This window comes from Phoenix dactylifera, unplaced genomic scaffold (genome assembly GCF_009389715.1).
Source record: "Phoenix dactylifera cultivar Barhee BC4 unplaced genomic scaffold, palm_55x_up_171113_PBpolish2nd_filt_p 000119F, whole genome shotgun sequence".
Taxonomy (NCBI): domain Eukaryota; kingdom Viridiplantae; phylum Streptophyta; class Magnoliopsida; order Arecales; family Arecaceae; genus Phoenix; species Phoenix dactylifera.
In genome coordinates this window covers 989239-1061327 of record NW_024067687.1, presented here as the reverse complement: position 1 = coordinate 1061327, position 72089 = coordinate 989239, and the positions used below count along the sequence as shown (strand labels likewise).

At 38.7% G+C, this 72089-nt stretch overlaps 2 protein-coding genes across 3 annotated transcripts; one reads left to right on the top strand and one right to left on the bottom strand.

Moving 5' to 3' along the window:
• Positions 1-5351: 5351 nt before the first annotated feature.
• Positions 5352-8968, top strand: LOC103705622. The gene is made up of 2 exons (XM_008789423.4): positions 5352-5940; positions 8026-8968. Exons 1-2 carry the CDS (start codon positions 5429-5431, stop codon positions 8612-8614), a joined length of 1101 nt encoding a protein of 366 aa, XP_008787645.2. The 5' UTR covers positions 5352-5428; the 3' UTR covers positions 8615-8968.
• A 9542-nt stretch (positions 8969-18510) lies between these two features.
• LOC103705621 (solanesyl-diphosphate synthase 1, mitochondrial-like) lies at positions 18511-59868 on the bottom strand. Of its 2 annotated transcripts, none has more exons than XM_008789422.4 (12): positions 59477-59868; positions 54545-54640; positions 53898-53978; positions 53712-53783; positions 52846-52977; positions 52648-52734; positions 52306-52377; positions 32133-32218; positions 31762-31894; positions 31569-31658; positions 19813-19911; positions 18511-19099 (listed from the first exon to the last, which is right to left on the bottom strand). In XM_008789422.4, exons 3-12 carry the CDS (start codon positions 53910-53912, stop codon positions 18920-18922), a joined length of 966 nt encoding a protein of 321 aa, XP_008787644.1. In that variant the 5' UTR covers positions 53913-53978; positions 54545-54640; positions 59477-59868; the 3' UTR covers positions 18511-18919. The 2 variants fall into 2 exon arrangements, with proteins under 2 accessions (XP_008787644.1, XP_008787643.1); XM_008789421.4 differs by having other exon boundaries at positions 54545-54637.
• Between the last annotated feature and the right edge of the window lie 12221 nt (positions 59869-72089).

Sequence of the window (72089 nt, the reverse complement as noted above, 5' to 3'; positions counted from 1 at the left end):
AATTCATTATTGCAAGACATCAGAAACAGTTAAAAACAATAAAAAAAAACAAATATTTTTTTTGAAGGGACAACTAAAAACATGAAATTTTCAATCTACGAATTAAAACTGTAGCCATAACCTTCAAGCCTCCTGTATCCTAGCATGGGGACGTAATGAACTCTAGATCTACTGGACTCTGAAGCACATCTTCTCCTCACGATGTACTGCAAAAATAGATCACAACTTCAAAACATGGATGTTTTCTGACTATTGGCTACTAGGATTTTTCCTTTTTATTCCTTTTCTATCTTTCACGGTATTCAGTTGACTTTGCACTCAATGAGCTGACTTGTTCTTATACATTATTTTGGAACCATGAGCCCTTAAGACTATTTTATTTTTTATATACATTTCTTAGTGATTTGCAATATTTTGATGGATACGTCCTGAAGAATTTGTCAAATGTTGAAAAAGAACAAAGTTATCTAGTCCATAGAGCACATTGTTTTTGTGGTTGGTTAGGCATAACCCAAGCCCAGTATGCCTCCTTCCAGCATGTTGATATCTCAAACAGATGTGCAACCAGTTCTAAATCGATCTTTTGCCTTCCACATACTTCCTTTTAGCAGTCTTCACTGCAATCATGGGGTGGGTTGGTTCAGCCAATCTTTGGTCATATCACTGCAGCATATAATACACAGGATGAATAAAAAGCCATTCTTCCGCATAGTGGAGAGAGAATAGAATAAAAAAGAATTGAACTGGTTTCCATACAACCAGTGCAATGAACTAGTGAGTTCTGTTGTATTTTTGTTGTTGGAGGTGAACTGATATATTCCATGACAAGCAGTTGCTTCTATGTTGGCTCCTGTGGTCGGCTGCTTTCCTGTCTTGAGGAAAGAATGGTGCTATCTTTTCATTGTCCATAATAAACTTGTTGTCATGCAACCCCTGGATCTCTTCTGTTTGTGATTGAGATAGGTCTTATCAGCATCTTCACTTCTCTGCTTACTTGGTCCATCTTCGCAAATCTTCTCAACCATGCCAAAGGATTTTCTAACTTGGATTTTTGCAGTCGATCGAATCTGTTGTCCTAGAAGTTTGTATCTGCGACCTTAATTTATTTCCACACTATGGCTGGCAAATTTGCATCTTTTTGTGAGTGGGAACAATGATATATTATCTATGTAACATCACAGAATACAGTATACATACCCTTGTTAATTTTGTTTTCTTAGTACCTTCCACGCTCTTGCATTCACTCAAAACACAATAGTTACTTCCATTCTCTTTTCTAAGGAAATGGCTGGTGAATTCATTTGAGGCCGATCGACATCTTTTACAGCCGGACCGCACGTGTCTTGAATGCACTCAAGTTTAGATTTGAGTGGTACTGCATTATAGAAGATGCCTCTCTGTATATGAGAACTGAGATTGGGCCACTAATCAGTTGAATGCCTCAAACAAACACACTCCTAACGAGAATAATGGAGGCTAGCGGTGGCAAATGAACGTGACATGAACTATGGTTTGAGACTTAAGGGGACATGCTTTGCTCACCTTTTACCTTTGTTTTTTTCATCTTTCACTGCATGGTGTGTTTGTCAACTTGGGAACATCAAGATGGACCATTCCTCATTGTCTGCTTCATGGCAGGCCAAGGTTCTGCAAAGAAAAGAATCTGTTGTCAGTGCTGAGTCATTTGCTTTGGTTACATCAGTTCGTTCATGCTTCAGCTTATTACTCGAGTTGTCTCCCCATTCTTCTGAAAAGTGAGATAGAACTGGTGTAAAAAGAGGATGTATGTGTGTGTGTGTGTGTGTGTGTGTGTGATCCCTCTTTTTATAGATTAATTTTATCTTCTATATATTTGCAGATGACAACCTCTCTTATTCCATAAATTCTCAAACAAATCTCTAAATAACTTGCTATCAACCATAATGACATATTTAATGTATATCTTCTCAGTTCTCCCATCACTTTGTTCTTTGGAGCTTCTAATTGGTGAGCCACACAAGCTTCTTAACATAATTATGGTCAAGTTCAGACCCCGCACCACCACTATTGATGAACTTGAGATCTCGATTGTACCTCAAATCTGAAGATACAATATTAAAGAGCAGTTAATTTCACTTGTGCGGAAGCTCCAAGGGGATGAGTGAAAGAAGAAAAAAAGAAGTGCAAGACATATTTCATTATAGTTAATACAAAGTGAATTTGGGATTCAATTGAGGGAATTCCTAGGTTAAGAAATATCATAAATTGCAAACCTTTAAAAAGAGGGGTCTTTATATGCAATTATTTTGTAAAAAGAGTCTTTACACGCAAAAAGGAAAAAACACACACAAGCGAGAATTATACAATTTGTTATTTCTCCTAAATTGACCTATGCCACACATATAATCATATCATTTTGAGATATTGTAGTTTTAGTTGTATTCGCTATAGGTTGTGCTTTATCTTCAAGCACATACTTGATATTTCAATTAGTCATTCATTCCTTCAGTCACATACTTGTTTTCTTACATCTGATGTTTGATTCTTTATTAATTACTGCTAACGTTAACTTAAAGTCCTGTGCTTCAGAGACAGTAAACCCACATTGACCTGACTATATTTCTCCTCTTTCTTGTTGTCTGATCCTATTGTTCTAGCTTGCCTGTCTCGCGTCGACTTGCATATTGGTCTTAAATCATGTTTCTCATGAAACACTTGCATAACAAATCTTCATCTAGTATTACAAACTCTGTTCATATTGTTAATTTTATGATTCTTGATGGAGTTGACATTAGTTTGATACGGATGAATTGACCAAAAAGATATGAATCAGTAATACCATTTTATGAGGTTTTGTCCAAGTTTGGAGGACTCTGCCTAGTCATCTCCACGTCGAGTGATTTTCCCGCACGCTAATTTAAAATTTCATGTGGTTTAGCTAACTTTATTGGTAATAAAAAATAAAATAACTCTATATCTCTTTCAAATCATTTTTTTCCATTTCTGAGAATGTATGATGGGTTTAACATGCCCTCCTATAGAATTATCTGCATCAAACTCTTTAAGAAATTTGACACCACTAATGTATAGCCTATTTTGCCTCTCTCTTAATGAATAAAAGTTCTATAGCAGGAATTGTAACATAGATCATATAGCTATTCAAATGGCATTTATCCTCTCTAGAGAGCCTAGTTCACAAACCTTGCAATTATGATGAAATGCTGTGGATTTTATGATGCATAAATATCATATTACTATAGCAATAATACTATATACTATAGTTCCATAGTGGATGCTTGTGATTGCACTAGCTACAACTTTATGTTGGCCTGGATAAAATTATTTTCGATGTCAGAATCTGCTCTATGTTGAGTGCCATACATACAGTAGGCTTCATAAGATTTCTCATCATTATTTTTGCAAATATAAGCTAAAGGAGAGTAAAGGGAGAGCGTGTGAGGGGGAAAGTAGGCTTTTATAATAAAAGGGGGGATCAGTCTATCCAACTCCATCATGCCATGTCCGCTTTGAGGTGGGCATTAATTCTCCTCCCCACATGCCCCTCTTTTCTCACCAACTTTTCCCCCACTCCAGATCCTTTTTTTTCCCCTCTGCTCTTTATAATTAACGGTTAACATTTGCAAAGATCCGGTCCTTTTGGAAACTGAGGTTTAACAGCCATTTTGAGAGCACGGGGCATGGACTAACCATGTTAGATGGCAAATAGGTCTGTCGAGCTTGGCAAATACTGATCACTGCAGACTTCTCTTGTGATTGCTTGGGGTCAACCCCTATCGATGATATGCTGAAATCCTTAGTCGACCCTGTAGGTGAATGGTAGCTAAAGTTTCATATTAGTTCATGTTATGAATCATCTTAAATTTTCACCTAGGACACTGCAAAATCATGTTATTCCATTTCATTGTATGAAAAATAATGTGTTCAAAGATTGGAAAGAAAATACAGGCTCTTCTATGTTATGGGATTGGACCAAATTGACCCAAACTGCAGTTTAGATCAGGTTGGCACTACATATAGCTTAGCCAAATTTACTTTGGGTCGATAAATATCGATCCCATTTAAAAACTGAGTTGCCTTTAGCTTCATATTCCAGGCAAATTAACCATGTTCGACTCTAACCTGTTGTCCGTTTAACATGACTGAACTTGGAAGTTGGTTTGTGATCCCTCGATCTCTATTTAGACCAAACACCATAGTATGGCAAGTTAATATATTCCACTCTAACTCAATCCAGTCCCACCAAATTTAACCTAACAAGCAACAACCAACCTAACTTGAATCAGCATGAGTTGAACTCGGGTCGGAAATTATGGAGTTAGGTTGGATTCAAAATTGGGTTGATCGGAGTCCAAGTCAGAGTGGATCATAGTAGGGTTTGGAACATCATAATTGCCACTGGGATGGGTTAGCCTTTCTTAATCCAATACACCCAACATACAAATGGATCAAACCAGGAAGTACTTGGGTTTGAAGCAACCAACAAAAAAAATAAAAGAAAGGCAGAAGGTGCTGATCGGTGAGGTTCCTTTCAGCTTAAAACATTCATGAATCAATCCAACAAGGCAGGCCCATCCCTTCATTGATGGCGCACCAAACAATCCTTATAAATGGAACCACGCACGACTCCTAAAGATTCAGAAAGCCACTCCACTGGATCCTTGTCCCCCACCACTTCTTGCCCGCGCTCCCCTCAAGTACCTATAATTGGAGCCGCGTCGTCACGCTCGTGGATCCCCCCTCCATCATCACGGTCGGTTACCGCGGAAGAACACCATCCTGGACGATGTCCTCGTAGGAGCGAACCGCCCAACTACCTGTGGGCCCCACTCTTTTCATATGGACCCCACTGAAATCTCCCGTCTAGGATTGCTCGATGTGGTCTCTGCGGTTTGGTATAAAACAGCAATCTATACGGTAAATATAAAGCTTAAAGCTAAAAGGAAAAGAAATTGGATTTTTTTTTTTTTTTTTTGGCTAAAAGAAAGGGGTAGGAGGGAGGAAGGGATCAGCCCACTCCCGCGTAGCAGCCCGCACTGGGCCTCCGCCCCATCAGGAGAATGTTCGATGCGAGCAGACTCTATTTTACTCATATCCTCTCCATCCGAAAGTGAGTACGTTACACCTGGCACCACCAAGCTACAGACGTAAGAAAACCATAACCACCAATGAGCTATCCAGGCATGGGGCATCTGGTCTCCAAATTTAATCGACGTCCGCACGTTTTGAATCCGGACAATTCGGACGGAATTATCACCACTTATCAATTAGGCTACCACCTTGGTGGCAGAAATTGGAATTTTTTAAAAAACAAAAAAAGAGGAGCTTTTCCCCTGCTTGGCGATATAAATTACGTAGCGCCCGCTTCGATTCCGCCGGATTCCGACGCGACGAGACCGCCGATCTCCACCGTCCGATCGAAACAACCAAAATGGACGAATCATGGCGGATATCCATCGGAACGGTGATCCCGAGGAGGCGGTCCACGGAGCAGGACCGCCGGAGCCGGTGGGGTGGCGCCGGCGGGACGGATGCCCTGGACGCCGACGACTTCCGCGACGTGTTCGGTGGGCCGCCACGGAGCGTCCTCCTCCGGCGCTTCTCTGGCGAGCTCACGGCCGGCGAGGCCCGGCCGGCGGCGTCGTTCTATGAGGAGATCTTCCGGCCGGCGGGGCGCAGCCTCCCGCTGGCGAGGGGTGGGCGGAGGCTGCCAGGGTTCAGGATCCCGTCGGCGAGGGCAAGCGGGCTGGTGAAGATGGATGAGGGCTTCTACGATGACATATTTGGGTCGGACGGCGGCCGGGAACGGAGGTCGAGGTCGAGATCGAAGTCGAGTTCGAGGTCGAAGTCGTCGTCGGTTCTCAGCTCAGAGGAGCTGAGCCCGCCGCTCCGGCCTTCGATCACCGAGGATGCCATGCTCTCCTCCTTCGCCTCTAAGCTCAGGTATTTAATTATGGGCTCTTCTCTCTTTGCTCCCGTTCAAATGATCCAAATTTATAAGAATTTGATAGAAATACATTGCAGGAAGAATTATTTAGCCATGCTCAATCTACGACTGGTTACAGGGCTTGAGTTCTAGGCTTTTTTTTTCACTCAAAACTTGGATTGAATTTATGTTGCAAGATATTTGATCACATCTCAGGTTTTAGAGGATTTTTAGCTTTGAACTTTGTAGATGGGCAAGGCTTCATAATTTAGTGTGATACATTGTTGTGTAACTGCCGCTAGCAAGCAAAAGAAATTCTAAAGGATGAAAAATAATTGATGAAATTTCTATGTTAGAAGAATCTTAAGTTCATCAGGGTTGAATTTGTCAAGTCCATCACCTAAGCCTTGAGAAGTAGGAATGCGTCAAATCCACTGGGGACATGTACAGTTGCATATCTTGGATTATAGCTGACATTTTTCTCTATTTGATAGGCATGAAGTCCATATATAATTGTAGCAAACAAATTAATTAACTATGAAATTCACCCTAAATATCCAAAGAATGTTTTAGTAGATCCTAAGAGCATTAATATTTTTTTCTTAGTACAGGATTGTCCTTCATCGAACCATTAAGATATCATCATTTTGGCAATTAAGTGGCACGCCTCTTAGATGTAACTCCTTTCTACTGAGAACAGCAACTCCTTTTCTCTTGAGGTGTCTAAGGATCTTGTTCTACTGAGAATAGGTGCTCCTTTTCTGTCCTTTATTTCCCATACAGTTTATTTTCATAAAATATGATAATGTATTTAGTTCAATAAAAACTTATATTGACTTGTATGTATAGACTTGTGTTGTCTACCTGCTCTATGGATGACCTTGGCCTGGTCAAGAAAAAGACTTCTTGCAATATCGTTGCCACGGAAATAACAATTATAAGTAATACATTTATCTGATAAATCTTCTCCCAAGCCCCAAGTAGCCCACTTGTTTAGGTGGTGGGCCCCTTATCGGCAGAACATATGTTTGCAGAGAAGAGATTAGCCATGGGGGATTTTGAAATTGAGCATGGCTATAGAATTGAGATCCAGGAACTGTATATCCTAAGCCGTGCTTGTTGATTCTTGTGGCGACATGTACGTTCTGACTAATAAACTTTAACATTCAAGTCAGGAGCACAAATATTAGAGTAAGTTTCCACTACAAGGAGACCTAAATCTTGTCATAATTCTCTTATACTGAAATGATATATATCTGTGATTCTCTAGTCCTGAGACAAGTAAAAGGTAGAAGTCGTGCTTGCTCGACACATTGAGATACTGTAATTACAAGGAAGAACTTTAGTATTTAAATAAGCTGCATGGTAAATTGGGACTTTACCCCATGGTCGCACCCCTGCCAGATATTTTAGGTTCAGTTTTTGGATGATGATCCCTAAAGTCTAGACCTAGATAATGATAATGCAGGTGAGTCTTCCTCTTTTTCTTTCTCGCTCTCAAAACCAAAAAGTATCATCCATGATGTATATCTATGATGTCTATGTGTTTCTTTCTTTCTTTCTTTTTTTTTTTGCTTTTGTTTATGTCAAGTCAACCACCACTCATACATATAATGGGTGAGTGGCATGAAAGTAAAGCAAACTTGTGGCCCAACCAGGCATACAAGTGAGTGGAATTATAGCTTTCCAAACCTGCTGACCTGGTGATGATATCAAGCTAGCTTTCCATGATTCTAGACCTCCAACCTTATCCATGCATGGGTGGCTAGGCTGAAGGCAACACAACAAAATCTAAGAAGAACTTGCACATATTTAACATAGTGTAGAACAATGTTCTCATTGACAAGCATGTATGGCAGTTATCTATCTAGTTTATTGGTTATCTTTTTCTGAAGTTATCACTCCACTTTTCATAGAACTTATGAATGTATCTTTGATCTTTGTTGCATAGATATAATTGCATCTTCACTTATGTCTTAGTTATTTCCTGGAAGGTTAAATTAAGACATCTTTCCAATCTCCACTTATTTTAAGATTAAGAAATTCTACTTGTCAAGCTTTCTGATGCTCTCTGAACTCATCACCTCTGAATTGTCATGCAGACCAATCACTATTCCATCCCGACGTCATGACTCTTCACCACCTTCAACAATATCTGGGGGAGATCAGAACAGCCACAAGACCCTCAACATTGCATGCCCTCCCAAATCCTATTTCATGGAGTTCAAAGACAACAGCCATAGCAATCATGACTCCAGTGATTCACTTCGACATCGGTCGCATATCGGGCTCTGCTGCTTCTCACCCCCTGAGACCATTAGCCTTGAACCCAGCTTCCGACGAGGCCTTAAGAAGCCTGGAGCTGACGACATCGACTCCCCTTCTTCAGTTATATCTTCTGTCTTTCTGGATCCAATGTCAACCAAAACAGAAAGAGAGATAGAAAAGGTAGTTGTCGAAGTTGATGGAGAGGGGGAAGCAGCAGAGAATTCATTTGTCATAGAGATTGATAACCATGGCATTGGAGAGACGGAGGGAGCGGCTGCGGTGAATGAAGCGATCGCATGGGCAAAAGAGAAATTCTGGAATCAGAGATCCAAAGGAGTTGACACTATTGACAAGCAACTAAACTCAGAAGTCACGAAAGAAGGAATAGAAGGCAAAGAGAGACCAGTTGCTAAAGAAGCTTAATGTAATGGAGTTGAATATATGATTGGAGTGTATCCTGTTGCTAAGAAAGATGATGCTTGCAATATAACATGTATTGTTGTATCTTTGTTGTCCATCAGGGTTCCTTTGACAACCAAAATTCTTTGGGGAAGGAAAAGGAAGTATAGGTAATTAGAATCAAGTGACATGTTCTTGAAATTTAGTTAAGCTTTCATCAGTGTGAGCTTGCGTTATTTGTTGTATATAACAAAGACCTTGTTGATGGCTGTGAGTGCCTGTATAACAGATCTCTTTCCCTCCTGTGTGTCATATGGGTGTATTTTCCATACCTATTCATCTTTTACTCTTCTGTTTGTATTACAAAGACTTTCGGAACTCTTTTGTGGATGAAAAAAAGTTAATGTTTGTTTATTTAAATTTTAGCTTAAAAATTTGGAAACAAAAATTGAGTCACCTGTGAAGATCAGGTATATGAAACGCCAAAATCTCACTTTAATTGCATCTCTATTTAATATATACATAACTATATCTAGGCTTGTCCATGGATCAGGAATTAACCTAAAGCCAACTCATAATTGGTTTGGGCTCAATTTTAAGTTGACGGACCTGATAGCACCCACTTTGGACCTGTATATTTCAGTAAATTTCCTATCAGTAGACTTTTACAAAGATCGCTGCAGGTTATTCTATTAGTAAGATATTACAAGGAAAAGAAAGAAGTGCTGTGAAAGGAAGCTGCACATTCAAACAAGCTAATTTTATCAAACTTCCATAAAATCACAGTTAGAAATGTGAGTCAGCAGACATTATTAAGATAGATGCCATAAGAACGGGGAATCATAAGTAAGAAGGAAATGAAAAAGAAGCAGTCGAAGAAAATGCAAGAGATGAAGTTTTGGGGCATCTAGAGCTCTATCTCTACTCGTGGAGCACCTCGGACAGTGTTTTTCACTTGGAAGCCCCCACCTCCAAGTTTTTTCAAGGTCAACTTTGATGGTTGCATACTGGACGACGGCGTGAGGGGAGAAGCTGGCTTTCTCATCAAAGATCCAGACTCCATAGTGGTTGTTGCTGGTAGTTGTCAGATCTATGATACCTCGGTGTCGAGGGCTGAGCTGAGAGCGGCATGGACCGGGTTGGACAATGCCTGGCATGTGCTGCAGGCTAAAGTAGTTATGCTTGAGGGCAACTCATCTACAGTGATCGATTGGGTCTACGGATGCACAAGCGGTGCATGTGGCGATCGCCCCCAAATTCGAGATATCCGGGCTATGGTCAGTGGTGGCGTGGTTGTCCAGGCTAAACATGTATACAGAGAGACTAACGGGGCTGTAGACTGGATGGTCTCATATGTAGCCAATCACTCTGGAGGTGCCTTGTGGGTAGGAGAGAGGAAGCTGCCTAGAGCACTCCAAGATATACTATCTTTTGATCTTTCTGGATATGTCTGTACTAGAATTGTATGAATCATTGGTTCTAGCAAAAAAAAGAGGGTTCTGATTTAAAATCACTGTGATAGATCTTTTATTCTTACAAAAAATTGAAAATCTAAGAAAAAGTGGCTTAGGTACCCAATGTAAAAGGTGGCCTTCTACCACATGAGCGCAAAGCTTGTTAATGAGTCTAAAGGGTTCTGAAGTCCTTCAATGGCTTTGCTCGGGGATGATTGATGTTGTTCTTTTATATATAAGCATAACAGTAATATAAAGCTTGATCATTGCAATCTATCGTGTGTTCTTAAGATATTTTTATCGTTTTCTATATTATAATCTATGCCCTCATATATACATCTATAACAATAAATATTACCAGCTAGTTTTCGATCAAATACAATATAATAATTGTTATAAATAAAGAAAAATAAAGTAAAACAATTTCATGACTAATAAAGGAATTTTTATAACTCCCTTTGTTATCTAATCGTCAAATCTTTTTTCTGAGCAATGTTTTCTATTGAGGAGCACTAGACTAATCTGAATGTTAAAACAAGTTAAAACTCACAAAAATAAAATTATTATTTTTTGCATGTATACCCTCCTAAATATGTAAAATTATATAAATACTCTCGTAAAGTTGCTATTTGCGTGTATGCTTTTATAAATATTTCATTTTACATCTCTACCCTTTAAGGGTATTTCAGTCAGTTCAATTTTAAACCACTAATTTTTTAACGGCATTAGATGGTGTGGGTACATATGTAAAATAAAAGAAAAAAAAGGATATACACACAAAACAACTATTTTATGAGGGTATACCTGCAAATATCAATTTTGGAAGAATATTCACACAAATTTAAATATTTAGGAGGGTACGTAGGCAAAAAAAACCCATAATAGTATTAAATAAATTATTTAGTTAAGGATTTCGCAAAAGGTCCCGACTAGTAGGCTGATACAAATAATAATACTACATTGATGGTTTCTACTCTACAGGACTTTTACACCTTTTCAGTCCCTTCCATTTTTCTTGAAGAACTTTGGATGTTGGTTCATAGGCTTCTCTAGGAATCGTATTTCTCGATTGGCGTCGATCAACTCCGTATATTAGAGGATTCAATCTAGCTCTTCTGACCGATAGTAAAGATCGTCGATAACATTAAAAAAAGCATGCAAGAAAACATAAAGTTAAAAGGTCATGCTATTTTTAATATCAGGTAATACAATTGCATGGGTATAAATACTAAGGCTAACTAAATTAATACCCTCAAGGCATTCGTTCTACTCTTGACTAGGAGCCTTCACCGTCGTTGGCCCACAGGTTTCAAGTACAGTGGGCTTAGAGCTCAGGCTACAAACATGGTTGACAACATGGAGATACAAAAGGATCCTCTTCCACTAGCCCGAAAAAGGTGAGGACTCTAGAAAGGCCAAAGGTTAGTTAGAAAATGATGAGTTGCCGATTTGGAAGCCCTCAACTAGACAATAATCTAGTGATGATGATATTCCAATCTAGCAACAAAATCTATTTGTGGTAATGCCCATATTTATGATGGTATGCTGATTCAGCAAACTAGTCAAAAGTCGGTCAATCAAAATAAATGGATTGCCCTGGCCAATACTCAGCCTCACTCTAAGAGGATCAAGAGACAGAGAGATAGTCAAAAGGAAGAAAAGGGGTGAACACCAAAGAGACGAATGTAGAGCCTATTTATTGAGTGGAAGCATACTTTACTAGAAAATAATCAAGATCCTCATCAATGTGGAAGTTAAAGCCAGATTTATATAAACTTGGAAGACCCTTCAAGCAATGTGCAGGCAGTTTCGATACATCAGAGTATTCTATGAAAGAAACATGATAGCAGCATCAAACTCAAGGAAAGCAGAGAAGATATGAATAGATTATCGAGAAAAAACTTTGGTAAAAGGGAAATAATAATCGATCAATGAATCAGGAATGCTATTCCACAGGTACCGATGGAATGATGATAACAAATATCCCATCGGCCTCTTGATCATCGATCAACAAGACATGTGGAGTATTTAAGGCTGCAAATGGGTCGGGTCGACCCATAACCCGATCCGACCCGACCTGACTCGCGTAGATCTGACCCGATCCGAATTTTAGGACCTACAGGTCTGGGTTGGGTCCTAAAATTAAACCCGAATCATTTTCTGGGTCGGGTCTGGATTTACTGAACGGATCCAACCCGATCCGAATGGACCCGAAAAGAGAGAGACAAGAGAAAAGCAAAAGAGAGTCTTTTCTTGTGTGTGTGGGTCGTGATACTATTGGTCGTTTTTAAGTGAATTTATGGTGGGTTCTCAAGGCAAACTGGAAGGAGATATGGGTTTCTTAGGAGCTTGCTAGCTTGCTCCCTAAGAGATGGGAAATGCCAGCCAACGAGGAGGGAAAGCTTTGTACAAAAAAAAAAAAAAAAAAAGGAGGAGGAAAAACCCTAAGGGGAGTAGGGTTCAAGCGTGGAAGGAAAGCAACAAGCATAGGTTCACAGAATCCAAAGGAACCTCGGCCCATCAGGATTGTCTCTCGATCTATTACACTGTTGATACCTCTGGTGTCTCGGTAGCTGGCTTTTTTTTTTCCTTCTGTTTTTTGGTTTTTGTTTCTTTTAACTTTCGAAGGGAGAAAGTGAGGGAACACTGAACTGAATATGGGTCGTGTGCCAGTTTTCTGCAATGGAATTGGATTTTGGAAGGTCTGGGATTTTTTTTGCCCTTGTGAGAGGGGAGCTGGGAGACACCAAGTTCCGTCCAATCAGTCATATAGATAAAAAATAGTGTGATATGATATGTGGCTTGTAGACTGACTTAGTAAGTCATGGGTCATCAGTTCTGACTGGAGGTCAATTGCAAGTCTTTCAGGTCATGGGTCACCCAGCACCTCATAGTTATGATATGACCAAATTAGATTTGCCCAAATTCTTTCCCAAAAGCACCAAGAAAGTGGATCCGAGCCTGAACCCGATCCGACTCGGATCCGGATCCAGACCCAACCCAAACCCGACTTGGACCCGACCCAAATCCGAAACCGGATCGGATTTGGGTCCAAAATTAGGACCCAAACAAAAAACTGGATCGGGTTGGGGTAACTCAGGACCTGACCCGACCCGATCCATTTGCACCCATAGGAGTATTGCTCCCACCACATCTCAACAATATAACTGGAAGCAGAAAGTAAGTGCCACATGGATTAGATATAATGAAAGCGGAGCAAGTAGGACTCACATGATCCTTGCTGAAATGAAGAGTTTGATCATGACAAAGTTCACCAATGGTGGACATGCAGACTAAAGAAGAAGAGTTTAGTCAAGAGCAAGTTGAAAGCTTAGAATATGGCTTGACGATACAGGAAGATGGATCAAGGTCTCAGGGATAGTCCTAAGTATAGAATTGCCTTAGGCCAAAAAGATATAATTATCGGCCTGATGGTTGTAGAGCAACGGCGCTGACAAATATGTATAATGGAGGGTAACTAGCACATATTACCAAAACCACCATAAGTGAAGGGCAGACATATGAACAACTATTAGAGTGTTGTCTGATAGAATAAATAAGTGAATAATGTACTTTATAAAGGACCTTTTGATAATCAATCTAATCGGTGTATATTTATTTTTATCTTTATCTTGGTTATTTATCCGAGACTGAGTATAACTTAGCTTTTTATCGTAACCAAACGTTATACCTTTACCATAGCCCGGCACTATACCCCAGAGATATACTCTTATCATAGCCCAACACTACACCCTTCCACTATAACCCAATGCTGCATCCTTCTACCATAGCTCAACACTACACCTTCATTCATTTCAATCTCTTTTGAATGATGGTGTGACAGTAACGAAAGTTCTTAAAGTTCAAGGCACTTGGACTCATACTACTCTCCATCTTCTATTTGACTAATACCTTGCTAGCTACCCAATGCCAGTGGCACTCCTGCAAGCACATCCAAGCCTCGTCCGATCAAAATTAGCAGGATGCCTTCTACCTTGACCAACCAAGATCCTTAGGAATTTCGAGTTTTCTAGCTCATTTTGAATAGGACGAAGAAAGCTAATCGTTCGAAATTGGCTCCAAAAAAATATAGAGTAAAATATTGCTTAAAAGATAAATCAAACACTTAACCATCAACTAAAATACAAATCTATTAACCACCAAGACTATATCACAATACCTTAAAATGATGATTCTTTTGGCTTAAACTAATCATATTGGATTATTTCTCCTAGCTTATAGCTTTTGGATAGTCAATTTTGCCTCTTTGGTAAAAAAATAACAAAATGTATAATTCATTTTGTTCTTTTGGATATTTAAAAACTTTAATACTTAAAATAATTAAAATATATTTATTAGTTTCATCAATTCTACATAAGCTAGTAGAAGTAAAGTAAAATGATTACTCACATATTACAAGCAAGTAGAAGTATTTCAATTCAATCACCATAAAGTAAAATGAATCATCTCTTGAAGTCATTGTCATATATTTTCTTGGTGGTTCAGAGGTTTATGTTATAGCCAAAATACAAATCTCAATTAAATGAAGAATGTGGTGATCCTACATGCTTGATTTAAATAAGTTTATTTTCAATTAAAATTGAAACAAAGGCATATTTGTTTTTAATTAAAGAACACTTAACCCTATGTCTCTCCTAAACTTATACTAGCCAAACAAAATTTTTTGTCCCTCTTGCTTCCCAATTAGCATGATTATGAAATTAACATCTATCTTAAAGATGACACAAAGCCTAGCTTTTGATGTGGAGATGAAAGAATCCAAGAAAGAAACCAGGCTTATGATTTCTAAGAGATAGACAACATTCAAATACTGTTTGTGGATGAAACTGCCATATCACTAAGAACTTAATGGAGAAAGGATTGGTGGTATGGCTGTACCGATTGATTTCAAGGATATTAATTAAAACAACCATCCATGGATAGTAGACTTGAGAAACTAAAGTAGGCAAACAAGGCTATAGACATAAAACCTTTCGTGTGGATGTTGATCTAAAAAGTTTGATTTTGATGATGCAAAATATTTGAGTAAAAAGTTCACTAATCAGTTGCTTGGAGTATACTTGAATATTTGTAGAAAGCCAAGAAGAAATTTTTTAACAACTCTCAATATGGAGAAATAAAGATTAATTATCCAAAACTCTACATAAAAAAATTTGACTCCAAAAATGCTTTGAAGTGACCCTTGAATGTTTACATGCAAATACAGCAAATTCCGACTTAGTCTATCTCAAGAGTCGACCCCTAGATTACAACAAGTTGATCTCGGCACACTGATACAGTATTATATACCTTCATGAGTGGACTCTCGCAAATCACGAGTCAACCCCAGAACAGTCTCAGAAGACAGACCGAAAGCTGTAAAATTCATCATATTAACGAGTCAACCCATGAAGATCATAAGCAGACTCCAATCAGACAAGAGTCGACCCTATAAACAAATGAGTCGACCCCTAAATGGCCACCGATAAAAGATAGAGAGATGTAAAACTCATCATATTGGTGAGTCAGCCTATAAAGATCACGAGCCAACTCCAGACAAATAAGAGTCACCCCGAAAATAAACAAGTCAACTCCTGAATGTCCAAAGACAAAAGAAAGAGAGCAGTAAAATTCAATTTGTTAAAAGTCAATCCATAAAAATAACGAGTCGACTCCTAAACCAAAAGAGTCGACCATATAATGGTGACAAGTGAAAGATAGAACATAGCAAAAACAACAGCTAGTTCAAGTCAACCCCTAAATATTACAAATTAACTCCTGAAGATCATAAGCCGACCATTAAAAACATCGAGTCAACCCATCTATACTTGACAACAGTAATGACTAGTTTTTCTGTAAATCAAAACGGTCATTTTTGTCTCACAACGGCTCTATCGACCTATCTAATGGCTACAAGTGTCTTCCAACTAATCCTCAGTAGTATAAATGTATGGAAATACCAAACAAAAAAAAAAAAATAGAAGAGAGAATTAATGAGAAGTAATTGAATAGCTAAAGAAATGAATAGAGTGTCAAAAAGAAAAAAATTCAAATGCATATGGTAAGAGATGAAAGTCACATCCTCCACTATTGTGAAAGTTGGTAAAGTGCATTCAAGTCCAATTAAGACCAACCAATCAATTCAGAGCTCTATTTATTTTGCATATATTTTACTTTGAGGAGCTATAATTCTATTGCTCTGTATTTTCTTTATACTTTGTTGTGATGAGTTTCAAGATTTGAAACTTGGAAAAAGGTCCATCCAAACCTTGAATTGGATTGTATGGAGCCTAGAAAAATGCTCGAGTGTGGTTTTGATTGATTATGAGTAAAAATCAATTAGGTTGATTGTGAACCCGTCTAAAACAATCGAACTATAATCTTAAAAGGATTATAGTGAAAATTTCCAAAATTGGTTCCTGGGTAGTGGACGTAGGTGCAAAGTTAGTACCGAACCATTATAAATTTATTGTGTTTGTGATATATGACTTGTGTGCTTTAATCTCTTGCATATTTATTTTTGTTAATTACTCGTTACAGCACACTTTCATCAAGTTTTATTTTGCTGCATTTTATTTTATTTTTTTTTTTTTGAAAAGCCCAATTCACCTCACTTTTGGGTTGCATAGCTGGGCAACAATGGAACATCTTTAGATTAAACATGAAGAGATTTTGTAATATCGGCTATTTTGAAGTGGAAAAATATGTGATGTTCATTCCAAATTCGTGTAAGAGATGCTAATGACAAGTCATATTTATAGCCTCCAACTTGTGTACAAGGGAAGCAATTGTATATGCGTCCATACTAGACCTGTTCCAATCCCGGGTGGCCCGCTCGGGCTTTTAGTGTTTGAATAGGCCTTGGCCCAACTTTTAAGTTCGACGGATCAAGCCAGGCCTAAAATTAGAGCCCGCTCGCTAAACGGGTTGGGCTCGAGTTCACATCGATGTGGCCCAAACCCGACTTTTTTTATTATAATGTATAACCAGTAAAGATCAAGCCTAGCCCGATAAGATCGCTAGCCCCAAGCCTAGGCCCCAGTTATCGTTGCCGCTACCTCCCAACCACCGCGGCCTCCCTTCCCACCATCACCACTGCCGCAACCTCCCATCACCACCACCGTGGCCTCTCCTCACCCTCTTGCCACAGTATTGCACTTCTATCGAGTGCCAACCACCAGTGGAAATACCCTGGTGACTAGTGATAGCATCTTAATCCACGATCCGAAAAGCTTGAGGCCCAACCCAATGTGTGAATCTACCGAACTTGGGTCTGGCTACTTTTGGTCATGTATGGGGCTAAGCCCGGCCCACTCAATAAATAGGTCTAATCCACACCTACGGCTTTTCTAGTCTACATCTGTACTATTATTAGACCTCAACATGTGTGCTATGCTATGACAGGATGTGCATGGAATCTCTAACCGAGGTTTTTAAAACGTTATGATATAGGACAGCTGATCTTTTTCTCTAACCATAAATAATAAAAAAAGAGAGGGAGGGCACAAAATCTTTATAATGGTCATTCAAATACAATGAAAAAGAGCGGTCTCATGCATAATACTTCTACAGGTTTTAGGGAGGATTAAATATATGTAGCTTTATACCTGTATGCAGAAAGATTGTTTCTATATTTCATACCCATAACATCTAGATTACAGTGGAGGAACATTATAACTATCATTATTTTAAACCTTCACTCCAATATTCTCTTTAAGATTTATCTTTTTTAAAAGTTTAGACCTAATCCACTTTTTATACTATAATTGTATTGTATTTCACCTTTTAAGATAACATGTAAATCAATTAATAGCCATATATTTATATGAGATGATAATATCTATAAGAAACAGTCAAGCAATGAGCATACTAATATAGATGACTCTTGTTTGCAATTGATATGAAAGACGTGCTCTAGTTCCCTCATCAAGGTGTCTTATAGCTGCATGGCAAGAGCTCTCTCTTCTAGAGCCCTTCTCTAGTGGGTTGACTATACAGATCCGTAAACTTAAATAAGCAGTATGAAAACTTCACCAAAAGCTTGATGACCTGGTGTGGAGCCACCAGATAAAATCTGGCTTCTGCTCAGATCCACAGGACTGCACTAGGCCATATATGGCTGCAGACCAGCATGTCTAGAAACTGAGGAATGGCATTTTAAGTCCCATTATCGTACATTAAAAACTAATTAGATGGTTATAAATTCAAATGAGTGCTGTGATAATCTAGAATTGAGATGGATACAACAGTAAACTCATACTCGCCATAAAGACAGCCAATTATTCATAAGCATCAGAATAAGATGTAATTGTACTCAGTAATCATATTACATTCTATTTATGCGAAACAAGCACGGTTGAACATAAATCCAATGTTCAGAAGAGATAAAAATGAAATACGGCTTCAAACCAGAGAATTGAGCGATGGGAGAGGGAGTTGGTTCAGACAGAAGGTAGAATATCCACGAAAGATAATTCCTCACATCACTTTTTATAACTTAAACAAAACAAAGGACAACTGGACTTTAGAAGCATCACAAAAGGCAACTAAAGGCAATTTCATATGATAAGAAAACGTGTTTCAGTCCATTTTGAATACAATGGAGGACTTCCCCTACTATACTCTGGAGCCTCAGTGCTTGAGAAATAATTGAAGGAAAAATTGATAACAGTTGATCACATCCTCAACACTGCATATCTTTTTTCCCTAAAAGAAAATACTTTCTTGAGAAGGGTAACTCATAATTTCTCAAAGGTAACAACTCATAAAACAATGTTTCTTCTTGATCTACGCGTCCAAGCAGACATCTGAACTATGGGATCAAGGCATACACCATAAAAGTGTAGGCTTCTCCCACCAGGATTAAAGATACGTTTCACTTTGTTCTTGTAATGACCCTATGAGTAAGATCCACAAGGGCACGTCTCGAAATCAAAACATCCTCATCATCACTTTCAGGTAGAGCATCGATTGCTTCGACTGCACGGTTGGCATGTTCTGCCGCTAGTTCTCTTGTTCGCTCAATTCCCCGGCTCTTTCCAAGGTAGTCAAGGGCCTGTAATTTATTGCATTAAAAATTGACAAATTTTTCTTTTCAGTTTCCCATATATCCTTGGCAAAGATGCATAAATGCTTATTGATGAAGATAAGAACATAAAGATATTCCACAGAAGTGAAGCATGGCACGCTTCTATCTTTTTTTAGAACTTATAGATTTAGCTTGCAATTAAAATTCTTTAATGATTAAAAAAGTTTATGGAGAAACATCACACATCAATAAGCAAACAACATGAGCATTCCCGAAATTAAAGTAGCTTTTTGGCACATGAATTTCTTGCAAAGTAGTTTATACTCCTACAGAAAAGTGGAATAGTATTTTATAACCCTTACTTGTAATTACAGTTTAACTATTGTCCTGCATTCATCATGACAATCTTATACAGTACTTCCTCTATGGAAAACACAAATGTATGACAAGTTAAATAAAGCATAAATTTATCTCAAAAAGTAACCAGCCATCGAGCTTCTTTTAAAATGCCTGAAACGACAATATAATCACTATCTTCATGCATATATTGGATAATACTCCAATAGTCCATGGCAGAAATAGGATTAACCACAAAGTGTCTGATGATACTTATAAAAGTATGTGTCGCATACGATGTCCAAACAATTAATGGAAAAAGTGATTTATGAAATGCAATTGTTCATTTCATTGACCATCTGTGTAAGAAAACAGGCAAAGCTCCATAAGACAGAATTACTTACAATATCAACATCTGAAGGACTGTCAAATCCCCGATCAACGACTTCATGCAATTGAGGAAATTCTTCCATCGCGAATAATATGGGAGCTGTTACAATTCCCTGTATGATGAAAGATATTACTACAGAGAATAAAATTGTGCAGCATATGTTCTGATGGAATCAGAAGTTTCTCACACAACACATGGTTTGAGAATTGAACGACATTAATATTGAAATATTAATAAACTGAATATGACCTTAGTGTCAGATTTCAAAAATAAGTAAAAATATGAAAATCACCAAGAGTTTGAGAAAGATTAAACAAAATCAGCCATGTTCCAAATCCTGTTGCTAGTACTCGTCATTCATGAACATCATAATGCACACCAGCATATCGTTTTTTTGGAGCAAAAATTAGGCCAATGTGACCTAATTGCATTTGTTGAAAGTGTAGACAGTTACATAGAGTGATAAAGGGACAGAAAAGAACTAGGAGGAAAATAAATGGTGGAACAAGAACAAAGAGGAGTGCAAGAAAAGCAGACCCGACCAAAAGAAACTGACAGAATAAGAGAAAGGAACAAGGGCTGCAATTTAAGATGAATTGAGTTGGAAACTCAACTAGTCCACTTCTTACACAGGAATTGAATACTCTCCATCATGTTATCTCACTTTTAGTTGCACCACATAAAATTCTTCTTTTCCTTGCAATCCACATCTACCAAAAAGCTATTGCAGCTAGAGGAACTCAACCAAATTGCCAACTCATTTTAATGTGTTTGTGTCCAACTTAACCAAAAAGAATCCATATCACCAGGGAGAGGATGATATTCAGGTTGAAAAATGAGGCCATTAGTTGACTGCAATGGGGGAAGAGATGGTCAAATGAATCTCTATCCATATTACAGAAGATACATACTTCAGGGTCAGGCCACCTCCTTTCCCTCAGTTTTTTTAACTATCAAAATCTTCCTTTTCATTGGTAAAAATGTGAAAAATTTTAACTTCTCTAAGATTGGACCAAGGTTCGCCGAACCAAGCCGAACAGCCTGGTTCGGCTCATACCGAGCCGACCCAGTGGGGGACCGGGTCGGTTCACCTCTATTTTCGGAACTGGCTCTAAACTCACCAGAACCAGCTCCAAACCGATAGATTCTTTCCTATCGCGCTATGGGCTTTGATGCTTACGCGCGCCTTAGCACGCGAAATATTGCCTTCCTAACTAAGCTAAGCGGAGCTCTTGCCCTGTCATATTGTTCGGTCCTCCCTTCTCTAACACTGCGCTAATAAAGCACGGGGCTATTAAGATGTAGAATATGTCCCCTGCACTCTTTTAATCTCTTAAGATTTGGAATCTCAGCCATACTCCCCATCCTCCATTGAATTTGGTCTATCTTTTGATTTACGGCCTCGTCCCCCTCAGGGGGAATATTCCTATACTCTGAAATCCGGTTTCTCCCTTTCCATATGAGTTAGCGGGGCACCTTCCGAAGATATGCGCACTACGGACGAGACGGCTTGACGGCTGTAAGTCGGATGGCGGGCCCTTGCCACCAAGCGCTTCCAAGAGAGGAGCTCGTAAAGGCTGGGACGGAGATACTGCCGCTCTTTGGGATACGGTCTTGCCGAGGAGGGTAGGCCGGACGGAAGAGCATGCCTGCGAAGACGGTGGCGGAATACGGAATAGACAAAGATAGGTTTGAAAAGAACATATTTGGTCTGGCTTATGGAGGATTGGGCTGGGGAAGGCAGAGAAAGGAATCTTATTACCGGTCCCGAACCACCCGGACTCAGTCCATACCAACCGGTTCCATGCGGAATCGGTGCAAATCCTCCGATTCGCACCAAGTCAAACCGGTTCCAAACTGTCCCCTCTCCCTCTCTTTCTTTTGTTTTAAAGACTAATTGGGAAGGCCCGAAAAACTCCTCGGGCCTTCCCAACCTATCTGAATACTTCCCCATTCCCCACGGCGAAAAATATGATGATTCAACACGATTGAAGGAAGATCCAACCCTAAATAAGATATGCTTCCTCTCCCCTATCTCATTTCCTCTTCTTTTTTTTTGAACCCCAAAAAATACCTTAAAATTTGTAAAATAAGAAAAGACCATGCCAAAATTTGTGATTTTGGCTTGATTTTATGACATGTAGATCTATGGATGATTTTAGGATATTTCATGTAGATTCTTGCAGCATATAACATCTCACTAATAATTTTATATTTTGCATCATTTTAAACCAACGAGATATGTTATTTAGGTTATACGAAGATCATAGAAACATCAAAAAATATATATTATACTTTAAATCATTGAAAAAGTCAAAGAAATTTGATTACCAAATTAATCAAGCTTGAAAAACTTAAAAAAAAATGGGCATGCCGGTTCGGACCATGTCGGTATAGTACTGAACCGATACTGTACTGACTCGCTCACCAATCGGTACGGATCCCAGTACATATTCGGCATGGGTTCCGGTACCGATTCGGCAGACCTTAGATTGGATTGTTCCAAATGTTTGTAGCAAAAAAAAAGTACCACTGAAGCTGAAGATCTTATGACAATTGTTGAAGCAAAACTGCTACTCTTGTCCCATCTCCAAAGAATTTTGTCAAAGCAATCTCCTTAGCTATACATGTTGTAACAAGTCAAACAAAGCCCGGAAGTTCTCTATCAGTATCAGTTAACGAGAAATTGAAGAATTCCAAAATTCATTGAAGTTGACCGAAGATATTACCAAGATCAACAACCCAAACATCTTTGATTACAATAGAGCACAGGGAAATTATTTTTCAAAAAATTGTATGTCAACAATCTTTCCAAAATCTGATTAAGCAACCATTTCCTAAGGAAAAGAAAGACCCAATCAAAAAATATGTCTGGAGTATGAATCACACTTCACCAAAAAGGCAATGCCTAGGATTTCAGAGAGGTAGATGAGAAGCCAAAAAGTCTCTTCTATAATATCTATTTTTGATTAAGAGATTCCAAGGTTTATCATTAACCTAAAAGAAATTCCTCCAGGAATTGGTCAAAAGAGCTATCATTTAACATCGATAAATCTAAGACCCCCAAACCACCCTGTCTTTTCTATTAGCAAACCACTCTCCAATTCAGTAGGGCAATTTTACCACTAGAAATGTTGACATTACCTCTCCAAAGAAAAGCTTTATGAAGTTCATTTATCTTTTACATGGCCCACAAAGCAGCCATTTTTCTTCTTCTTTTTTTGATGGCCCATCTATTAATTTTGTCAATTAGGAAAACTCGTCACTCTTTTTAGAATGATGGAGTATCCCAGATAGTTGATAGGAGGATCAACAAGAGTCCTATCAACCAATTCACTTCTTCTTGCAATAGATCCAAGATAAATAGTTTGACTCAAGGTCCGCAGTAACAAAACTGACACCCATGCTGGTAGGCCGGTGGTATGCTACGATATGCCCATGTGTTGTGTTGTTCCGCCGTGAAGCAACAAGAAACCAGCAAGGGAGGGGGAGAGGAGGAAGAAGAGAAAGGAAAAGACAGAGATGAGAGAGAAGAGGAAGGAAGGAAGAGAGAGAGCGTGACTGCAACGAAGAGAGAGAGGCAGAGGGATGGAAGGCAGAGAAGGAAAGAGAGGGAAGGAGAGAGAGGAAGGGAAGGAGAGAGAAGGAGAGGGCGGTAAGCAACAACCGTCAAGACAGAGCCGAGGGAGGGCGGAGAGGGCTTTTTGAAATCCTCTCCTCCGTGCATTGGAATAGGGGTAGAACAAGGGTGGAGCCCCTATTTCTTTTCGAAACAGGGGCTTTGGTGGTGGCTACAGACTTCACTTAAAAAAAATAAAAAATAGAAAAAGAGGCTGAAGCCCCTATTTCGAAAGGAAATGGGGGCTCCGCCCCTGCTCCAATGCATGGAAGAGAGTAGGCTTCAAAAGCCCTCTCCCCCCTCCCTCAGCCCATATTCCGGCAACTGTCACTCACCACCACCCTCTCCCTCCCTTCCACCCTCTCTCTCTCTTTTGCTCTCTCTCTTTCACCACTCAATGGTTTCTCAACTTTATTGTTGATGTCGTCTCGGCCGCCACCAATACGACTCAGTATGCTCTGAACCAGGCAGTTCGGGGTAGTTCTGCCTTCCTTAGTTTGAGTTTTGTTAAAGTTGATTGTAAGCCTAGACTAAATTTCCCAACAAATGATGATGAATTTAAAAGTTATAAGGAACTTAAGCCTTGCGAAATAAGATTGTATCATAAACATAAAATAAAGAACTAAAACCAAAACTCATACCTCTCAGCTTGAGACCTTAAAAAAATGCACTCTCTATTGGCTTTACTGAGAAGTCTAGCAAATGCATCAGTTACTACTAGCTTTAATTTTCTCTCACTATAAATCAATATACCAGGTGAGTGCTGACTTACTAGAAGATGTTGGAAAGAAAGGAGTTAAAACAATTTAAAGCTAGTTCCGGAACATATCTGATTTAATATCCTACAGTAAATCAATTTGCAGTGCCAACAATCCTATGAAGAAGAAAATAGCAGCAGGAATAAGAAACAATAGTAAAAACTAGGAAGAAATGAAGTGAAGTAATAAGAGAAGAAGAAGAAAAAAGAAATAGAGAAGAGAATAGGAATAGAAAGGGAGAAAGATAAGAAAGGCCAAACCTGACCTAAAGAAATCTTTTCATTTATTCAAAACCAGATCACGTAGCATACTCTTTCATTCAACACAAATAGACCCTTGCATAGACTTTACATGACTTGCTTTCCAAGAAAACTAAGACTCTTGACAGGCATGTAGCTAATCCCAAAATATTTTCTAAAAAAATAAAATTCGAAATAATATATAAACCTATACAAAAAGACACCTACAACATTCAGAAAACGAAATCCTAATAATTTCATGACTTGTCCAATTTAACATATACCAAATATAAGACTCTTGCACACCAAATTAAAAGAGAACTCTAAAAGCAATTCTAAAATACCTACTAAAAGTTCCAAAAAAATAAAAAAATTGAACTACATATTTCTATTTGCCATCATTCGCTTCCTTTATATGGATCTCAACTTCGATATCTTCATGATGTCACCCATAAGCTTGATCCACCACTAAATCTCCAAGATCTAATGATGAAGGCCCACATAAAATTCTCTCGCAATCACACTATTGATTGGTTGGTCTAATGTCCATTTCTTGACAATCAACAAACTTTGGATCATACATCTAATGGCGATCTTCATTGAATCCAAATTATGGATGCGACTCAAAATTGAAGGGATTGGAAGAGTTTAGTTGTCTTGAGAATGGAAAGAAGGCAATTGAAAAAAAAAAGTAGGACTATTGCTAAAAGGATGAAATAGTTAATAAATATCATGAATAATTTATTTTTATGATGTTTTGTGTGGATCCTCTAAGTTAAGGTAGATTGATCTCTCTATTTTTGATACTCTAGCAGATTTACAAAATCATGTATGTTTGCAATATTGCAAATAGAAATATTTTTCTTATTGGTGGAATTGATCTCCTTGTGAAATTATAGAGCCTATATCTTGGTGGAGTTTCTAATAAGTCTTTGAACCAGATTGCTAGATTTTTGTGAAGTCAAAAAAATGGTTTACGATGTTGATCATGAATCTTATATCGTCATTGATGAAATGCTAGGGGCATTTCATGATAATTATAAGGAAAAAAATATATGAGAGGCATAAATGAGTTTAACCTAGAAGATAAGATTCTACAACATTGAATGTGCTTATGAGCAAGTTAATTTGGGATCCTTTAATTCGTCGGAGCATAGAGTTAATATTCTTGAAAAAGAGAAAAGGATTTCAAATAATCTAATTGAAATGTCAAGGGAATCTAGAGTTGCCTTAGCTTAAAACGAATCTAGAATATAATAACTTGATGATACGATGATACAAATATGGCAATTACCTCGAGGGTTATATTGATCCAGTGTACTTGGAAAGTAAGGATTTGCTTGGATTATATTAAAAAAAAGACTGGGATCGTTAAGGAATTTCGAAGAATGTTGATTAGAGTTCCACAGCGCAAATATGATGGAATGAGTCATTTAAAATTGATCAAAACATTGACTGTGATTTGAGATGTGTTATGATGGAAGACTTGATTTGTCAATAAAGAATGCTTCTATTAATAAAGGAAAGGATATTGATTCGTAGGTTAATCATCATGTGGCTATGTTATTTCCTCTATTGTTGGCTAAGCTAAGGAAAATTTTGAGCCTTTCATGACTAATGTTAGTTGACTATTGACTAAACATGGTCCAATTGTTAAGTATTTGAATAAATCATGCATTACTTGTTCCCTCCTTATGATTTTATTCTAAGTTTTATTACATATTGGTTACCTTATTAGAACACTCATTATGATCTCAACTCCAACATTGGAACCATGGTATCAATACTTTACCTTCTCGAACTTGCTCTTATGATTCAATGCCATCATTTTCATAATTTTGCTGGACCGTTGTTGTCTAAAGCCCATCACTAAATATGATGATCACCTTCACAGTCACCTATTAATTTAACTCTAATCAAGATTGCTCATTATCTTTTGTAGAAATCAAAGCTCCACCATAATGTTAATATCCATTTCATTTCAAGATCTATTATGAATACAATTAATTTTCATAATTTATCCTGCTCTAAGGATTGAGCATTCAATTGACCCCAAATCCAATCTCAAATGAACATGCATTCACATCATAATGATGATTTCAATCTCAGATCTTAGTCACTTATTTAGTGCTAATCTTGCTGGTCTATATCTTAATTTTAAATGTGATAGAAAGTTTTTTGATAATTGATCCAAATCTAATTATTGTACTGATTTTGATCGAGGGATACGAGATCTTGGATTGTTTGTTACTTTCGGGGCAAAACTCTAGCATTGGCATAGAGGTGTTGATTTGCGGAACACTCTTGGGAACAGTCTATGCTTTGGCATAGAAATGCGCATGAGAGTTGCAGTTGACCCGAGGGGTCGGGTTGCTTGCAAGCACTCGAGGGTGTCGCATGTGTTCAGTTCGATAGAGTGTTGAGCAGAGTTATAGAGGTGCATGACTGATGCGCATTTATATGTGCGTGTCTGAGTAAAGGACTCAAGAGGGCTGGTCTTGGTATGTGGTATGCCGCATAGGTGTTTGGATTAGAAAAATACTCACCCCATGACAAGTTATCTCCTAGCTACCTACAGTATAATGAGTTTTTGGGTTGAGCATCTTTAAAATTAAAAGGTCTACAGTTCTCAAATTTCGAGGATGAAATTTTTTTGAGGGAAGAATGTGCGAACCGGCCTATTGGGCCCGTTCTAGAGTAAAGTCGGCAGGCCCAACCGACTTCAGTTCGGGACTTCAAAAAAAAGGAGGGGAGGGGGGTTGGAACAGGGGATCACAATCCCCCGCCCGATTACTCATTGTTGGAGATGATGATACAGAGTCGTGGCTAGTAAGGCCCCTACGGGTCTCGTACTAACAGTCGACGGCCATTGGGATCGCACACAACTGACAAACGGACGGTCTTATCCATCGTTTGGTCGAGCAATCCAAAACTTTTTGAAAAAAAAAACCCACCCCTTCGAATGATCCACCTTTGGTTCCTCACCTTCGGCGGCTGACATGCCACCACAATCGAGCTCCAACGCCCCTAAATCTCCTATACTCTATAGATTTCCGATTGCCCTACTTCCCCTGTTCCGAGATCTATCACCCTTGTTTTCCACCCATTGTTGTTTGCCGAGATCGTCATCGTCACTGCGCATTGGTGAGCCTACACCATCTTGCCACCTTTGTTTGGCTGAAGAAGTCGTCACCTAGGAAAGCTAGGAGTATGGCCCCTCTCCTGATCCCTTCCTCTGTTCTCTATGCAGGGTTGGAGCGCCACTGCACATGGAGGTTGCGGCCGCCTCACCACCAGCCGTGCCACCCTAGCCTTCCTCTCCCTCTTCTCATCTCCTCCGAGTGGACCCAAACCCAATCCCAACCTCTTATTTTGCGCCAAACCGAGATCTTCTTCTCGGTCATTCCATCTCCGTCGGCTGCTACCGTCGCCGACGGCCACTCATTGAGCACCACCTTCACCATCAGTCCTACCGCCATGGACTGGTCGCCGTCACCCCCCTGCCAAAAAAAGCCTCTCCTCTTCCCTCCCTCCCTCCTCTTCGTTCTTATTTCTTCTAGTTTCTTCGCATTTTTCCCTTTTTGTAATTAATTAAAAAAGAAAAAACTCTCGTTTTCTCTCTCTACTTGACTCGTGGACCATATACATCGACTGATCTAGATCACCGACAAACCAAACCCATGCCCCTGATTGAACTCGGACTGAGTCTCTCTCTCTTCTTTCTATCTCGTCGGTGTACCCAAATCAAGTCAAAATCCTTTTAATTAGTCTAATTTTCTAACGCATGAACCTTAATTTAATCAGGTGGAAACCCGGATCCATATAGCGAGGAGGCATGATCAAGACCAAATCCATTCCATTCAGATAACTACGAACCCCACCTCATGGTGAAATTCATGTTTCCATCTAAGGGATGGTCGAGACCCCTGGATGTTAGACTAGTTTCGGTAGCCTAGACATGGGTTGGACCCTACCTTAGGATCTTTCAAGTTATGATTTGATTCTTTATAAAAATCTAATAAGATACGTAATTATTTTAGATTTTTGGACGATTTTTTGGATTGGCAGATTTCGAGAGGTTAAAGCAGAAATAGTAAGTTACCTCTACCCCTAGTGTTTAATCATGATCTGATTTGTATTATTTGAAAACTAATCTATTGCTATTATATTTTGCTGAAATTAAGTATCATATGCATGCTACAAGAAATTGATTTGCATAGTATTGGATCAATGGTGCATAACTGGAGGACGGCATGTTGTAGTTAGGATCTAGTCTCTTTCAGGGCTTGCTACGGGCCGATCATGGCCATAGTTACGAGAACTAGGGGAGTGAGAATGGATGGTCCATCCCTCGTTGTTTTGGAGAATCTATTTTTGGTCAAATGCATTATAATTTGAAATCTACGTTGTTAGATATAATATGTTTCATATATTCTTCAGCATCTTGTTACTTATGGGAAATCATGCAAAATTTATATTTCTTGCATAATGTACTTGATCTTATTATAGGTTTTGGTAACTTACTGAGCTGTGAAGCTCATTACCTCTTCTAATTCTTTTACAAATGCAGCCAAGGAGATGGGGCTTGGGATCAATCAGTGAGGAGTTTAGGGTAGTGTTCTTGGAATAATTTGATTATTAGTGATTGTGGATTATTCTTTTGAATAAATAAATTAGATTATTTATTTCTTCCACGGTCTAAGTTGGAATGATATGTGTATTAATCATAAGGTAGGCCTTGCATGTCCAAAGCATCACTCTAGGGTTCACGCGACCGTGTCACGTGGTCAACCCAGGGGTTCGGAGCATGAAAGGAATAGACAACCAACTACTTGACCATTCACCAATCAGAGACGCTTGTGAACTCTTTTCCAGCTCAAAGGCCAAAGTGTGACACTAACCATTACCTTTTTATATGTATAGTAGAAGCACCATGAAATGTCTCCAACTGCTAGTTCAGATCACCAAATGGCTTTTAGGACATACCTTACTTCCAACATCTATGGCATTCCGAGTTTGATGTACAACTCAAGTAATATATGACAAGCCTAAATCATAACTTGAGAAAGAGTTGAAATCTATATAACTTACTCCTTGTCAGCCTGCTCACAAAGCTAGTACACTATTCAGCACACCCAAATTAATGATAGGCCAAGTATGACCTGCATGACTATGGAGTATGGACACACTAGGCTTTTGTCCAGTAAGTTTAGCAAGCAACGATGCCCCCTTTAAGGTGCCAGATAACATAGATATGAGTTTTCTCCCGATAACAGAGATATGAGTTCTCTTAAGTTTTGTCGCAGAGTTGTAGAAAAAAAGGAAAGGACATTATTGTTATCCTAAAATTTCAGAACACATCAACTGATAAAAATCATGCATGGATCACAAAATTAATGACCAATAATATTACAGAAACTACTAGCTAACAAAATAAATGAGGAAAGCAGAAAGGGAGCTTGATATCTTGCTTGAAAACTATGTGACAATTAAGGCAAAACAGCATATCTAATGGATATCCCCATTAAATTAGTGCAAATAAACAGAGATCAAAGTGACAGAAATGAATTGAAATAATGGGGAAGAGAAAAGGTTGAAACAGGGCAGGAGAGAGAGGGGGAAGGGAAAGGAAAGAACCAGGGATGCTGAGAAAGAAAGGAAAGCCATTTTCTTTGTTATCAGGAGATTGACGAATAAGATAATTCCACAACCAAACTTTCCTTAGAATCCTAAGGGCAAACTTAGCAGCCAGAACCACATAGAGAAAAATAAAAAGAGGAAGGAATAGCCCTTTTAGTGTAGGCACCAAGGGAGGTGGGTAGAAGTCAATATTTAATATCTTCTCTTCCTTTATGTGGTTAGCCAACAAATGGTCCCCACTACTTAGAAATAGGTCTGATGTGGTTTTCTTTTTTAGTGATGCCTTGCTGCTGCCCTTCTAATTATCCATATCTCAAGTTGTATCAATCTCAGCCATAGATGTCCTAAGACCCAACTAACACTGGAAGTTAAAAAAATAGAAGACAGAGAAAAAGCAATGATAAAATCTACATCTTATAGCAATCTCAATAACTCTCGGCCTCTGATGCATCAAAAGGTTCCCTAAGAGAAAACATCTTTGAAAGGTGGATTTCTATTGTTTGTGTTCATCTAACCTAAGAAATCCCACCATATGATTACATGATCAATAATCACTTATAATCATGCCTATATGCTTGTAATCATGAAAGCACACCTATATGCTTGTAATCATGCCTACTCCAGAAACTTGAGATGATTGAGCTAAGAAAAGTCAAACTTTAACCAGACAAATTTATTTTGGATAGAAGAAATGGAGTTGCTAATCTGGTATACAAAATAGATTTACTAAAACTCAAATTCTTTGGTCTCAGTTTTCTGTAAATATTTCGGTTGCCAGCATCAATGACAAACCCTACACATCTATTCAGCAAATCCCTATGACCTTACAATTAAAACTTCTTCTATACCTACAAATCCTACGAGCAACAAATCCCAAATTACATGCCCACTAAGATTTTAGGACAATAATGAGCGAATCTAAATGAAGACAGTCATCAGGCAATTTCTGGACATATAATTACTAGACAACTCAAAAATGCAATCAACCTGAGAGATAATCATCACATGCCATAGCTCTAGATAGATGCTAACAGATCTTCTTGTACAATAAAATGCTTCGACTCCATAGTAAGAAAATGCTAAATTTTGTAAATGATGATGTGCAACGAAGAGAGAAATTAATGCACAAATATTGCTACAATTCTGTAAGAGATTCTGAGGTGATAATGTTGTTTGCTGATTGAATGCCTCTCTAACTCTCATCCTTATAAAAATAGAAAACACCACAATAACTAGAGGATAATGTAATCAGGAAACTGCTAGCCAAAGATGAAAATCCAAATCAAGAGATTTAGTGTTACGATATGCTGAATCCAGTTGCATATTAAGTCGGATACATGCAACAACAAACAACACAAAACATAAAAAACATATCTGGATTACTTTATACCATAACAAGCAATTTAACTGAGACATCTTTTCCATTCTAGCAAACAGCAAAATAACAATCAGAATACCAGAACCTAACACGACCATTAACTGAAAATAAACTCAAAACTCAAAAGGATATTACATGGCGAATGTCAGATAAGGAACCCTTCCCGAGTGAAGCTGATGTCCCGGTGAAATCAAGAACATCATCAATTAACTGATATGCTAAACCCTGGTAAGATGTGAAAGGTTTAGTCATTGTAATAGCTAACCGCTGTATGCTTGATAGAGTAAAAAAATGCCAGTAAAATTAAGATTAGAGAATAATAACTAACCAGATTCCGACCATAGTCATAAGCAAGCACTGAAACTTCTGCAGTTTGCCCTGCAAGGAGAGCAATAGCCTTGCAGCTGTTTGAAATCAATGAAGCTGTCTTATAGTATGTCTTCTGCAAGTAATACTCCATGCTGTATGTCAACATGCAATGATTTCATTTTAGCAACAAAATAACAGGTGTTGCATTCATAGGAAACAAATGCATAGCATTGAGACCAATAAGCATCAGCATCACGAACTCAGAGGTAGGAGCAAGAATTTAAGTATACCACTTCTGTTTGTGTGAGAATTTTCATTTCTGTCAAGCAAGAAATCCTGTTGCAGCAAAATAAATCAAAATATTAATTTGTATGAGTAAAAACCATGTACCTAGAACGTTGCTCAGATGTGGTTGTCATTTGCATAGTTTCACCAGTAACTAGATGTTCTACAACAGTTGCCAGTAAAGATACAACCTGCATGCAGAGAGTCAAGTAAATCACAAAATACCAGAAGCCATCTGCAAGACCAGAACTTATCTTGAGAATTATGCACAATGAGATACGCTGTTTGTCATTTGAACTAACAATTGCATGTCCGTACAGCCACATATAAGCAGCAGATGGAAATGCTTGCTTTAATTTCTAGATGCTCTTTAGTTGTAATATCAATGACCCTAACGGCCTAACCTGAACCAAAAAGAGGAATTCTATCTATATGGGATCAGCTTCAAGGATCAAGGTTATCTGTTGAACTTTGAAGCTCTTATGATGGATCTCAAACAGGCATCGACATCCTATTATATGGTGATGTACATTTCGCTAACAAAAAAGCAAGAGAGAAACATGACATTCATCCTAAATGGCCAGTTCTTAGTCTCTGACCTACTAGATTGGTTATGCAGTATATGATCATAAAACAAGAACCCTAATGTTTCAGTCTACTCTTTTATTCTATCTAGAAGAATTATTTTTCTTCCACTAGCTAAATACTGTAAGGCAACACATCAATCTAATATTTACCACATGGATCCATGTAGGCTAAACCGGTACCAATACCCATACCGGTCAGCTACCGGTTTGGTATAGTATCGGTTTGGTACCATACTGACACATAGTATGCCCTGGCATGCCGATCATCAAATCGACATGCCTTTTTTTGATTTTTTTTATTTTTTTCAACTTTTTAGTATTTAATGAAATGTAATCAATTTTTTTAATAATTTTAACTTTAATTTAATGTTTTTTGATATCTTTGGATGTTTTTGTTAGGGTTAAAATCCTAATTTGATGTTTTTAACACCTGGTATACCTTAATGCTTCTTGACCCTAAATAGATCATAATTATATCATGAAATACAATTAAAGAAAATTAGTGAAATATAAAATATACAATCACTTAGATGCATTTAAAGTACAACATACATACCGACATCTAAAATCCGGTGAAGGATCGATGTATCACATAGATGTCAAAATTATTAACATAATTAGAGGGCACATCAGACTACCCCTCCAAGCACATGGCATTGTAGTCCCATATGCTCATCCCATAAGATACGCGCCCTAGGTTATAACTAATCTCCGATCTCTCACTAAAGCTCTAGCTCTAGAAAGTGTTATCTACCTGATAATATGGTTGTGGAAGTGTCCATCTGAACATGCTGGCAGCAAAATCCAATCCTAAGGTGCCCTAGGATGCATTGGATAGTAGTCGTTGGAAGACAACTCCGACGCATCATATCCATATTTGTATAGATCCTACCGCATACAATTCGAAACCTGATACATCCATGATCTTACTCCACATGCGAGGCCATCTACAGCTGCGTCGTATCCTCCTGAACAACCTCAAGGAGTTCGTCTCCTAGATACATCATATCCTCGCGGGCTCTATCAACTCATGCAGCATGATGCCTATCCTGTATAGCATGTATAAACTAGAACTCACCAGTGAATTGAAGACCATCCTAGAGCTGTATCTCATAAACGGTGGTCTCATATCCTCAGCTTCCTCCCTAGCTACCAAATCCATGACCATCAGAACTGTCATCGCTACTCTCCCTGATCTCTGAGTCTGAGTGAACTGACTCCTCCACTCTCTCTATCGAGCTACAGCTGCCTTTCTTTTTCTTTCAAGCTGCATTGAGCAACTATCTACTTTTCCTTCATGTCCCTTTCTACCTGGCTATGCTCGGAGGATGGACGGTGCGCCACTATTGAGTGGATTGGGTAGCATGATGGCCACATCGAAGCATCTTTTGATTATATCTCTAGAAGAACATCTCAGACATGGAGCCCTATGACGATTGGCTCCCCACTAACCTCTCCAGTTGATCGACTGGACGCAAGAATGAAATGTTACATTCTACCTATTGCTCCACATGCATCCTAGTCTCATGGCTATGAAACTAGCCAATCATAAAGGCAATCCTGGCTCGTCAAGCTTCGACTCCTGTCGCTAGCCTACAAGCCATCTAATCATAGGATCCTCCTCATCCTAAACAAAATCATTATGGAGCGGATCCATGTATTTAGCTCCACTTCCTCCTAAATGTGCTCAACCTCAACTTCAGATTGTAGTAGATATGTACAAGGTCATTGAAACGCTTCTATGTCAGATGGCTTCTCTACTTACTGTCGACCAATTGTGCTCACAATCACTTAAGAAGATTGGAAGAGAATCTGGATGGCTAGCCGCCTAAAATTTTTCGCTGACAAACCAAAACGAATCCACCATTCAGCTACAAAAGTATTGAAGAAAATTACATATAAGATAGTATTAAATTTTAATTATAAAACATTACGTAATAGTTATAGTTGATATCTAATATACCTGAATTCATAGATTTCTTACTTAATATAGCTGTCGAGACATGTTATAATATGTTAAATTATTTACAAGTACATTAGTAGTTAATGAACAAGTATTTCAAATTTTCAATGCTTTTACTTACCTGCTAGATGCAACTTCCTATCCATCTAGTAATCCCACCTCTGCTCAATGATATCGATGTATTGTTGGACATGCTTCAAATTTGCCTCCTAATACGAACATTCGCACTCTCCATCATATGATACAGGAAACCCATCTATAGGAACCTCTCACTGTCCACAACTCAAAATACTCTATATAATGGCTTAATAGTCTTTACTATCTTGTTAGTCCGTAGCCAGAATATATACCTCATCACCAAGCTCTCTACATGGCTCCCCTCAATGTTGGCCCTTTCATATCTGCTCTCCTGCCACTTGGCACTAACAAACATCTAACGCTAGCATGTTTTCGTCTTAAGAAGGCTATCAAGTGTAATGTAATTAGTAGCAAGCCATGTGACAGATAGTCTCAAGATCTCTCCCCCCTTGTATCCATGTATTGTTATAAATAAACCTGATGATGGATTGGGCTATCTCTACTATTTGATGCATCCTATGAATCTTTCTAAGCTCTATCAATATGAGATCGATACAATATGCAGCACATGGAGTTCAGAAATATGTGGCTACTGCTCCATCAAGATCTTTCCAGTAGCCTTGTGTTATGGCTTGTTATCAGTGATGACCTACACGATGTTCTTCTCTCCTATCTTATCAATCATGTCCTCCACCAATGAAAGGATGTACTGGCGCATGCACCTGATCGGAAGCATTAATTGACTTCTAAAAGAAAGTCTTCAAATCATCGTATGTCAAGAAGATGATGCTCCGCCTGCTAGAATCGTTGCAACCATCACATATCACTATCAGTCCATATATGAGCTGCTTTCTCTAGTACAAGACAATCCACTTTTCTAGATCCTCTTTGTTATCAAGGAGATCACCATAGATGTCCTTCGATCCTAGAGGATCCACACCCAAACCAGCAGCTTGTACCGAGAAAATGGCTTACTAATAGTACGTATTGCCTACCGCATTCACTTAGATGTGGCTGAAGTGGAACTAAGATGCAATAGATCACCACATGTCCTTTAGCATAGTGTCAATCCTCTGCTGCTTCGAATCCTTGCTGAGGAAGGCATGTGGATCTAGGTCACAGATAGTGTGACCAGTGGTGGAATCTCTTTAGAGGATTTGTTTCTGCGGTTAAAGACCCTTGGCATATATGCAATACGGTCATCGTCTCTGCTGTCTACCTTCCTAATTAAGAAAGTCCTCCTGAACTCTAAATCTGCCCTATCGATCCTAAATTCAGAGCTCGATTCATACTGTGAGGGCCCAAACCGAGCCCTATACCTAACCACCTCGTCCTGCTGGCACTAGTTATCTAGGCTACTTTGGATGGCAGTCTGAATCTGTGTACCTCGTCATCTAGAACGGAGGCATGCTCTGACTCTCTAAAGTGATAGAAAAGTGGCTTTGCTGCTCGACGATCCATCTCCGCCCTTTTCTAGGCAGCCCTCTCTTTCGTCGTTCTGAAATCAGCGAAGCACTTCTACATCAGTTACCGGATCTTCTGTGGACATTTTTGGTACATGGATACATCGAGATAACCACCGGCCATATGTTGTTTTAATCAAGTTATTCCTTCTTTTTTGAACTCTATGTTGCACCCATTGTACCTCCAATGGTGTCGATCCGAGAGCATCTCTACCCATGATCTTAACTAATGTCATTCTCTAGATCTTTCTCTCCTCGGTGGATCTATTCTTGCAGATTTATCGAGCACATGTTAGTTTATTTATTTAAAAATAGTAAAATTTTGCTGTGATGAAAAAATATGCTCTACTTCAGAAAATACTTTTTAACTATCCATACATAGCACTAATTTTTATTTTTTAGTATTGATTATATATTTTAACAAATTTTCAATTAAAGATACTTTTAAATATCAAAAATTCAGAAAAATATATTTTCTACTTCAGAAACTACTTCTGAATCATCTATACATAGTCCTAATTTTTTACTTTTTGTATTAATTATATATTTTTAATATTTCTTAAAATAAAAAAATAATTTTTAAATATAAAAAATTAGTAACTTAAATTTGAATTTAGATCCATATACCACCCTACCAAGGATGCTACAAATATTTTTCTCAGAGTATAGCCATGCATGGAAGATTATTTATTTCTCAATTTTATTCAAATTTGAGTTTAGACCACTGTGCTCAAGATCGCACCCAAACTTGAACAAATTGACACCAAATTTAGGCCGAGAGTAGATTGCATACCCCTAAACAAGTTTCTGATTTTACAGTTATTTATTGACTATTATTTATTTTTTAAAATATATATATTTAAATTTATAAATTATAGATTTAATGAAAATTAAAGATTTTAGTGTCATTGGGTAAATCATCCATAAATCTACAACTTATAATGATATTATGCCAAAATCAAAAAGTTTGGCATGACATCCCCTAATATTTAAATTTTATTGTCGATTTTTGGCCTAAAAAAGAAAAAAGAAAGAAAGAAATAGAGAGGGGGAGAGGAAGAATATCTTGATTTGGGATCCTGAGCCTTTTCACGCATGTCACGCATTTAACATAAGTGGGGGCGAATCGACCCTGTACCAGTCCAAATCGGGCAACTCACACCAGTTTAGAGCCTTTTACCATTTTATAAGGAAAATCGTGCCAGTTGTACCCCAGTTGAGTTCAGCATGCTCCGAATCAGGGAACCATGCCGGTTCTGCCCCAGTTCAGCTCAGCATACCCCAAATTGGGGGGTTCAGGGCAATACAGTGAACAAGGACATGGATTCTATTATTTCTATCACTGTTGGTTGCTATGTAGAAACAAGTCCTCCAAGACGAGAAGTTTATTTAAATTAATTCTTTAACAATAAACTTAACATGGGAGCAACATAGTTAAGATCTAGATTTTTTAACTAAATGTGTTGATTAGGAGTCTTTTATTAAATTTTATGTTTTCAAATACAAGAGGATTCTAAATTGATTGTGAAGTCCTTAAAGGGCTCAATGAAGAAATTCTTCAGGCTAACCAAGCCTCTTGAAAGGGGTACCATGCCAGCTGTTTTCAGTAGTGTCAGGACATATTGTTTTGAAAAAAATTGTGGATTGTTTTCCTCTCTTTTCCCTTCTCCCTGAATCTTTATTATTCCTCTGTTTTTATCAATGTTTCTTCTTTATCCTCTTTCTATGATTGCTTCTTTTTCTCCATATCTGTGGAGTGATTGATTAAAACCCCATTTGATTTTGATGAGCTCAAAGCATTTGAGTATATCTTGTGATTACTAATGAATTCAATTGAGTGTTTCAGTGAAAAACCTGTCCAAGTGTTTCTAGACTTGGTTCATAGTATTTTGGATAAGTTAAGAAGTCTGCATGAACCAATGTCTGAGACTCGAGTCGACTCCAGATTAGTACGAGTCGACTCCGACTGAGAACAGAAAGAAGAACAGAAAGCTTCATCTCAGAACCTGTCAACGAGTCGACTCCTGAAGTGCGCGAGTCGACTCCAATGTTCACCGAGTCGACTCCAGGGAAGTAAGAGTCGACTCCAAGCAGTCACAGGCAGAAAAGTCAGAGAGCAGTTTTCGGGTCTGAGATTCGAGTCGACTCCAGTGGAATGCGAGTCGACTCCGATGGTTGGCAGGTCGACTCCAAAGAAGGTAAGAGTCGACTCTCAGAGGAACACAAGGAAAAAGTCAGAGAACGATTTTCGGACTCTGAGATTCGAGTCGACTCCCGCAGTACACGAGTCGACTCCGAGACTGAGCGACCATCAACAGACAGAAGACCATGTTACTGCCTCTGAGATTCGAGTCGACTCCCAGACAGCTCGGGTCGACTCCAAGACAAGCTTCACGTCAAAAGGCAGAAGACCAACTTTTGGAAACTGAGAGCCGAGTCGACTCCAAGGAGGTTCGAGTCGACTCCAAGACTGGATGAGCCAAACGACAGAGAATCGAGAGTTCGGGCTCTGAGATTCGAGTCGACTCCCAGGACAGTCGAGTCGACTCGAGTGGACAAAATTCAAATTTGGATCCACGGACTTCAGTGGATGAGCCGACTCCAAAAATTGCCAGGTCAACTCCAGAAGTTGGCGAGTCGACTCCAGGTCAAGACGAGTCGACTCCCAGTCAAGACGGCAACTTTAATTCAAATTTGGAACAGTTGCCGAGTCGACTCCGGAAAAGCGTGAGTCGACTCCTGCTACAGACGAGTCGACTCCTGATCGCGCGAGTCGACTCCAACCCACCAACGGTCATATTGTGAGGCTGCGCAGAGTGTGCAGAACGGCCAGAAAAAGCAGAGTAACGGCTAGTTTCCGTGGGGGTTGGCATAAATAGCCACAGAGGACTGTAGCAAGGTAGAGAACAGGCATTCCACTCCAAGCATTCAAGTTTTCAAGCTCTCCAAGTGCTCTTAAACGAAAAAGGGGAGATCTGTATTTACTGATCCAACAACTTCTTCCCAACAATCAAAGCTTCCTCCTCCTGCATTCAAGTCGACCACTCTTTCAAGAGGAGACCGGAGTTCCAGAAGCCATACCTCTTCACCAGCTTAAAAGCGTTTGAGGGCTTCTAACTCCTTTACGATTATATTGTTTTAAATCTGCTTTTTGAGAAGCTATTTTCTGTTTTCTTCTATCTCTTGTATTTACTTGATTCAATCGGGGGATTGAATCAAGGGGTTTAAGGTTGGTTGGTGAGCCAAGTTAAAACCAACGTGTGTAAGGGTTTGATTGTGAGCCCGGGAAAACAATCGGGGTTGGTTCTAGTCGGTGAGCCTGGGAAAACCGACCGAGTTCGTTGTGAGCTCGTAAAACAACAAGTTTGGTTGTGAGCTTGCAAAACAACCGGCTGTAATCCAAGGGGGTTATAGTGAAATTCCCAAGTGAGACTTGGGGAGTGGACGTAGGAGCAAGGGTTAGCTCCGAACCACTATAAAACTTTGTGTTTGTAGTGCATTGTCTCTCATCTCCTTCCCCGCACATTACTCACAGCACTAGGCTTTAATTAAATAACTTGCTATAGTTTTTAATTAATCATCCACAAAGTTTTAATTAGTCAAATTATATTAAAAACCCAATTCACCCCCCCTCTTGGGTTGTCTATCTGGGCAACAAGTGGTATCAGAGCCAAAAACTCTTCCACTCAAGAGTTAAAAGATCAAAATGACAACCCCATTTGGATCTTCTCACATTGAGGGTCAGTCCACCCAAAGACCCCCTTTCTTCAATGGATCTGACTACTCATACTGGAAGGCTAGGATGAGAATATTCATCCAAGCCCAAGACTATGAGATGTGGTCCATTGTAGTAAATGGGCCATACATCCCATCCATATACGTAGATGGTGTTAAGGTACCTAAACTTGAAATGGACTGGGATGAACATGACATGAGGAAGGCACAATTAAACTCTAAAGCAATGAATGTCTTCTATTGTGCCTTAGACCGTAATGAATTCAATAGGATTTCAACTTGTAATTCAGCAAAAGAAATTTGGGACAGACTTGAAGTGACCCATGAGGGCACGAATCAAGTCAAGGAATCCAAAATAAACATCTTGGTTCATAAATATGAACTATTTAAAATGGATTCAAATGAAACAATCACATCCATGTTCACTAGGTTTACTGATATTGTCAATGGCCTAAAAAGCCTTGGCAAGAACTATACTAACAGTGAGCTTGTCAGGAAAATCCTTCGGTGTCTACCGAGGTCGTGGGAAGCTAAAGTGACAGCAATTCAAGAAGCCAAGGACTTGAACAAGCTACCACTTGAGGAGCTTCTTGGATCCCTCATGACGCACGAGCTCACCATGAAACAACACAACGAGAAAGAGTCCTCCCATAAGAAAAAGGTAATAGCCCTTAAATCTACTTCTTCTAACAAGGACTTGTCTTGCAGCAGCAGCAGCGAAGAAGAAGAAGATGAGGAAGATGGTGGTGAGGCTCTTCTTGTGCGCAAGTTCAAGAAATTCATCAACCACAAGAAGTCTTATCATCAAAGGAGAGGCCCCTCAAATTCCTACCGGAAGGACAAAGGTAAGAAAAGGAAAAATGAGGGGATTGGTTGTTACGAATGCAAGAAGCCGAGTCACATAAGAGCAGAGTGCCCCTTACTGAAGAAGGGGAGTAAGTACAAGAAGAAAAAGGCACTTGTGACTACCCTATCGGACTCCGACTCATCATCCTCCTCATCAGATGATGAACAAGAAGAGAAGGCCAATTTCTGTTTCATGGCCAACGAAAACGAGGTAACTCCCGACACGCATCCTGATTTTTCTTTTGATGAACTTTATGATGCATTTAATGAACTAATGGTAGAATATAAGGCTATAAATCTTAAGAATAAAGAACTGAAAATAACTAATCAATCATACCTACATAAATACGATAAATTAGTTAAGGATAAGAATTTAATCACCAAAGAAAATATAGAACTTAAAACAAGCAACCAACTTTTAACTCAAAAGACCAACACCTTAACTAAAGAAAATGAAAAACTAACTAAGGAATTTTCAGAACTTAAAAAATATAAACAAACCTTAGATAAGGATCTTACTAAAGAACTTAATGATCTAAAAGCCGAAAATCAGACACTAACTAAAGAACTTAACAAATACAAACCCTTAGTTGAAAGATTTACCTATAGTTCTGAAAAATTAAACATGATACTAAATAGTCAACGTGCAGTGTTTAATAAAGCCGGTTTAGGATATAAACCAAGGAACAAGCAAAAACTTCTTAGTAACTTCTTTGTTAAAGCTGGGGAAACAAAAACTAAGAAAATAACCTACTTTTGTTGTGGTACAGTAGGCCATAAAGCAAATGTATGTAATTTTAGGAAAAGTAAAACTAAAAGAAAAATTAAAAGGGTATGGGTTCCAAAAGGAACCAACTTGACTAACCATGAAGGACCCAAGAAAACTTGGGTACCTAAGATGACATGATTTGCTTGTGTAGGAGTGTCTTGCAGCCAAGGTCAACAAGAACTGCTGGTATTTGGATAGTGGCTGCTCAAGGCACATGACGGGTGATAAAGACCAATTTTTCACCCTTGAAGCTAAGAAGGGAGGTGCTGTGACGTTTGGAGACAACAACCAAGGTCACATCATTGGTATTGGTAAAGTTCAAATCACCCCGTCTACTTTTATAGATAATGTTAGATATGTTGATGGTCTTAAGCATAACTTGTTAAGCATTAGTCAATTATGTGACAAAGGATATGATGTTATGTTTAAACCATCACTATGCATTATAACAAATACTAATGATAATAGTTTAGTTTTTAAAGGGATTAGACGTGGAAATGTATATGTGGTAGACCTAGAAGACCTTGCAAAACATAACCAATGTTTAGTTGTTAATGAAACTAAAGATAATGATGCTAGTTGGTTATGGCACCGTAAGTTAGGTCATGCAAGCATGGACACAATAACTAAATTAGTTAAAAGAGATTCCGTGATAGGTTTGCCAAAGTTAAAATTTGAAAAGAACAAAATCTGTGAAGCATGTCAATTTGGCAAACAATCTAGGAATTCTTTTAAACCCATAAAATGTGTCTCTACCTCTAGGCCTCTAGAATTATTACACATGGACCTATTTGGTCCAACTAGAACAACAAGCCTAGGTGGAAATAAATATGGTCTAGTCATAGTAGATGATTACTCTAGGTACACATGGGTCATGTTTCTAGCACATAAGGACCAAGCATTTTCCATGTTTAAAAAGTTCCATAAGGAAGTAACAAATGCTAGAGAGTCTTCAGTCATAGCCATTAGAAGTGACCATGGTACCGAATTCGAAAATCAATTATTTGATGAATTTTGTAGTAAAAAGGGGATAACCCATAATTTTTCTGCACCTAGGACACCACAACAAAATGGAGTTGTGGAAAGGAAAAATAGAACACTAGAGGAAATGGCTAGAACGACGTTATGTGAAAGTAACCTCCCTAAGTACTTTTGGGGAGAAGCCATTAATACTTCTTGCCATATATTAAATAGAGTTCTATTAAGACCCATCATAAAGAAAACACCTTATGAACTGTGGAAAAACAGAAAACCAAAAGTTAATTACTTTCATGTTTTTGGATGTAGGTGTTTTGTCCATAATAATGGAAAAGATAATCTAGGAAAATTTGATCCTAAATCTGATGAAGGAATATTCTTAGGTTATTCTACAACTAGTAAAGCCTATAGAGTCTTTAATAAAAGAACCCTAGTTATAGAAGAATCTATACATGTTTTTGATGACTCTAGTGACATCTCATCTAGTAAGAAGGTTAATTTTGATGATGATATTGAAATACTTGAAGAAAAGATAGATGAGGTGGGATTACAAGATGGTAATCAAAAGTTGATTGAAGGAGAATCATCAAACCAAGAGCCTATAGTGGATCATGGGCTAACTAAAGCTTGGAGGTATGCTCACGGGCATCCTAAGGAACTAATTCTAGATGATCCATCACAACCGGTTAGGACTAGAGCATCTCTTAGAAATTTGAATAACCATCTAGCTTTTGTTTCACACTTTGAGCCCAAACATATAGAAGAAGCCGAAAATGATGTAAATTGGATAAATGCAATGCAAGAAGAACTAAACCAATTTACTAGAAACAAAGTGTGGGATCTAGTAGAGAGACCTTCTGAATATCCAATAATAGGTACAAAATGGATATATAAAAATAAACTAGATGAAAATGGAATTGTTATAAGGAATAAGGCTAGACTAGTAGCAAAGGGTTATAATCAAGAAGAAGGCATAGATTTTGATGAAACCTTTGCTCCCGTAGCTAGACTTGAGGCGATTAGACTTCTATTAGCATATGCATGCTCTAAGGACTTTAAGCTATATCAAATGGATGTAAAAAGTGCTTTTCTAAATGGGTTTATTAATGAGGAGGTGTATGTAGAACAACCTCCTGGTTTTGAAAATCATCAATACCCTAATCATGTGTATAAACTGAACAAAGCACTTTATGGATTAAAACAAGCACCTAGAGCATGGTATGAGAGACTTAGTAAATTCCTATTAGAACATGAATTCTCTAGGGGAAATGTAGACACAACATTATTTCTGAAAAAGCAAAACAAAGATATGTTATTAGTACAGATTTATGTTGATGATATCATTTTCGGTGCTACTAACAATCGCCTCTGCGAGGAATTTGCTGATTTGATGCAGAGTGAGTTTGAGATGAGCATGATGGGAGAGCTGAACTATTTCCTCGGGCTTCAAATCAAACAATCTGAAGGAGGCATCTTCATCAATCAAGCAAAATATATCAAGGAGATGCTCAAGAAGTTTGATATGGAGGGAAACAAGTCAATCAGCACCCCCATGAGCTCATCATGCAAGTTAGACCAAGATGAATCAGGTAAATCAGTAGATCAAAAACTTTATAGAGGTATGATAGGTTCTTTACTGTATCTTACTGCAAGTAGGCCTGATATTATATTTAGTGTGTGCATGTGTGCTAGATATCAGGCTAATCCTAAAGAATCACACCTAGCTGCAGTTAAGAGAATCTTTAAATACTTAATTGGAACTAAGAACATAGGGCTGTGGTACTCTAAAGAATCTAGCCTAAACTTAATAGGGTACACAGATTCAGACTTCGCTGGATGTAAGCTTGATAGAAAAAGTACCAGCGGGTCTTGTCAATTTCTAGGAGAAAACCTAATCTCATGGTTTAGCAAGAAACAAAACTCGGTTGCATTATCCACTGCAGAAGCTGAATATGTTGCAGCCGGGAGTTGTTGTGCTCAAATCTTATGGATTAAACAACAATTAGAAGATTATGGCATTAAACAAGATAAAATTCCCATTAATTGTGATAACACAAGTGCCATAAATCTAACTAAAAATCCAATTCAACACTCAAGAACTAAACACATTGAGATAAGACATCACTTCATAAGAGATCATGTATTGAATGGTGATGTGTCACTCCAATTTGTGTGTACTGATAATCAATTAGCAGACATTTTTACAAAACCCCTAAGTGAAGAGAGGTTTAGTGTGCTTAGAAGGGGATTAGGAGTGATTGATCCATCCTAGTGGGAGTTTTTCACTAGATTAATTGATTTTGATGATTAGAATGAGGTTAAAATAGGGTTTCTATGCAGTGATCATCAAATCAGATCCCAATTAGGTGATTTTCCCTCATTTGGCACGGTTATAGCATGATTTTTAGGTGCGTGCCAAGGTTAGAGACGACTCGAGTAAATTTCAGAGCCGGCTCCTAAGGGGGAGTCGACTCGCGCATTTGCGGGAGTCAACTCGCAAAGATGGCAGCTGAGGGGGAGTCGACTCGCACACTGTCGGGAGTCGACTCGAAGTCTACATGCGCTAACAGAGAGTCGACTCGCGCATATTCTGGAGTCTACTCGAGGTCGAGTCGACTCGCGACTCAGGGGAGTCGACTCGCAGTCGGGATCCGACTTTTTAACCCTAGGTTTGTCGTTTCGCAAACACTTTTCCTCAAGCCGCCACTGTTCACAAAGCCCTAGAGCCGACTCCTAGGTCATCCCCGATCGTCTCCAAGCCCTTTTCCCGTCGATTCTTCGCCGGACATTGAGTTTCCGTCCGTTCCTAGGTCATTTCCGGTCCGTCCCGAGCTTCCTCTGTCGGTTCTTCACCGTCCTCTAGGTATTTTTCTTCCCGTTTAGGTCAAGATGCCTCGTAAGACCGTCGTTAGGAAGAGGTCCCGTCCCGAGGCCGGTCCCGAACGACGCTCCAAGGCGCGGCACGATCCCGCGAGGCAACCACCTCCGGATCGTTCCCCGCCTAGGGTGGTTCTCGTTAGGCCGTTGGCCGGGAAGGCCGTCACCTCCGGGAGGTTTGTCGATTTCGACTATCTCTCCCGGGAGGGGTTCACCATAGGCGATAGGCTTAGAGCCCAGGGCCTAGAGTACTTCCTCACCTTGGACCTTCCCACCTATCCTGGCCTAGTTCAAGAGTTTTACAGTACCGTCCATCGGGGAGATGGAGGTATCGAGGGTACGGTAGTAGGTGTCCCGTTGCGTGTCACAGAGGACCTCATTGCCCATATCCTTCACCTTCCATTAGTAGGGGTGGCTCCCGCACACCCTGAGGATAGAGTTGCGGCCCTTACGGTCGTCTTAGGGCATCCACCTCAGTCCCCCCTAGATGAGGTATCTGCTAGCTCACTTCCTATTGAAGTGAGAATCCTTTTGAACATTCTGTCCAGGTCCATCTTCCCTAAGACAGGGAGATTTGATTTTGTGAATGAGAGGGACTTAGCTATTATGTCTTATATCCTTCAGGACACCCCGATCAACTTCCCAAAGCTCATTTATAGGTATATGTGTGAGCCCCTAGATAGACCTAGGCTCTCACTCCCATACGGGATGTTATTCACTCTTCTTTTTAGGCAGTACGAGATTCCCATTCCTGAGAGGGAACCCTCTCGTGCCTTGCGATGGACTGATCGCTTGTGTACGGGGACTATGCACAGGATGGGATTTCGGAAGAGAGAAGGGATCTGGGTTAGGAAGTCTACTCTCACTGCTCAGACCACCAGACCATCACCCAGTCCTGAGCCAGATTCAGACTACCCAGACCTTCCAGACCATCCAGACCTCCCATCCACTCCTCCTGCTCCTACCACCTTTGCCGGACCTTCCTCCTCAACTACACCATCTATGGAGGTTCGGATTGATCCAGAGCAGCTCCGGAAGCTGCGGCAGGAGATCGTCCGAGATCTGAGGGACGAGCTGCTTCGGGAGCTCCGAGGTGCGGTGCCTGCTCCCACTCCTGCACCCGTATCTTCTCAGTTGGTCCCTTCCTTGACAGCCGTGACTGACATGACGGCTCATGTACGGAAAGAGATCTACAATATCCGGAGTTTGGTCCAGGCCCAGTTCCAAAGCATGAATGAGGTCACGAGCTCCACTCGACAGATGCGAGAGGAGATAGGTCGTGACATGCACACCACCACCGAGGGGGCCGAGCGCTTGTCGAATGTACTCATCGACAAGCTGGACGCACTACAGACATCGGTGACTGGGCTTCAGGCGTCGGTGACAGAGCTCTCCACTACACATAGCAGAGCCACCACGTCTATTATCACGCAGCTCGGACATGTGACAGATGCAGTCACCCTCCTCATGGAGCAGAGCCGATTGAGAGGAGGAGCCACATCCTCGAGAGGAGGAGCCACATCCTCCAGAGGAGGAGATGCATCCTCGAGAGGGGGAGCCTCATCTTCGAGGAGGCCATAGATGTTTTTGTGTGATGTATTGTTTTACCTTACTTATTGTATGCTCAAATGTGTTCACATTCATATCAATACAATGAGTAGACATTTTATCTTCAATTATGTGCCATTTGATGTGCCATTTGTTGATTGTGCCATTGATTGTGTGTGATTACCTCCTTTTTGGTATGATGACAAAAAGAGGGAGAAATATGTATAAAATATGGTAAAATATGTAAAAGGAGAGAAATATTGAAAAAATATGTAAAAGAAATCAATGGAACTAAATAAAACGATAAACTCTTAAAAACACACACAAATTTGTTCTAAGTGGATTCGGTACCTCGAGGCTCATTATCTCTCTTTTGGGGCTCCTAATGGAGTAATCTCCAGAATCTATTCAAGGGATATTCGGAGATTAGCTGAATCCTACTCAAGAACAAATTGACAGATTTTCCCTCTAAAAAGATAAAATTCAGTTCAAAAAAAAAACTTCAAAGCATGAAGAGGAAATTCAGAAAATCAAAATATAGTTGAATGCATATGTTGAGGGGGAGAATCTGAATTTTAATCAAGCTAAATCATTAATGACATATAAGCCAAACAATTGATTGCATAATATGAAGGCTTATATAATTCCAAATGAAAGGGGGAGCTTTAACTCCGAAATTTAATGTTTCACTCCTTTCAAACTTGGATAAATTAAATTATCAGACATTTGAATTCATTTATGGATTTTACTTCATTGTTTTATGAGCAATTCATTTTACATATACTCAAAGTTTTGTCATCATCAAAAAGGGGGAGATTGTGGAGTGATTGATTAAAACCCCATTTGATTTTGATGAGCTCAAAGCATTTGAGTATATCTTGTGATTACTAATGAATTCAATTGAGTGTTTCAGTGAAAAACCTGTCCAAGTGTTTCTAGACTTGGTTCATAGTATTTTGGATAAGTTAAGAAGTCTGCATGAACCAATGTCTGAGACTCGAGTCGACTCCAGATTAGTACGAGTCGACTCCGACTGAGAACAGAAAGAAGAACAGAAAGCTTCATCTCAGAACCTGTCAACGAGTCGACTCCTGAAGTGCGCGAGTCGACTCCAATGTTCACCGAGTCGACTCCAGGGAAGTAAGAGTCGACTCCAAGCAGTCACAGGCAGAAAAGTCAGAGAGCAGTTTTCGGGTCTGAGATTCGAGTCGACTCCAGTGGAACGCGAGTCGACTCCGATGGTTGGCAGGTCGATTCCAAAGAAGGTAAGAGTCGACTCTCAGAGGAACACAAGAAAAAAGTCAGAGAACGATTTTCGGACTCTGAGATTCGAGTCGACTCCCGCAGTACACGAGTCGACTCCGAGACTGAGCGACCATCAACAGACAGAAGACCATGTTACTGCCTCTGAGATTCGAGTCGACTCCCAGACAGCTCGGGTCGACTCCAAGACAAGCTTCACGTCAAAAGGCAGAAGACCAACTTTCGGAAACTGAGAGCCGAGTCGACTCCAAGGAGGTTCGAGTCGACTCCAAGACTGGATGAGCCAAACGACAGAGAATCGAGAGTTCGGGCTCTGAGATTCGAGTCGACTCCCAGGACAGTCGAGTCGACTCGAGTGGACAAAATTCAAATTTGGATCCACGGACTTCAGTGGATGAGCCGACTCCAAAAATTGCCAGGTCAACTCCAGAAGTTGGCGAGTCGACTCCAGGTCAAGACGAGTCGACTCCCAGTCAAGACGGCAATTTTAATTCAAATTTGGAACAGTTGCCGAGTCGACTCCGGAAAAGCGTGAGTCGACTCCTGCTACAGACGAGTCGACTCCTGATCGCGCGAGTCGACTCCAACCCACCAACGGTCATATTGTCAGGCTGCGCAGAGTGTGCAGAACGGCCAGAAAAAGCAGAGTAACGGCTAGTTTCCGTGGGGGTTGGCATAAATAGCCACAGAGGACTGTAGCAAGGTAGAGAACAGGCATTCCACTCCAAGCATTCAAGTTTTCAAGCTCTCCAAGTGCTCTTAAACGAAAAAGGGGAGATCTGCATTTACTGCTCCAACAACTTCTTCCCAACAATCAAAGCTTCCTCCTCCTGCATTCAAGTCGACCACTCTTTCAAGAGGAGACCGGAGTTCCAGAAGCCATACCTCTTCACCAGCTTAAAAGCGTTTGAGGGCTTCTAACTCCTTTACGATTATATTGTCTTAAATCTGCTTTTTGAGAAGCTATTTTCTGTTTTCTTCTATCTCTTGTATTTACTTGATTCAATCGGGGGATTGAATCAAGGGGTTTAAGGTTGGTTGGTGAGCCAAGTTAAAACCAACGTGTGTAAGGGTTTGATTGTGAGCCCGGAAAAACAATCGGGGTTGGTTCTAGTCGGTGAGCCTGGGAAAACCGACCGAGTTCGTTGTGAGCTCGTAAAACAACAAGTTTGGTTGTGAGCTTGCAAAACAACCGGCTGTAATCCAAGGGGGTTATAGTGAAATTCCCAAGTGAGACTTGGGGAGTGGACGTAGGAGCAAGGGTTAGCTCCGAACCACTATAAAACTTTGTGTTTGTAGTGCATTGTCTCTCATCTCCTTCCCCGCACATTACTCACAGCCAAGGTTCGCGGTACCGATGGTACCGACGTACCGGTCGGCTCCGTAGATGTCCCTCGGACCTGGAGGATCAACACCGGGACCGGCAGTCTGTATGACAGAAATGGCAGACTTGTAGTATGTATTGTCTGCAGCATTTGCTGGAATGTGGCTGAAGTGGAACCAGGATCCAATAGCTCGCCACATATCCTTCTTCTTCTCCTTCTTCCACATTGTGTCTACTCTTTGCTGCTTCGAATCTCTTCTGGGGAAGGCATGCGGATCTACATCATGGATTGACGCACCTGGTGGAATCCCTCCGAAAGACTTCTTTCGGCTACCAAAACCACCCAGGATAGATGCAATCCGGCTACGTCCTCTGCCCTCGCCCTCCCTGACTGATGTTGTCCTTTGAAACTCTGGATCTTGTCTGCTTCCACCAGAACCGGCGCCCGACTCAAAAAACGAGGGCCCAAATCGAGCCCGATGCCTCGCCACCTCCTCCTGCTGCCATCGATCATCCAGACTCGCCCGCATGGCAGCCTGGATCTGTGCCTCCTCCTCATCTGGACCCTCGGCCTCCTGTGACTCCATCAAGTGATAGGAAGGTGCTTCTGCAGCTTGGCGTTCCGCCTCCGCTTTCTGCTTGGCAGCCCTCTCCTTGGCTGCTTTGATCTCAGCGAGGTTTTTCCTCATCAGCTGACGGGTCGTCGGTGGGCACTCCGAGCATGCAGATATCTCACGAGAATTACCGGCTAAGTGCTGCTTTAATCTGGTTACTCCTCCTCCTTTGAAGCACTTGTGGCAATAATTGCACTGAAACTGGTGACGTTCACCGAGCATCTTCCCATGCTCCCAGCCAATATTACGCTCTTGGGGTTGCCCTCTCCTTGATGGCTCCATTCCTACGACCACATTAATTTTTTTCAATTTTTATTTTTTTGTAATTAAAAATTAATTTTTAAATTTATTAATTAAATTATAAATTATATAAATTCTGTAAAAAAACAGTTAATGTCATTGAATCATTGAATCATTTCCTAATTTTTGGCAATTAAATTAAATTATATATCAACAACATATAAAAATTTCAAAATGAAATGGAATCATTGAATCATTTCCTAATTTTTGGCAATTTTTGACTTAATTTTTTTAAGCAATTTAAATGAAATATTAAAAAAACAATGTAGGGGAATTTTACCTTATTTTGTTTTTGCTGGATTTTCCTTCAAGAAAAACGATGCTCTCCGACCTTTCTAATTTTTTTTCATGCCTTTGTCTTTTCCTTTCTCTTCTTTTCCTCCTTTCTCTTTGCCTTTCCTTCACTTAGTCTTAACTCTTAAGCTCATGCACTTGTGGCTTCAGCCTTCAGCATTCGGTTGGCTTTTATAGCCAACCGTTGGGTCACTGTGGCACTTTGAAAAGTGCCACTGTGAGCCACAGCGCGGCACTTTCGAAGTGCCGCGCGAAGTGCCGCACAAAGCGGCACTTTCGGCCGCATTACCGTTCTAAACAGCAATTTAAACCTCGAGTTTTCAAAGTGCCGCACAAAACGGCACTTTGAAAACTCAAAGTGCCGCACAAAACGGCACTTTGAAAGTGCCACAGTGTGGCACTTTCAAAGTGCCTGAAAGTGCCACACTGTGGCACTTTCAAAGTGCCACACTGTGGCACTTTCAAAGTGCCTCAGAGGCACTTTGAACCAGTGCTGTGGCACTATCATAGTGCCACAGCGCTGGCACCTCATTGCCAGCACCGAACCGGTGCGAACCGGCTCGGTTCGCATCGGTTCGATCACGTACCGGTGCGAACCGAGCGGTTCGCACCGGTATGGGCATGTACCGGTGCGAACCGCCTCGGTTCGCACCGGTACGTGATCGAAACCATCGGTTCCGACCCAATATATGGGTCGGAACCGATTTCCACACTGGAACCGGACCGGTTCCAGTCGGTACCGGTCCGGTTCGGGCTGAACCGACCGGTTCAGGTCGGTTCAGCAGACCCTGCTCACAGCACTAGGCTTTAATTAAATAACTTGCTATAGTTTTTAATTAATCATCCACAAAGTTTTAATTAGTCAAATTATATTAAAAACCCAATTCACCCCCCCCTCTTGGGTTGTCTATCTGGGCAACAATATCTATTTCCACCCTCTGCTGTGATGAAACTTTGCAATGTCAAGGAAAATATTGCAGTGTTTAACATATCTGTAACCAGATCTGGAGAAGCTTCGACACTTCTTACTAGAAAAGTTCAGGGATCTGACATAAAGCTATCTGAGATTTCAGCTGAGTGGAAAGATCACATATGCGGAGGAGGAGGGGGGGAGGGAGGGGGAGTGTGTGTGTGTGTGTGTGTGTGAGAGAGAGAGAGAGAGAGAGAGAGAGATCAAGTGATCAACCCTCTATCTCAATGGTTGTAGCCTCCTCCAATTCTAGGATACATCAATGACCCACCATACTTTATGGATGCGTATTCACATATACGTAGAAAATGAATATTTATTCATTACCACTATCCTATTTTCTCAAGATTTTCCATATCAGCATATCCATCCATATCATGTTGTATCCATATCCCATATCAATGTCAATGCTTCATAGATGCATGTGCAATCAATATGTTCTCGTTACACTTCTTTTTTCTTTGAGAAGGCAAAATCACTGAAATAAAACCAAAAGAAGACAAAATAGCACAAAAACATACAGTATACTCTAGCATTTAAAATATTGGAAAGCACTGCTAAGTTGTTTATGTTGATAAGTAATATAGTCTCGTATTATCAAAAATTGGTCTGAAAGGTAATGGATGCATGGTCATCCATTAGATATGACAGTGTCAAATGCTTAGATACCTCTGTATTCTTTAATGATGCAAGTGCAACACAAGCTCTTGAAAGTAGAAAGTCTCCTGCCAGCACAGATAGCTGCATTACAAAGATAGTCACAATGTTAGCTTCACACTTTGAAAGCTCTCAAAATTTGTCCATGCATGTGCCCATGTGTTGAGTAGCAAAGCAAGTTTGAGTTAACGGGTTGTGTTATTAAAACCCACTGTTAGGATTTCAAAGAGTTTGATGCTTTGTTCTAGTGGCTGAAAATGATAAAATAATAAGGAAACATTATTCAAATCTCACATTTGATTCCTATAAAATAATAAATGTTTAATATATATGCATCGACATTTAAGGAAATACCTTATTCCCCATTACAGAATTTAATGAACCAATACCACGCCTCGTGTCAGCATCATCCAAGACATCATCATGAAGAAGGCTTGCTACCTAGTATAAGTAAAGAGCAGCATGTTAACAGAAGGTGGAAGAATAGGCATGACAATCAGAATTAACTAATGATAGAAGAGTAAAGACAAATTTTAAATTCAGAGGGCTAACATGAATCATTTCAGTTATCTCTGCAATACACTGCTGCCTTGTACGCAACTCTTTTGGTAAGCCACCAAACACGCCATCAGCTGCTGATTGAGGTATGGGCATATTCAGAGCTGATGCCATCAGCAACAAGACCTGCAATGCCAGTGAAACATAATTACAATTTACAACCAAAGAAAAGAAATCAAATGGGGAGAAAATTAACATGGATTGGACAGTCATTTTTGTATATAAATGCAGCAAACATCATGCTCATATAAATATTACAAAAAATGTTACCAAGCCATGTGACATAGGTGTCCCACGTCCAAGTGTCCATAAGAATTGGACATGTGGGAAACTTTTGAAAAAAAATCAGATACAGGGAAAACATTCTAAATATATAGATGTATCTGTAAATATGTGCATGTTGTATCAGGAATAACCTGTGGGGCTAGTTGCATTTGAATTTGACAGAATTAGCAAAACCTTTACTAAATGTTCTATTAGCAAAACCTTTACTAAGTGTTCTATTAGACTTGAAAACTTTGAGGTATAAGCGCCAAAAGTTGTATGTGACAGTGATGATATCATGGTTTTTGACTTCAAGTTCAACCAGCATCAGCAAGTGCTCAGATGACCAAGGGTCCGAACGCTTCAAAAGTCCCAAATCCTAGAGTGTCCAAGTAACAATGATTACAAATATATATATATATATATATATGATACATGATATAGATGAAAAAAAAAATAAAAAACAAGTTACCATATATTAGACAACACAAAAAATATTCACAAATAAAACATTAAAAAGTGACACGGTTGGGCTGCCACAAGTAGAAAGCAGTTAATAAGCATCGTTTTTGAATTATGTTGATTTCAGCTCTTACCGTAGGACGGAATCTTTTCCCTTCAACTCCCATCTTGAAAAAGTATTCAGCAGCTGATGCCAGCTTGGGAACCTGAAGAATATATGTTTATCAAATCTAATATCAAAAATATTCTGAGAAGTGCCATATTATAAAATATAGAGGTGGTAGAACGGTTCAAACCAAATATATATGAAGATCACGCACCTCAGCAACCACCATTGCACGCAATCTGTTTGCAAGAATTGATAATTCATCAGCAACCAGGGAAAAGGGATCCAGTGGTTCCTGAGAATATTCAAGTTGTAAACATGAGAGAGGAATCATTATTCAGTGCTCGTTATCATATTAAAGTTAATTTTATTTAACTCCCTTCTTCCACAACAACCTTCGATGTAGGAATATGAAGCAGAAAAAGTCCAAGTACATAATTTCTTAACTAGAGACGTATATCTAACAGCATTTCTTCTATTGTTGTTTCTCATCCTTACAAGATTTTCTCTTGATTATGGCAAATGCAGTTTGATGCATGTTCACTGGAAAAACGGTACTAATGTTTTAGGGCAAAAAATTATAATGACTGTGTTTTGGGTCTAAGTGATGCGAGCTAGAAACAGCACCATTAAGAAAAAGGGTATGATACAGACGAAGGATGCTGAAAGATGGTGTTGGAAAATAAGAAGCCTTGGATGGAAATAGATTAATGTCAAGAAATAGCGATAATCAATAAAATAGGATTGGCAGAGCTGATAACAAAAAGACATTGTCATGTTTTCCAGTTGAATTTTTCATGTTATATAAGTCTTACATTACATAGGATCAGTCATGAAGTAACCAAGTAAAGGAGAATCTACCTCAGCTGCAGAACTCCTGTCCTGATGAATCTGATATCTTATGTCATGTAGACCACGTGAGCCCCAAAGAAAAGCTTCTCTGCAACCCAATACCTACTAATCCACAGAAAAGGGCATATGATATCAAACCATAATCAGTATATATTACCAACTGCCACCCAGGTTAAATATTGTTTGCAGAATCTGTGCATCAGACTACATGTCATCAAGTGCTTAATGTAGCTGATAGTCAGATGCAGAATTAAATCACATATGACAAGAAATACACATAGAGAGCCAAGAATATGTGGATTATACAAGAATGTATGACTGCTGAATCCCATAACCCACATAATGCAGCAGAAAATGAAAGATCTTCTACATTAATGAAGCCATGGTTCATCCAAAACAAAATGCATGGATATTTTCAAGCTACATCCAAAGCAGGGGACCATAACAGTTACTTCCTTATTTCAGCATATTTCAGTAAAACCAGCCGCTTAGATTTTAGAATGAATGAAGGTTGGTTCTGTTGGAAGTTTAGTTCTAGAACAAGCCAGTTTCTGTTTATAACAGGCCAAAACTGGGTTGCTTCTGGCTTGCTGAGTGTATCCAGTACAAAGATAGGTTGTTGCTTGCAATCTTACTTCAAGAACACTCACTCTGACTGGCCTCTGGAGGCATTTTGATTTGTGTCACCATGTTTGGTTTAGCTTCAGCTAAGTATGCTGCTTGTTGTTTGCTCACTGCTCTTTATATGTTTGGTGTTTTGCTTATTTAAGGGATTATTTATTCAATGCATGTAATTGCTGTTTGACCACTTTTGCTATTGCATAGGTGTGAGGGATTGAAGGCTTTGCATGTGGAGTATAAGAATTGAGGGACATTTTCCTTCTTTCCCATTCCTTCTGCTGAGTGCTCAATCATAAGTTCTTGGCCTTGTGATCAAACACCTTTACTGCCAGTCTCAGGCCTGGATGGAAAAGGTGGAGGATTGTATTGGGCTGAAATCCAGTCACAATAAGCATGTCAAAGTATGCAATGAATGGTAAGTTGAGAGCACATGAGAGTTCATAAAGCCAAATCCACATAGTCGAGACCAGGCTTGATGGTTATAATAATGGTGTCTAGTTGAGTTTTAAGGAGTCAATGAAATTGCTTTTAGCATTGAAGAAAAAAGAAAGCATGGTTTTCTCCTTTAAGTTTGCATATTCTAACTTGACATATTGCACCAATAAAGGGCTTTTGAATTGATATTGTTTTGAGTAGAAGACAAAAGGTTGGTAATTAAGATTGTTAGAAATATTAGGAACCATAAGACTGATGAACTTGTTACCTAGCTCGACTTTCTTCGAAGCTGTTACCTTGATCCTTTTACATAGAATCATGGATCATAATCCTCATTGTCCCATTCTAATAGTAGAAACTACATATTGTACTAGCCAGGTGCCAATGTTACAAGCCTAGATGTCCCGAGCATGACTGAATCATGCAAACTGCGTCAGTTCAGGGAAGACCAGACCCAAACCAGTTCCCACTTAATGTCAATCATGAATCCTTTTGAAGGCCTTTTTTCCAATGTGTATTCCACCATTTGGATGTGGGAACGCCCAAGGAGAGATGGTGAAGAGGTGAGAATAACCAGGATGAGTAGAGCATGGGTAGAAACCCAAATTGTATTTCAATTGTTAAAGCAGACACATAGATCTTCAATGTAGTTTTAATTACAAGGTAGGATAAGCTATGCAATAAATAGCAATAAAAGAAAAACTAGGAAGCCCAGTTACTTCCAATTACATGCCATATTTGTATCGAATACTAATTTGATACCTATACTTGTTGGAAACTTCTTGGACATATGTCCAATACTTGTGTGAAATTCTCTTTTATCAAAATTAAAAAAAAATATTCTGGATGCTTCTTGGATGCACTTGAGATACTTCTGAATACTTTCAAAAAATGAGGGGGCGGGCTTTTGCTTCTTTTTTTGTGTTAACGATTTAATAATGAATGGTTTTAGAGTCCATGATGTTAATATTAAAACATGAAGTATAGAAATGGATCTATGGATTTGAATGATGACCAAATGATGAGCCTGTAAAAATTGATGATGCTGCATAAGTATGGACTACATACTTTTGACAGCATATTATGCTTCATCGATCGCATATATATATATATATATGTACATATATATTTATATATATGCGTGCATATTTACCCATGAAACTATGTATACAATGCATACATATTAATTCACATATCCTAGCCACATCTTTTTCCTAATTTTCAAGATTTGTCATATCAGTGTATCTATATTCTGTTGCATCCATATCTCCATGCTTCCTAGAAGAAAAACTTAGGCAAATAATGAACAGACAACTAGGGCATTTTTGGGCTCTTAGATGCTTGAACGTGTTGTTTGTCAGATAAACTGCACATGGTCAAAGCCTAAGATGAGTAGAGCAATAGGAATGGAAGAGCATTGATCGGGGGAATCATTGATGGCTTAGAGCACATAATTTCTGAAATGTAAGGCTACTGAATTTGGTTAGAAAGGTGATTTTCAATATTTCTTTTAGGGGTTGTGTGCTCCAAAGTTTCCCTTATCTGCTAATTTCTTCTCTCCAAATGGCTAACTTGTTCTCATCATTAACTAAATAAGGTATGGCATGAATTTTTTGGCCATCCAAACAGTCCATTAAATCAATATAATTACCACTTTCTCAAAAATATACCATTAAAATAAAAATGCATAAAAAAGATGAGACAATTTTGGAGGCCAAGATATGTTTTACCGATGGCACAACAATTGTACCATAGTGTACTAGTCGATATCCATTATTGATACAAAGTACCATACTGGCCAGCCAAACCTCAATATTTGACTTCTAGTATAGAAACAAAAATCTTGTTGACGGAATGGTAAGGTAATTTCACTATACCATTGATTTACAATTTCCTCATAGATTGTGTCATGATTCAAGCTTAAGAAGATTATTTGGAGACCTAAGAACATATTTTATGAATCAAATGTTGGAGTTGGAGGTGATTTTTGGTGGGATTCTAACCAATAATAGCCTTCAAAGACGAAACATAAGATAAATGCTACTGCAAGTCAGCCATTGTTTTCCAATTCTGGTTTGTCCATACCATACAAGCTATGCCATACTTTTCATATACCTAGTTTAAATGTTGCTTGCTAAGTTGATAGGACTTGGATCATCTTTTGGGAAAACTTATCTTTATATTTTATGAATTGTCTATGTTTTTCTTGTTTGTTTTCCATATCATGCAGACACAATGATTGGCTACAAAAGGGGGATTTACAAGGGTTTGATTGGGTTGTATTTAGGCAGCAGAATGCCATATATGAAATCATTTTCTTTTGTCTTCTTCTTCCCTAATTGTGTCAATTCATTCCAAGTGCAAACTCTAGCATGGTGGATCACTCAGTGATTGCTGAGCTTAAATCTCATAACCAGGAAGTTTGCTATTCATATTACCTTCCAGCCCTTCAAGCTTTATGGCAAACCCCTCTCTTGTCCAAAGATGACTTAGCTAAGAATTCAGGACCAACTTAATGGATTAGCATTAGATATACCACTTGACTGCAAAACTTTCTCAAACTCAACAGGCCATGCCTAGATCATCCCCAAGTCAGAAGGTTGGAATAAGGTTGATTTATCAAACATTGATGGATCGCACCTAAACATAGCTCAACATTGATGCAATAACACTTGATGGTTAAAATTCATTTGAAAAATGAAATGAGGCTTATGATAAAAGATAGAGAATCAGGCTTGCTCCTAGTTTCTTCACTATAACTGTCCTCCAAGCTGACATTAAATCTATAATATATCATGAGGATTGAAGTCATATGACCAATGAGCTGCATTCAGTATATTATCATAAAGTTTTTTAAATATATTTAAAAACATATGAGAATGGAATAAGAGATTGTCTAATTATCAGAAACCAAATTCATCATCCATGAATTCAGAAGATCAAGGATTCAAACTAATATAAAGCATTCCTGCTCAGCATACAGAAAGTATAAGAAGACAATGAGATAACCAATATACGCAGAATACAAATTCCTATCAGAAATACTTATTCCCAAAATTTTAGTATGCATTGAGCAATATGTCTATGCATCTACATTTGAAAGTCTACTATGCATATAGACATACATCCACAGGTGACCTCAATGCTACACAAACAATAAGCACGACTTTTGGCAATTTTTGAGGGAGGAAAGCAGCAACTTGAGACCTCAGGATTTGTTGAAAAAAATTAATATAGGTAATCTATTTTATTTTGGAAAAAGAAACCTGTGACGTATCAAATGGTTTATCCAGACAATTCTCATTTAGAAGATTTGAAGACCTTAGTATCGGAATGCCGCTTTCAGTTCTCAGAGTTGCATAGGTCATGGATTCCAAACCCTACCAAGCCAGGAAAACTGCACCCTATAAAACCATGCAAGAAGGACCTCAAATGGAAGCCATTTCCTCACTCCTCAATATAGCCTGAGAGGACGTCTTTCTGACCAACTCTCATGGCTTTAGGAAGGGGAGAGGACCCATTACCTTCTTCGCGCATGTTGATAGTTGGGGTACAGTAGATGGATTTATCAAAGCAGACATCGTCGGTAAACATGTCAACTTAACAAACATGAAGTTAAGCATCCACATTATTAAGTAAACATCAATGCATCCTAGTGGCTTGCACTCACGACCAAGAAGATGCAACATGAGAGACTTGTCAAGAAATTTCTATTCAAAAACTGTGAGGACCCGCTATAACAAAAGCTTGAGAACAAGAAACAAAACTCCATAGAAATATGGGAAAATAGCAATATAGTCCGGTACCTAGCAATTCTACCACCGGCCGACCGGACCAACATTGGTATTCAGTACAAAAACACTAAAAAAAGGAGAAAAATCGCACCTTTGAGCGAATCTCGGAAGGATTTCTACTCAAAATGTGTCCACAGCAAGCCGTGGAGAAGAATCTCTCAGAACTGCAGCCGTGGAATCCGGCTCTCGAGCGGCTCAAACTCCTCAAAGCCCATCTCAGGTACATCCTTCACGAACGGACAAGCTAGAGAAATCGAACTAAAATGGAGAGAGAAGGGAAATCAAGGAGAAATCGGATGGAAAACGGGAGAAAAGACCGATTTTTTTCTTCCTCCGCAAGCGTTGATTTTTCTAATCGCGTTTTACCACCTCCCTCTCTCTGCGTTATTTATTATTTGGCGCGTGAAGGGGAAGAAGGGTTTCTTGGTAGGGTACGATTTCACCGCAGAGATGCTTGAGGATGTCGAATTCGTTACCGGAGCCGCCGCCTAGTCGGATTGACTAAGAGGTGAGATGAAAGGAAAGCACGTGTCCGTTCTCGGAGCCACTCTCTTAGAAAAAACACGTGACATTTTTGGTTTTTTTTTAAATCACCCCTCGTACCAATTCAGAATTCAGATTTGCAGGGTTTCTTTTATCTCTCTATGTACCTTTTAAACGGTTGGAAATAGCTCATACAAAATCAAGGATGCCATGTTACAAAGAACCATAAATTTTATTAAAAAATAATTTTTGAATCTCTTTTCTATTATACGTGTTAGAGAGCAAGTTCTGCGCTCTTCAGAATTTAGAAAAAAATAGAAAACTTATAAAAAAATTGAGCATGCTATGTCATGAATTTTAATTAGACCCTTCTTCTATAACCCAATCATGAAAAATATATTTTCTAGAATTAATTAAAATAAAAAAATTTTGATTAAGTTTTACTTATTGAAAGCTTTTTTTATTAGAACTTAGCTTCTATAATCAAAAACGATCGTGGATCAAAATACATAAAAATAAACTTTTGAATATAGGAGTACTTTTTGAACATAGGAGTACTGCTAGGAGAGAAAGATATATTCTCTGCAATATTCAAGAAAAATACTAGAAAATCGTAGAAAAATAAAGCATGTGTTTGGACCGCATACTAACCCATAATGAAAGCCTAAAGACTCATTGGATGATAGTCATGTGATATAGTAAAAGACTATATTACAATGAGAAACTTGCCTCAATAATGAAACTTAGTTGAAAGGAAGTCTATGGAGCAAACATGGGATCTGTTTATGGGTCAAACAGAGATCGAACAAAATAGTGAACATGGCCAGAAGTAAGTCAATCGACTACCATAGGGTATCATGCAGGATTGACCAAGCTACATCTAAAAGAAATTAATTAAAGCAGGCCAAGTTACAGTCCAATTATAAATATGGCCTATTTAGATGAAGACCAATTAAATCTTGTATTTTGCATGGTTTAAGCCATCAGCTAAGTATGAGATATAGACGTTCGGACAAAATGTGGGGCGGTTATTGAAATCACAAAATGTGAAAGGTGGGGTAAACGGATAAAGCAGACTAGAGTAATTGTCAAAAAAAAGTGAGTGGAGTAGTAAGAGCCAGTATAGATAGGTGTCAACACTAGAAGAAGACATTAGTCCAAGAGTTAAAAGAAAAAGGTGTATAAGTATAAAAATGTAATCCTGGGATAGCCTTTTGGAGTCCTCGATCAAATTAAATACTAGTTTCTTTTATCAATTTATCTAGCTTATCTTCTAGTTATATTTAGCACTTTTTAGTTTATATATTTGTAGTTCGATCGTAGCCCATATCTCGTAGTTCCTGGTCACTGCTCTCTTTCTTGAGACGACAACAAACTAGTAGCTAAAGTCCTTGAAAGTTAAGATAGTATGACCCGCTACCATTTATTCCTTTTGAGTTCGGATATTGATGGCACGCCTATGTATCTATCCAAACACCAACCATCAACTTGTTCTCCTTCTAGGGGTGGCAATGTTAAACTGCTTAACTTGCTTAACTTGATTCAATCCATTCCAAGTTGGGTTACATTTCCTGTTTAATAAAATGGTCAGGTTTAAGTCTAAATTTTTGACCCTTTTAATAAATAGGTCAACTTCAGGTTAACATATCTTTTATCTATCTTGTATGCAACCCTACTCGTATCTGGTTCAACCCAACCTAATTACCATCCCTATCTCCTTCCTATCCCTATCCTGAAGAGAAGGAAGCCAAAATTAATTTGTTTTCAGCTGCTCCACCGGTAAGCCATTACCCATCTCCATTTCTCTTCCCCCTCAACTCCCTGCCTACCTTTGCTGCCCTCCTCGACCCTAAGCCCACTTAGCAATGGCTCGTCAATGCCATTTACTTCATCTCATCTCCCCTTCCCTCAACATGGCACTGCCACTGGGAACCCTAGTGGTCGCATGCATATATTTTTAAAAATTTTACAGCGAAAGCATTAATTAAACTATTTAATTTCTATGCATGCTAGAGATCATATCTCTACAACAAAAATAAATCCAGAACTTTAAACAGTTATCCTAAACAAGTAGGCATGATTCTATGTCTAACATGTAGTCATGCAGAATTTCAGCAACCTAGTTGATTTCTAATTTTAATTTTTAATGAGATCAGATCTCATACCTTTTTGCTTTGAAAATTTTGATGATGCCTTGATCACCTTGTATAGCCGCACACGTGTCCGGCCTCTACGGATAGTCTATGCGAAGCTCTAGGAAGATCCACAACTGCATGAGTGCTAGCTCGTGCAGAGGTACTGCAGTGACTGAAATTTTCTCCCTCGAAGCACTCAACTTTTGATTCTTCTTCGAGAGCATGAAGGATGGAGATGAAGGAGAAGAAGGAGGAGAGAAGGTGGCTGGCTCTCAAAATTTTTTTCAGAATTTAGAACCCTTTCTAAAGACCATCTCAACAAATCCTAAGTGTGGGGGTCCTTTTATAGCCAAAAGATCCCCCACGCCTCACACCTCTTTTGGCCAACGAATTTGGCTGATAAAATTTCCAAAAAATTCTGGTGAATCGGAAGCTAAGAGATGAACAAATTCTCTTTTAATCTTGTGCCAAGAATCCCTAAAAATCAGGGGGTTATTGCGCCCCAAACTTCAGCTGCACGCCACCCAGCTTGATGCGTCATGCAGTCCCTACAAATTAGGGATTTGATTTCTATCTTTTTAGGAAGATTTGAGGTGCCATATTTTTCTAGAAAATAGCCCCACGCCTCCTCTTTCGTCATGCCAAAAATTGGCCAAAAATAAAGAGGATAGGCACCACTACTTTTAGGGATAAGGATGAGGTGTCTTTCTTCTCTAAGAAAGAAAGCTAGGGTCCTAAATTTTAGGAATTATTCTCCATAATAAATTCTGATTATTTGAACTCTTAATCCTCATCAAATAAGGACTCTTAATTAACTTGAGTCAATCCCAATCCAATTGGGTCAAGTTCGATCAATTAGGTTATGCCCAATCGGCTCGGGTCGAATCCGATCGAATTAGGTCAAACCCTAATTTAGCCCAAATTGAATCTAATTCAATTTGGCTTAATTAAAGTCCAATAATTCAATCAAATTGAATTTATTAGTAATCTAATTACTAATTAACCCTCCAATAATTCAATAATTATTTTAATACAACTTTTACTTAGGATAATTTGTCAATCGAATTGACCAAATTATCCCTGAATGATTCTTAATCATCAATCAGCCATTTGATCAACCTAGAAACTTCTATGCGTGTGACCCCATAGGTTCGAACCTAAGCCGGTAGCACAAGAACAACTTCTTGTACTAATCGAAATGACTATCTAGCAATGGTACCCAACGTTCGGATAGGCCGAATGATTGCAAAGCAACATTCAAGAACCCTTGGACTATGATTACCGTATAATTTATCCCTATGACTCCTAAATGCTAGGATGACTTTAGAGTTCTGTCAACTCTGTAATAAGTGCATCCATGATGTGATTCAACTTTAGAAATCCTGTGACTCCTCACAAGGATTACTATAGCCAAGATTTTGCTAAATTGAACACAAGACATTATCTCCTGTTTCCAGAAGGGGTCAATTTCATCTTGACTCATAATTGACTACGCAAGTACTTGACTGTACCCAGTGACCTTCCGTCACTGAATTAGAAATTCAGGTAGTCCGGTACCAAAGTACAGTGAGTTGCTTGCTAGTCACAGGTTGCGGTCTCAGGTCAGAGGGCCAAACTTATACTCATATCCACTCGGAACATCTCTTGACAGTAGAGCGTTCCGGAATTAGTCACGTTCAGTGAAATGTACTCCTACACTTCACCTGTGTGACATATCAGTGTCTCCACACTTCTTGGTTAAGAGGACAACCAACGTATATGTCACACAACGACCTAATCTCGATAATGCTGTCGTCCTAGTAACAGCATATCATTTGATCGCGAACAGTTTTAAGGACTTGAAGATAAATCCTCCTTTATCATAAAACAAGTCCTAAGGACTTCATCATATAAAAGTTTATTTGAAGATGTATAATGAAATGATGAATAATGCCAAATAACACTTTATTAATTCGTCAATTCATTTACAAAATTCAATCATCAATATGCTGACGATTGACATTTAGGATACAATTCCCAACAGCCACCACCACCCTCCCCCCCAACCAATGTCCACGGTCAAGGTGACACCACCAAGTCCCGATTTCCTTTTCGACCTTCTTTGGCAGCGACAATGGTGCATACTCCATCACTGGTGAAAGCAAAGGTGGTGGAGCAATACACAGTATAGGAGGAATGGGTTCAGGCATAGGGTGTGGTGGACTCAATGAGGTACCAAGTGGCATATAATAGCATAGGGTATGCAATTTACTACACAAGGGCAATATCCACAAATTAGATGGTCACGAGAATGGCCCTTCTCTTGAAGGTGAAGCTGGTGAAGTCGTCATCAACTTCTTAAGTGAGTCAACCAAAGCCCAATAGAAGAATATATTGATTATACTGTCCTTTTTTTCCGTTAATTTTTCTATGTACTTAGATTTTCATTGTTGATTTAGTTCCATGCACTTATTTGGGTGGTTTGTCTAATGAAATAGAGATGTTTGAAATGTTGTAGGTATTGGAAATTGTATCCTAAAAGTCAATCGTCAGCCTGTTGATAATTGAATTTGTATATGAATTGATTAATTAATAAAATGTTATTTGGCATTATTCATAATTTTATTTATACATCTTCAAATGAACTCTTGTTATGAGATGAAGTCCTTAGGACTCCTTTATGATAAAGGAGGATTTATCAACGAGTCCTTAAAATAGTTTGCGACCAAATGATGTGTTGTTACTAGGACAACAGCATTATCAAGATTAGGTCATTGTGTGCCATATACGTTGGTTGTCTTCTTAACCAATGAGTGTGGAGACATTGATATGTCACACAGGTAAAGTATAGGAGTACACTTCACTAAACGTGACCATTCCGGAACGCTCTGCTGTCAAGAGATGTTCCAAGTGGATATGGGTATATATGTCCCTCAAACCTGAGATCACCACGGTGATTAGCAAGCAACTCACTGTACTTTGGTACCGGACCAGTTGAATTTCTAATTCAGAGACGGAAAGTCACTGAGTGCAGTCAAGTACTTGCGAAGTCGGTGTGTGAGTCAAGATGGAATTGACCCCTCCTGATGACAGAAGATAATGCCCTTGTGTTCAATTTAGCAAAATATTGGCCAGGATAATCCTTGTGAGGAGTCACGGAATTTCTAAGGTTGAATCACATTTTTGGATGTACTGATTAACGAGTTGATAGAACTCTGAAGTCATCCTAGGCATTTGGTGTCATAGGGATGAATTATACGGTAACCATAGTTCAAGAGTTCCAGAATATTGCTTTGCAAATATTCGGCCTATCCGGACGTCGGGTACCATTGCTAGATGATCACTTTGATTAGTACAGAAAGTCGTTTTTGTGCTACCGGCTTAGGTTCGAACCTATGGGGTCACACGCATAGAAGTTACTAGGTTGATCAAATGGCTAATCGACGATTAAGAATCGTCCAGGAGTACATCGGTCAATTCGATTGACAAATTATCCTAAGCAAAAGTTGCAGTAAAATAATTATTGAATTATTGAAGGATTAATTAGCAATTAGATTACTAATGAACTCAATTGATTGAATAATTGAGCTTAGGTTAAGCCAAATTGAATAAAATTCAATTTGGGCTACATCAAGGTTTGACCTAATTGGATTGGGTTCGATCCAAGTTGATAGGCTCGACCCAATTAATCGGACTTGATCCAATTGGATTAGGCTTGACCCAAGCCTATTAAAAGTCCTTATTTGATAAGGATTCTAAGTTTAAAAATTTTAGAAATTGATAAGAAGAAGAATCCCTAAATTTTAGGTACCTAGCTTTCTTTCTTGGAGAAGAAAGACACCTCATCCTTATCCCTATAAGCAATGATGCCTATCCTCTTTATTTTTAGCCAATTGTTGGCGTGAGGAAAGAGGAGGCGTGGGGCTATTTTACAGAAAAATATGGCGCAACAAATCTTCCTAAAAAGAAAAGAATCAAATCCCTAATTTGTAGGGATTGCATGGCGCATCAAGCAGGGTGGCGTGCGGCTGAAGTTTGGGGTGCAATAACCTCCTGTTTTTAGGTATTCATGGCACAAGATTAGAAGAGAATTTGTTCAACTCTTAGCTGCTGATTCATCAAAATTTTTTGGGAATTTTATCAGCCAAATTCGTTGGCCAAAAGAGGTGTGAGGCATGGGGGGTCTTTTGACTATAAAAAGACCCCCATGCCTAGGGTTTGTAGGAGATGGTCTTTAGAAAGGGTTCTAAATTCTGGAAAAATTCTGAGAGCCAGCCACCTTCTCTCCTCCTTCTTCTCCTTCATCTCCATCCTTCATCCTCTCCAAGAAGAATCAAAAGTTGAGTGTTTCGAAGAAGAAAAGTTCAGCCACTGCAGCACCTCTGCACGAGCTATTACTCCTGCAGTTGTGGATCTTCCTAGAGCTTTGCGTGGACTATCCGTAGAGGCCGGATGCATATGCGGATACACAAGGTGTTTAAAGCATCATCAAAGTTCTCAAAGCAAAAATATATGAGATCTGATCTCATTAAAAATTAGGATTAGAAATCAACTAGGTTGCTGAAATTCTGCATGACTACATGTTAGCCATAGAATCATGCATACTTGTTTAGGATAAATGTTTAAAGTCCTGGATCCATTTTTATTGTAGAGATATGATCTCTAGCATGCATAGGAATTAAATAGTTTAATTTATGCTTCCACTGTAAAATCTTTAAAAATACATGCATGCGACCACTAGGGTTCCCAACAGTAGGTATTGAGGATGATAGTGTTATTTTGATGATTAACAAGCAATAATCGAGAGTATGTTATAAGTTAATTCAATACTTCATTTATAAGTCTGTTACTCTCAGTATATTTGTATAACAAGTTAAAGATGCATTTCATTGTTTACTTGGATGAATCTAACCTTGAGTTGCAGCAAAGTGTGGATTGAGTCGACCCCAAGGTTGATTGGGTCGACCCCGGCACATCAAGAAAGCATTTGGCACACTTCTGCAAAAATGGCACATATGAACAGTAAGTTGGGTCGACCCAAGGAAAGCATGAGTCGACCCAAACTTCAAGCTTCTCAACAACTCAGAAAATGGTTCTCTGGGAATACTGAGAGGGTCGACCCAAGCTTGAGTCGACCCAAACCCTGAGAAGGTCGACCCAAAGGCAAGACAGAACAGATGACAGAAAAGGTTCTCTGGAAACCCTGAGAGGGTCGACCCAAGAAGAAATTGAGTCGACCCAACTGAACCTTTAGTCGACCCAAAGAAATGTTGGGTCGACCCAAGTGAAGGAAGGCTGAATTGCAAGTTTCTGTGGTTCTGAGAGGGTCGACCCAAGGAAAGTTTGAGTCGACCCAAGTGAAAGTTGGGTCGACCCAAGGACAGGTTGAGCCGACCCAAACACGGGCAGAAGCATAACGGCTAGTTCTGCAGAAGTACTTTTTGTCCTTCCAACAGTGAGTAACGGCTAGTTTTTGAATTCTAACCATTGGGGCTTGTCCAATGGATGAAGAAAACTATTTAAAGTGGCACTATTCATCAGAGAGAACATCCTTTCCAAAGAATATCAAAGTGTACACAAGAAAGAGAAAGTGCCCTAATCTTCTTCATCCAAGTGCTTCATTCAAGAGTCAAAAGAAAGTGGTTGAGCAGATTCAAAGAGTCATTAAGAGCTCCATCCACCCTTGAAGAGTGAAGCATCCTTGACAAAGAAGAGAGAAGTCACATCAAGCGATAACTATTCTCTAAACTCTTTTTTGTAGATTATATTGTTATATTTGCTCATCTAGGAGCTTAAATCTTCTTTCTTTGTTTATTAAATTCCTTGTAAAGGTTAGTTGGTTAGCCCGCAAAACCAACGGAATAGGTTGATTGGTGAACCCATAAAACCAATTGTAAAGGTTCGTTGGTGAGCCCGTAAAACCAACATAGGTTCGTTGGTGAGCCCGTAAAACCAACATAGGTTTTTGGTGAACCCGGAAAACCAAAGTGTAAAGGTTTTTGGATTGTGAGCCCGGAAAACAATCCAACTGTAATCCGCGGGATTATAGTAAATTCCCAATGGGTCGCTTGGGGAGTGGACGTAGGTGCTAAGGAGAGCACCGAACCACTATACTTCTTGTTGTTTGTATTGTGATTTGTTTATTTCACTAACTCATCAATTAACATAAGTAAGATAGTTAAAATTAAGAGAAACCAATTCACTGCCCCCCCTCTTGGCTTGTCACCTTGGGCAACAAGTGGTATCAGAGCAGGTGCTCTAATATTAATTATTGATCTCAAGATCAAGAGCCAAAGATCATGACAACTCAAATAGATAGTTTTCTAGGAGAGGGACAATTAATTGATAGACCTCCACTTTTTAATGGCACAAACTATACATATTGGAAAGCACGCATGCGCATTTTCATTCAAGCACATGACTATTATTTATGGAGTATCATAGTCAATGGACCACACACAAGCACTAATCATGATAAGAAAATGGATCAGCAAAATGCAAAAGCCATGAATGTGCTATTTTGTGCATTAGATGATAGTGAACTTAATTGCATATCTTTTTGCACAACTGCTAAGGAAATATGGAATATGCTTGAAGTTAAATATGAATGCACTAACAAATCTGAAACATCATGTGTAGAAGAAGAGCAGCATCATATTGCAAATTCATGCTTAATGGCACATGAAGATGAGATATATGAGGTACATGCTAAAACTAAAAATGATTTTACATTTGATGAACTTCATGATGTCTTTTCTTATTTGTATTTAGAACATAAGAAACTTATTTGTAGGAACAAGAACTTGAAGAATGAAAATCAAATCCTAATAGATAAAAAACTAAAACTGACTAATGAAATTGAAATCTTAATTAAAGAAAATAAAGAACTAAATCAGAGAAATCAACTTCTCACTGAAAGCCATGATAAACTTAAGAAAAACAATGAGTTGCTTTCAGAAGATAATGAAAAATTAACTAAAGAAGTTGATAATTTGAAACCTACTGTTGAAAGATTCACTCTCAGCTCTGAAAAACTGAATTTAATGATAGAAAATTCAAGAGCTGTATATGACAAAGCTGGATTGGGATATCAACCTTGGTACACTCAAAAATCTTTCGAGAATATATTTCTTAAATCCTCCACTATTCATCCTAAAACAATTTTTCACAAATCTGGTGAAACTAATAAACAGAAACAGAAAACTAAAAATTCATTATCTGTTTTTGCTAAATCTATGTTGTTTAAATTTAGCAAGAGTATGCAGAAGTATATTACTTGTAATCCTAAAACCTGCAAACTAAGAGACAAAATGGTAATTAAGAGAATATGGGTTCCAAAAGAAACAATTATAGCTAACCTGCAAGGACCCCAAAAGAGCTTGGGTTTCTAAGTTGAAAACATGATCATTTTTAGCAAATGTGTCTAGCTACCCAAGATTCCAATAAAAGATGTTATCTGGACAATGGGTTCTCTAGACACGTGTTAAAGAATGGAACTTAAAATATAATTAAGAAGAGTGACCAAAATGGAAGAAATAATGAAATTAGTAATCCTTGCATCCTCTCATATTGAAATTGTAGCTAGTATTAATCATTTCTGTGATATAAGTGATACTTTTGGTATTAAAAGAAAATATATCCAAAATCACTCCATCTTCCTATATTATGCTTCAGTTATTGATGGATAATTTACTTAATCAATACTCGTAGAATAACTCTTTGAATTATATACTTGATTGAGAGTTCTTATCCTCGGCATTATCTTCTATTGATCATAAACACAAGAATGTCTACTTGGTATATTTTTTTTAATATATACATTAAGAATACCAAGATTAAATAGACTAGTTTTGGCATATAAAATCAACTCATACTAGTATGGACTTAATCTCAAAAGACCTTGTCATTGGTTCACTTAGATTAATTTTTGCAAGGTCAAAGTTTGCTATGTATGTCATCTAGAAAAACAAACTAGAATCATTTCTAAATCTGAAAATATTGTTTTCACCTTTAGCCTTTGAAAATTCTCCATAAGAACTTATTTGGATCTCTAGGATTGTGAACCTAGGAGATAAGCTTTCCGATTTTGTAATTGTGGATAATTTCTCAAAGCTAATATTGGTTTTGTTCTTGGCACTTAAATTGAAATATTTTCTGCATTAGCACAAACTTATAAAAGATTTCAAATGAAAAAGGTTTGCAATTTGTTAATAAGGTTTGCATAGAAAATAATATTGAATACAATTATTTTTGCACCAAGAACACTATTGTATATAGGGGTTATAAAAATAGAACCTTGGTTGTGTAAGGACAATGCCTTGTGATAGCAGTTGATTAATGCTATCATCACAACTTGTCATATTATAAGGTTTCTATTAAATCTATTTTTGAAGAAAACCCTATATGAACTAATGAAAAACAGAAAATCAAATGGTACATACCTTCATGTTTTTCAGTTATACATATTATGTTCTCAAGAATGAAATATATGCCAAATCTGATAAAACAAGTGCTTCTTTGGATATTACTCTTTAAGCAAGGCATACAGAGTATTCAATAAAAGAACTCTTGTAGTCGAAGAGTCAGTTAATATCATATTTGATGAGTCTGATAGTGAGTCTGCTAGGAAAGAAAATATTCTTGATGATGATACAGGAATTATTAACTTTGAAAAGTTGAATATTGATGACGTGCCAATTCAAGATAAGGGAGATGATTGCGTGCCACCACAATCTCAAAACTTGCCAAAGGAATGGAGATAAATAAGGAAGGGGATCTTCATTGACCAAAGTTAGTCCACAAGAAAACTCTTATAGAAGATTGGCATGAAGAAGGTATGTCCATGACCCCATCTTGTAGAATTTGAAAAGGATAAGCAAAGTAGATCTATTGTTTTAAAGCTGTATTGAAGCATGGTAGAATAATTATTTTATCATACAGCTAGTAGACCAGATTGTATGCTCATTATGTGCTCTTATGCAAGACTTCAATCTAACTCTAATGAATCATATTTTATTGATAACAAATGAATCATAATCTGTTTTTTGATAGAAATAATTGTTTAAGGCAATTTGATCAAAACTTAGCTAGCATGCCTTATTGACAATTATCTTAAGCAAATAGAATCTAAGCTAAATTGATTTTGAAAATAAGAAATTGATTTGATCTTGATGAATCTTTCTATTGCCTCACATGCTTGTCCTTGAACCATCTTGGTTAATGAAACTATCTTTTTAGTTCAAGTGATATGTGTTTGCTTATATTTAGGCAATCTCTTGAGTAAAGTGACTCAACATTCAACTATTGTCATATCTTATATTGAGTCATCTAGTTAAAAATATGTTGGATGAATGTTTTGTATCTTGAAGAAACTAATGACTTTCTTTCAAGCAAGAAAAGGAGTTTGTTAATAATGCAGGATTCTTGAGCAAGAAAATGAGAGATTTCAACTTGAAGGACACCTCCACATAAGATACAATAAACATCCACATGCAAACAAGAGAGAGGACCTTCTTCAGCCAAACGTTCACACATAAGAAATCTAGTTTGACTTGAAGAATATAGAATGAATCGGTAATTTTAGATACCTCTCTCATAAATTAGCTGAGCAAAGTCAATAACTTAAATCTTATTGTGGCATGGTTAAAATCTTTAATTATTAATTTCTTGATATCATGTCTATATATGTATTAATTGACTTATGCTTTTAGAAATTGATTCATGGTTTGCTCAAACTAAAATATTCCTTTGCCTATATCATAACCATGAAATACACAAGTATATGCTTAAAATGCTGATTTGAATTGACTTGTGAGAAGCTATGAATTCTTGAGCATAATGAAAATGTTGTTTGCATGATATACATCTATATGATACATAAGATTATTTCTTTATTCTGCTCTTTCATGTAAATTACTTGAGAATAACAAAAAGAGAGAGAGATAAAGAAAAGAAAATGGATATTATTCAAGAGAAGTAAAATCTAAGTAAAGGCAAATACTTAAATCTTAAGAAAAAGCAAAACAAGCATAATACATTCGGCACATTTGTGAGACTTGTGAAAGGGATAAAATCCGTAATTAATTACACTTAAACAGGGAGAGTTTG

Bases quoted from the DNA above. Each gene is read 5' to 3' on its own strand.
- LOC103705622 (XM_008789423.4), top strand. From the start codon at position 5,429: ATGGACGAATCATGGCGGATATCCATCGGAACGGTGATCCCGAGGAGG. The intron at 5,941-8,025 runs GTATTTAATTAT...ATTGTCATGCAG, and splicing joins TCCTTCGCCTCTAAGCTCAG to ACCAATCACTATTCCATCCC.
- LOC103705621 (XM_008789421.4), bottom strand. From the start codon at position 59,611: ATGTACCTGAGATGGGCTTTGAGGAGTTTGAGCCGCTCGAGAGCCGGA. The intron at 31,895-32,132 runs GTACATGGTTTT...GTTGACATACAG, and splicing joins ACATCTGAGCAACGTTCTAG to CATGGAGTATTACTTGCAGA. The intron at 31,659-31,761 runs GTTAGTTATTAT...ACATCTTACCAG, and splicing joins ATGACTATGGTCGGAATCTG to GGTTTAGCATATCAGTTAAT.